A 69,346-nucleotide genomic window follows, 5' to 3' on the forward strand; every position below is an offset into this window, starting at 1 on the left:
TCATTGTTTCTTTTACTTTTTATAATTGACATAACTCAGCCAGTTGACTTTATTGGGCCAATTTGTTTAAGTAAAACTGGAAAGCTTCATAAATCATGGGTTATTTTGACACTTATATAAAGTGGACAAATGCAGTACAGCACTAGGTTTGTAACAGATACTCCATAATTAGTAGTTAGTATTTCTGTTGGAGTGAGTTTTCGGCTTCACGTAAGAGAGATAAAATAGCCATACACAGAAGTGGCACTGATTCTTCATGTGGAAAGACAGCACCTGTTCCTAGGCTGCACAGCTGACTCTGTCTGAAGTTAGAAAGAGAAACTCTGCTTCTTTCATTTTATAACTATCTCCAGATACTTGGTATCTCTTTATGTTCATCTGCTACACATGCATCTCAGTCCTTCTCTTTCCTGTGTTATGTCCAACTCCTTTGCTGCTCTTCCCACCTCATGTCATTTCCGCAGTACATTTTAGGTTTTGATGAGAAGTTTGTGTTTTTTTCTTTTTAATGTGGTGAAAAATTATTTTTGTGTGGAGAGTTTGAGAGCATTTATAGAGTATAAATGAAACATTCTGATAATTTATAAAAGAAGGATGCAGTATGCATGGACAAGAAGGTTAAATTAGGCAGTTAGCATTGTTTGTTTTTCCTTGTAAAGGGAAAATGTTACTAGGTCCTAACCCAAAGTGTGGTAAATATTAAATTAGACTAGGCAAAGCATTAGTAACACTGGGCCTTTGAGTGTTCACATTAAGTATTGGATAATAATAGAATGATGTCTGTGGATTTAAAATTTGAGTGATCTTTCTTTTCCAGAAATTGCAATATTGGGGAATTTTTCACTCATATTATCATATCTTTATTTTAATGGGAGCAGTTCACAGTCCACTGTTTTCATTCTTAGTCACCTACCTGTAGCCAACTCCTTTGTTCATTCTCTCTAGAAAAATCTCAAACATCATGGCAGGTTTTGGATTGAAACAGAATTTTTTCATCTTCCCCTGATGAAAGCCTGCATGCGTTAGACATTAAGTCCCTAGTCCCCTTCACCCTGGGCCCTGGAAACCACTCTTCTATTCTGGTGATTGGTGCAAATTAACGTGACTATACTTAATGTCACTGAACTCTACACTTAAGAATGATTTAACTTCACATTTCTGCAGGGGTAAAGGGTAAAGATATTAAATATGAATACATAAAATTAAAAAAAAATACTGAATTTAAAAAATGATTAAAACACCAAATTTAGGTTATATTTTGTCACAGTAAGTTTATTTTTAACCATTAACTACAGTTCTCGTCCATAATCACAGTTAAGACTGATGAACACATCCATTTTTCCCTACTAATTTTTAAGTGATCAACTGAAATAAGAGAATAAAATCTTTTAAAGAGTTTGAAAATGATGTTATTTTTCAGCTAGAAACATAATTTTATATTAGCACATACTACAGTAGAATCACTGGCATACATATATATAAACAAAATAAAGGTGTAGGATATTAAAATCTGTGCTCCTTTTTTTGGGGGGGGGAGCAGAGATTAGTTTTATTTTCTCCTTTATAATTTCCAGGGTTTTCCACAAGTTTACAAAAAGCATCTAAAATTTTGTAATCCCTCCCCATTCTATTTTTTAAAAGAAGGTAATTGGAGGGCAGAGAAACGCCCAGCTCTGTACTGAGATCCGTCAGGCAAGGCCAACCAGCAGTTGTCACGCCAGAGGCCCCATGCTGGAGGAAGCCCTGACGCTGAACTCCAAGCCCAGCGCCCAGGGCCGCCTAGGCAGCCTCACCCTCCTCCCTGCCCCTTCGCTGCCTGAAATGTCCTCCCCTTACTGCCAAATCCGACTCACTTAGGTGTCTCAGAGTCCTACCTCTCCCTATTGGGACAACACTCCTCCCTCCTCTGACCATGGTGTCACTTTATCATCTGCTGGAGTCATTTGCACCCAAGGCTGTCTCTCCTGCTGGACTAAGACCTCTGCGTGGGCAGGGCCTGCATGTTATTTACCGTTGTGTTCCCAGTGCCACGTGCTCCCCGTTTTTACTCCTTGTGTATCTTTCTGTTGACTCGTTTCAGTGTATCCCACTAACTCCTGAATGCTTTCTGCCATCCACTCCTGCAGCTGTCACTACAGCTGCTGTAGTAGCACAGCTTAGGGTCAAACCTCATCATTGAGCAAATACACCTTTCAGGTTTTGCTAACAGTGACGTTTCCAATGTAAAAGAGAAAGTTTTTGAGCATCAATTCTTCCCTCTGTAAATACACTCCGTATAGGCATAGAATTAAAATTTAAAAACAAAGAAACAAAAGTAGCAGGATTTGACACCAGAGAAGATTTGAAATGAGAGAGGGAGGAGTCCAGAAAATAATCTCTTTTGGTGGTTAGGGTCAAGGCTAGTTGGTAGTAAGACCATACACAAGGGAAGAAGAGAGGATGTAGCTTCATTTTGGACTCACTGAGCTTTAGTTGCCCCTTGGATAGCTCCAGGGAAGCATTCAGCAGGGAGTTAAAGTCTGGGGAAGAGGCACACGCCGGAGGGAAGTAGGAGTGCACACCACCGAGGCCTGAATCGGTCAAGGAGAACGGCAGAGTGGGACAAAGGGGGAACAGGATGGAAGACGTGAATGAGCTGTGTTAAAGGGAAGAAAGTAGAAGAATTCAGAGAAAAAGAGAAGAAATTGTCAGCAAGGTCTTGATAGAAACTAACAGGAAAGAATTTCCAGGAGAAGATCATGAACAGTATTTTCAAATACGGCAGAAGATTCAAGTCAGGCAGACTAGAGAGCAATCATTGGATTTGACTGTATTTTAAGTTTTTGATGAACCGTGCAAGAACTTAACTAAGAAACTACACTGAATGAGTTATATAGTTCAAATAAGCAATGGAAATACCTGTCAGAAAATGTACCTGAGTACAACCTGCAGTAGAGTCTAGCCACCAAACATTCCAGGTTTTACCCATTCATCACATGGGCCCTTAAAACCTGTCTGGGACCAACAACTAGCAACTCCAGAAAAACCTCAGTAATTGATCTGTATTTTAGCACTAGGTAACCATTACCGCAGCAGAACAGAGTGTTTATTTCCTGTTTGGTAGTGAAACACTGTAAACTACATCATCCACATGACCAATAAAGACTCTGCTTCACACTTCATATCCCAGAGAATTTACCATGTTCGCCTCTTAGGATCAATCTGAATCATGTACCAAATGTGTCTTTTTGACACAATACCAGAAAGATCAGAGACTATTTGCACTCAGATGGCCCTAACGTCGTATAACCTGCCTATATCAACATACTAACTTTATCTTATTTATGTAATTACTCTCATGCTTTTATTTTTTATTTTTTTTATTTTTTTATTTATTTTTTTTTTTTGAGACAGAGTCTCACTCTGTTGCCCAGGCTAGAGTGAGTGCCGTGGCGTCAGCCTAGCTCACAGCAACCTCAAACTCCTGAGCTCAAGCGATCCTCCTGTCTCAGCCTCCCGAGTAGCTGGGACTACAGGCATGCGCCACCATGCCCGGCTAATTTTTTCTATATATATTTTTAGCTGTCCATATAATTTCTTTCTATTTTTAGTAGAGGTGGGGTCTCACTCTTGCTCAGGCTGGTCTCGAACTCCTGAGCTCAAAGGATCCGCCCACCTCGGCCTCCCAGAGTGCTAGGATTACAGGCGTGAGCCACCGCACCCGGCCTTCATGCTTTTATTTTTAATTTTCCATTTTAATTAATAAACCCTCATAAAGCACCAAAAATAATGTAAAATAAGCTGAGGAATATATAAACAACTTACTAGAGATGTATTCGTTTTCTTTGCTCTTGGAAACACGTAGAGGACTCTGGAATTATAGCTGGAAGAAAAGGTGATTTGAGGGGGTCATGAGAGAAAGGGCATGGCTTGCTCCCAAATTCTTCTGTGCAAAGCTCTCTACACATATCTGGAAATCCTTCAAATACTGGGTGCTGGGCAAACGTTTGGAGCCGGGAAACAGTGCCTGATATTCTGCCCTCTCGGATATGAATCATCATTCCCTCTCTTTGTGGGCCTCAGTCTTCTACCCAGAAAAAGGAAGATACTCATTTGGATGTGTAGACCTTACCCTGAGCCCACTTCTAATATAACGGACATGAATGCAATCCCTTTCCCCACCCTAAGACAGTAAAGTCCTCAGAGCTAAGAGGAGGCTCAGGGATGATACCTGAGGTGTTTCCAACACTAGCCCTGTATTGCAGTTTTCAGTGTTCAAGTTGATTGCTTCTTTTTTAAAAGTTATTCCTAAGTATTTTGCTTTTAATTTTAACAAGTTTTTCAGAATGTTATTTTGGGATTGTTCATTTCATGTGTGCAAAAATAAAATTGATTCTTGTATCCTGTTAACTTTGTTGAACTCCTTTATTAATTCTAATAGTTTTTAGTGAATTCCTTACAATTTTCTAAATATATTAATAAGATCATGTCATTTGCAAACAAAGGTAACTGGACTTCTTCCTTTCCCATCTACATGCCTTTGATTTATTTCTGTTGCCAAATTTTCCTGGCTAGCACCTCCAGCACTATGATGAAGACAGGTGGTGAGAATGGATATATTTATAATATCTTGTTCATGATTTTAAGACATAAGTATGCAGGCTTTCACCATTAAGTATGATATTAACTGTGGGTTTTCATATGCCCTATATCAGTCCGAGTATGTTCCCTCCCATTCCTACTTTGTTGAATGTTTTCACCATGAAAAGATGGTAGAGTTCATAAAATTCATTTATTGCATCTATTGAGATGGTCATGTGGTTTTGTTTATTATTGTGCTGATACAGTGTGTTATATTAAATCATTTTTAGCTGTTAAACAAGCTTGTATTCCTGGGATGAATCCAACTTTGGCATGGGGTATAATTACTTTTATATGTTGCTGGATTCTGTTTGCTTGTATTTTATTTTTGCATATATTTCGGAGAATTTTGCGTCTATAGTCACAAGATACATTGGTCTGAATTTTTCTTTTCTTGTTTTTTTTAAATTTCCTGTTTAGTTTTTTTAGAGACAGGGTGTCACACTGTTGCCCAGGCTAGAGTGCAATGGTGCAAGTATAGCTCACTGCAGTATCAAACTCCTGGGCTCAAGCAAGGGACCCCCCTGCCTCGGCCTCCCGAGTATCTGGGACTACAGGTATGCATCACCACACCTGGCTAAGTTTTGTATTTTTTGTTGAGATGGGGTCTGCTATGCTGCCCAGGTTGGTCTGGAACTCCTGGCCTCAAGTGATCCTCCCACCTCCCAAAGTGCTAGGGTGACAGGTGTGAGCCACTATGCCTGGCTGAATTTTTCTTTTCTTATGTATCTTTGTATGGTTTGGTATCATGATATTACTGCTTCATAGAATGAGTTGGGAAGTTTCAATACTGCTTGTATTAATATTTTGGGGGGAGTTTGGGAAGAATTGATATTAAATCTCCAAATGTTTGGTAGAATTCATCAGTGAAGTTTGTGGACATGAGCTTTTCTTGGTGAGTTATTTTTTTATTAATACAGTGTCTTCACTGTGATGGTTCTATTCATATTATTCATTTTTGTCTGGAGTAAGTTTGGGTAGTTCATATGTTTGTAGTAATTTGTCCATTTCATCTAAATTATCTAATATGTTCACACTCCATTGTTCATATTATTCTTCTCTAAATATTTTTTTATTTTTGTAAGGTTGGTAGTCTCATCTTTCTTTTTATATTTTTTGAGATGATCTTTAATTTATAATTTTAGTTTAGTCTTCTGTTTTTTGGTTGGTCTAGCTAAAAGTTTGTTCATTGTGTTTTGGTTTCATAGTTATTCTCTGTTGTTTTTCTATTCTCTATTTCATTGATTTCTGCTGTAATCTCTTATTTTTTTCCTTCTGCATACTTTAAATACTGTTTGCTTTTCTTTATCCAGTGTCTTAACACGGAAGCTTAGGCTACTGATTTCAGGCCAGGCATGGGGGCTCAGGCCTAAATCCCAGCACTTTGGGAAGCTGAGGCAGAAGGAACAGCCTGGGCAACATAGTGAGGCACCCTATAAATAATAATCATAAAAAATCTCTATAAATAACAATCATTAAAAAATTCACCAGGTGTGGTGGCACATGCCTGTAGTCCCAGCTACTCGGGAGGCTGAGGCAGGAGGATCGCTCAAGGTCAGGAGTTCGAGACCAGCCTGAGCAAGAGCGAGACCCCCGTCTCTACTAAAAAAATAGAAAGAAATTAGCTGGACAACTAAAAATATATAGAAAAAATTAGCCGGGCATGGTGGCACATGCCTGTAGTCCCAGCTACTCGGGAGGCTGAGGCAGGAGGATCGCTTGAGCCCAGGAGTTTGAGGTTGCTGTGAGCTAGGCTGACGCCACGGCACTCTAGCCAGGGCAACAAAGCGAGACCCTGTCTAAAAAAAAAAAAAAAAAGGAAACAGAAAAAGAAAAAAAAGGTTATTGATTTGAGATAACCTCAAATCTTCTTTCTTAATATAGATATTTAAAGTTACAAAGTTCTGTTTAAGCACTGCCTTAGCTGCCTTCCAAATTTTTTATATATTGTATCTTTATATTCAGCTCTCTGTATTTTCTAACGTCCATTTTGATTTCTTCTTTAACCCTTTTGCGATTTTTGAAGTGTGTTGTTTAACTCCACATGTTTAAAATCCCGCTGAGCAGAGCGCGCTCTCAGGGGTCGGGGGAGTGCGGAGCTGGGGTGGCGTAGGGCGTGTCCAGGTTCCAGGGACAGGACCGTCCTTGTTGAAGCCGCGGCCTCCTCCTTTGGAGGTGGGCCCAAGGCACGGCAGGTGAAGGGGCGCTCGGGCCGTGGGGGGACCCCGGAGGCTCCCACGCAGGTGAGGGCTCCTTTCTGGTTCCCGCCTGGGCTGCAGAGCCAGTACTGGCCACCAGGGGGCGGCAGTGCCCGCCGCGCGCAACTGCACCCCGGGCGCCCCCCAAGGTCGCCCCGCCGCCCCTGCCTCCGCCCGGCCACCCGTCCGGCACTGCCTAGCGCGCGCCCACGCGGGCCAGGGCCCTGCCTCCACGGGGTCCCAGGAGCTGCGAAACCTTCCCTGCCGGCAGGAGCCTGGAGCGAGAGGGTAGGCAGGGGTGAGGGGCCCAGGGCCCCGAGTTCCTGTCTCCAGAACTGCTAACTCCGGGGTACAGCCCCAGGACCAAGCTTAGGCCGAGGACTTAGGAAAGGGAGTGTCCACGCCCACCCCCTGAGCCGGTGGTCCCGGCCAGGCCTGTGGTTCCCGGGGTCCACGCCCGCACTCCCCGCCCCCTTCCTCGCGCAGCCGGGAGAGGCCCGTGAGGCCGGGCTAGGCTAGCCGGGCCCTTCTCTCCGCCTGGGACCCAGGGCGCAGCTGACGGCCTCTGGTCTGGGCTCGTGCAGGGCCCCGGCACCCTCACCCGCCACCCCCGCCCCGGGGATGCGGGTTAACGCCGACGCCCAGCCCCCGAGCGCGGATGGGCAGAAGGGGAAGAGGCCTTGGATGCGGCTGTCGGGGCTGCCCCAGACCTGGGATGTGGATTCCAGGGCCTGGGTAGGAGCTTGAAGATGGCCCTGGGGGAGCGAGGTGCCTTCTCTGGGGACCGCAGCCCCCGGATGCAGGGAGCCTGGCTTTGCCAGGGCTCGGCGACATGCCCTGGGAGGGGTGGCTCTGCGTCGGCCCCCACAGATGCAGTGGCGACGGCAGGACAGCACTCTCACCCCGCCACCGGGGCGCGCGGCGGGCGGGCCAGCGCTGTGTGCCCGTCTCACTCCTGGGCCTTCAGCTGTCCTGTTTCCTCCCAGGCTGGGGGCGGTGCAGACGCAGCGGGACCCGACTCCTCCTCCCCCCCCCCCGGCCCTCCCCACCACCCAGCCCGGGCGTTGCGGGAGCCCCTCTCCCCACGTCTGCGGGGATTTCAGTCCTTGCGCTGTTTCCACTTGACGTCAGGCCTTGAGCTGTTGCCGACCCTTGCCGTCGGGTGTCCCGGGCACCGTGCACCCCACTGTTCTTCCTCATCGTCTCATCACGCTTAGCAGAGCAGGGGCTCACCTACACGTCTGTACACCTCACCGAGACCCTCCGCCCCAGGGACGGGGGCTTTCCACCAGGGAAACGGCTCACCGCGGTGACAACCTTCCCGGGCTCAGGTGGCCCGGGTGTGATTCCTTCTGTGAACGCCCTCGTGCGTCCTAATACCCTGCTGCCAATCCCAGGCCTCAACAGACTCCCAGGACAGGCTGGTCACACAGAGGGCACCTATTTTAACGCTTTAAACTGGCCTTCTGCCCTGCTCCGTCCTGGCCCAAGACTTAGCATCCTTTCTCATTCTTGCCAAGCTAGAGGCCAGGAGTTGCCACCCCTGAACAACAGGGCCCATCGGGTGCTGGCCGGGCAGTGAATTTCCACCCCCTGGCCTGCTGCTCAGAGCCCGCACCCTGGACCCTCTGGCATCCCCTCCTTGCTGCCCCTGCAACTGCCTCAATACGCCCCTTAGAAAGACGATGGCACCCAACCGTGAGGCCAAGCAGGCTCTCACAGCAGTGTCTGCACAGGTCTCCAACCCATGCAGGGCACTAGGGTCCCCAGACACCCCGTCTGGAGCGTGGGAGGACCACACGGCCCACCGCTGGACGGCTGGGGGGCTGTGACCTGCGAGACCTCATGCTGCCTCTTGACACCACGAAGCCGGTTTCATCTTTACCATAGAGATGTTTTGCAATCAGGTCCTTAACACGGGATCTTGGGCAGGGAGGAGCCATCCTCATTTAAACGAATTGAAGGTGCTGATATTTTGAGTTATTCCTCAACCTCAATCTTTTTTTTTTGAGACAGGGTCCTTCTCTGAGGCCCAGGCTGGAGTGCAGTGGGCTGATCACAGCAAACTCAATCCTCCCACCTCGGCCTCCCAAATCCCAAAAGTGCTGGGATTACAGGTGTGAGCCTCGGTACACAGCTTTCTGCTGGGCTCTCATGTCCCTCCTGTGCTCAGTCACTGAGGTTTGGGTGCTGGGTCAGCCACAGCCCAACCCCTTGGAGGTCACACGTGGTGCCACCGAGCTCTGCTGCACAGGACGGGGTGGGCAAGGAAGGCACACTGGCGAAGCTGGCGGGGACCCAGTCCCCACCACCGGGGCCATACCCCTCGGGCCTTTGCCACCACCCAGCAGGTGCTGCAGCTGCTGCTCACTGTGCCTCGGGCACACTGCCACACCTGCCAGCACCAGCTCACTCCTGAGGACCAGACTCACATTTTCTAGGGACTAGACGGGTTAAGCCACAGAAAGCCTCCCCAGCATGCATGTCCACCTCCCTCTCCACCATGAGGGAGCCTCTGCCTCAGCCCTTGCTAGCCTGCAGTTTGGGCAACGCTGTGTCTCCATTTGTAGAATAGGCATGAGATGCCACTTCAGGGTCCCCGACCTTGGTGCAGCCAGACCAGGGAGGGATGGCTTTGGGGCACCTGGGTAGGTATTGGTTGGAGTCCATTCATTTGACAAACACAAGAGATGCCTACTGTGTACAGTTGCTTTTCCAGGCACTTAGCATAATTCATTTAACAGAACAGACAGAAGTCCCTGCCCTCCTGGGTGTCCATCCTGGCCAAGAGTCAGGTAGCAGCACTGGATGTCATAGTCAGACTCCTCCTCCACTGCTGGGGTGGGGATGGCAGACCCAGGGCCAACTGAAGAGGAGTGGACTTGGGGTCGAAGGCACACAGGTGGAGCCCTGGCCCCCACCCTGTGGTTCTTACTAGAGGGCCAAGGTCTGGGGCATTTCCTGCTGGAGGGGGGAGCCACAGAACCATGGATGGCCCCCAAGAGCCCATCCCCCATGGCACAAACCAGGCTGGGGGTCCGCTGTGCCTCCACAGGGGCCAGGATGGGGCTGTGCTGAGCAGCCCACTCACTGCCCTGCGTGCAGCAGCAGTGGAAGACTCATCCCTGCAGAGGGCGAGGTGGCATTGAGGTGCATGAGCTACAGGAAGAGGTGCCGGGCAGGGGACACACAGCCTGCCTGCTCCCTCCTCCCTGAGGGATTTATGGGCACCTGCAACGCACAGCAAGTGTGACTAACAGGAACCACAGCCCCTCTGGCCCCAGGACTCAGTAGGAGGCTGGCAGAGGAGCAGCCAGGCTTCCCAGAGGGCAGACAGGCCACTAGTGGGAGGCTCTCTGCAGCTCCAGTTCAGAGGCCAGGCCTGCCGTGTGGGGGCCACGAGGAAGCAGGTGCTGAGGCCCACCTCTGCCCCGACCCAGTCTCCGCACGGGAGGGTAGGGCAGGGCAGGCCCAGCCTCTGCCTCAGGCCCTGGTGAGCACATGGCAGCTCCGCGCCACAAGGAGCCTCAGAGCAGGCAGACAGGATGCATGTGCCCCTTGGCTCAGATGTCCTGGCCTTCGCTAGGGGTGTGGGGACTCCAAGAAAACCCAGTCACAATGCCACCCAGCCCAAGCTGTCCCAGGCTGGCTGCAGGTCGGATAGACCAACACCCCCACCTGGCACCTTTCAGCAGATCCAGGGTCCCTGACCCTGCCAGGCCCGGAGAACAGGGGCCTGGACAACGGCCACGGATGGCCAGGACTGCAACAGACCCACAGGAAGGGCCATTCCTGGGACACCCAGGCCACGGTGGGGAGGGCACTAAAGGACTGAGGTGACAGCAATGGCCTCCTTCAGCTGCTGCAGCAGCTCCTTGGGCTGCAGTGAGAACATGCTGGTGTCCACTCTCTGGAAGTCAGGGTGCTCGACCACAGAGGCCAGCACCTCCGCAATACGGCCGACATCGAACGCTGCCTGCTCGGGGCCCAGCTCAGCACCTGAACTGCCCCCTGCCGTGCCCTCGCCCAGGACGAGCAGCCTTCTTTCAGCAATGACCTTGAGAAAGTGGTAGAACTCTTCGAAGTTGATGCCCGAGCAGGACCGCATGATGACCTGGGCCAAAGGGGAGGAGGCCCATGAGCCAACAGCTATCGCCCCAGGCTGTAAGGGCCCCAGACATAGGCCCAGTCCTCGAGGACAGAGAGCAGGGACCAGGTAAACAGAGGCATCAAGAGGCAGGGCACTGTCAGGGCTGACCCAGGTGGACCCATCACCCACACACCTGGTGGCCAGGCACAGCAGGGCCTTACGGGCCTGCCCTCCGCCTCCCCAAGCCTGCAGGTCATCATGCCTGGCCTTGGAGAGTCCCCGCCCCACCAAGCCCTGCCGCCCCCACCCTGCTGGGCAGGCCACCCCACCTGGCAGTGGCGGTCCCAGTCAGGCATGGAGTCCCTCCACTCGCTGATCTCCTCCTGCACGGCGCGCAGCTCCTGCTGCAGGAAGTGCCACATGCGGGCCAGGTTGAAGCCATTCACCCAGTTGTGGTTGATGGAGATGGTGTCGTCCTGGGAGGGGCAGAGCACAGCTGCCCAAGAGCCCACAGCGGGTTTCCCCGCCTGGCCTACCAAGATGACCAGGACCTCAGAACACACCACAGGGCCCCAGCCCTCTGCCACCAGGAGGGGCCACTCCCGCCTTCCAGCGGTGCCCTCTCAGCAGGGAGAGGATGGTGCTGAGACCATCTCAGTCCACAGCTAGCTCAGAGCTCATGGGGCCCAGAGGAGGAGCAGGCAGGGAGTGGGGCCTGGAGGTAAAAGGACCACCTCACCTGCAGGCCCCCGAGGAGGGCCAGGGCAGGTCATGTTCCAGTGGGGAGACACCCGGGTGGCCTTGCCGGTCTCACCAGGTTGTGGACTTGGTGGTGCCACCCGCTGGGTACGAACAGCATCTCGCCCGCCTCCTGCGTGACCTCCAGGGGTGGGCCGCAGTGCTGGCGCCTCGGGTACAGACGGGCATCGAGAAGCGAGGGGGAGGTCACGTCGTAGGGCAGGCTGCCATGGCGGTCCCGCAGGGCCTCCTCCTGCCCTGGAGGGAAGAGGAGCCACTTCTTCCTCCCACAGATGTTGACGGACCAGCTGAAGGAGCGGAAGATGTCGGCGTGGAATGGAGACCTGCATGCGGCAAGAGCTCCTAGTTTGTGCCTCGAAGCATCGGCGTGGGCTTTGCTCCTTCTGAATGAGTCACCTGAACTGAGTGCCCCAGAGGCCTCCAACTGAGGCAAGGGCGGCCCATTATTCACTCGGGACAGACCCCACCTCTGACACCTGTGCCGAGCAGCTCCCTCCTGCTGGCCTGGGCCCCTAAGCCAAGTGGGCAGCCACAACGCCCCCACCCCCGCGGCCTCACCAGCTGCCCTTGGGGCCAGCGTAGACAAATCGGTAGTCATCCACATCCAGGGCATCCCAGAACTCGTTCAGCCAGTCGGAGGAGAAGTACACAGGCAGGGTGAACACATCCTCCACCGAGGAGTCCCTGTGGAGAGGGCAGTAGGCTTAGCAGGGCCCACCTCCCTGCCCTGCCCCACCCTGGCAGGCTTGCCCATGCTGGCAAGGGAGACGTGCAGCAGAGTGTGGGATTACAGGAGCTGGGCCACCTGAGACCACCCAGCTCCATGGAGCTGCCAGTCAGCCACAGCCCCCAGGGGGCCAGGCTCAGCCCCACCCAAACTGCTGACCACAGAACCGTAAGCCACTAAGGTGGCTTTGGGAGTGGACTGTGATAATGCACAGACAGCTCACCCAGGCAGCAGCACGGCCCCCTCCCTCCCCACCCCCGCACCAGTCCCAAGATTTTGGCCTCTGGCTGAGCTGGGGGCTCTGAACGTACCACCAGCATCATCATCGTTCCCAGCTGTGGGCTTCCTTCACTCTTCACTGACCCCAGTGAACCCAGCTCGGCCTGGTCGATGCCAGGCCACAGACCCAGGCATGAGGGCTGCCTATTCACCCTCCCAACCTCTCCCGCCCTCCAGGTCCACCTCCACAACCCCAATAATGAGCACCCAAACACAGGTATGTTAAACTAGCACGGAGGAAGGTGCAACTGCAGCAACACCATGCAGGAAAGAGCTTCTGGACCCACTCACATGTTACTCCTGGTCAGAGACAGTGACAGGAAGAGAGCCCCAGTAGCAACAAACTGCGTGTAATTCCCCAAAACACCATGCTAGTCCCTCTGCCCGGCCTGCCTTTGTGTACCCGACAAACTCCTGCTCATCTGTAAAAGCCCTGCTCAGATGTTATCTCTCCTGTGGCCTCCCCCAAACGCCTGACCCCAGGGCCTGCCTTTGCTCTCTTTATTTTGTAGGGTGCCAGATAAAATACAGGACACTTGGTAAAAACTGAATTTATTTATTTATTTTTTTGAGACAGAGTCTCACTCTGTTGCCCAGGCTAGAGTGCCGTGGCGTCAGCCTAGCTCACAGCAACCTCAAACTGCTGGGTCAAGCGATCCTCCTGCCTCAGCCTCCCGAGTAGCTGGGACTACAGGCATGCACCACCATGCCTGGCTAATTTTTTCTATATATAATTTTAGTTGTCCGGTTAATTTCTTTCTATTTTTAGTAGAGACAGGGGTCTCACTCTTGCTCAGGCTGGTCTTGAACTCGTGACCTCGAGCAATCCTCCCACCTCGGCCTCCCAGAGTGCTAGAATTACAGGTGTGAGCCACCATGCCCGGCCCAAAAACTGAATTTCGAATAAACAATTTTCTAATATAAATGTCCCATGTAACATCTGGGATATACTTATACCAAAATGCCAGCACTATCTGGGATGTACACATACCAAAAACCCAGCTATCTAAACCCCAAATCCACAGTGCATGATGGTGTTTGGGTCTATGTGTCTGTCTCTGGTACTACAACAGGAGATCCTGGAGCCAAGACAGTGTCTGGTCACACCTGACCCACAGTGTACCCAAGCCAGCTCTCTGCACCAACAAGCAGTGGTGTGACGGAGGAGAGCCGAGATGCTGGTGCTTCTCATGCACTCTAGATTGGCCATGGCAATCACAGGGGCCTGAATTCTATCTCCCTCTGCCTTTCTAAGCTTGATATGCACACAAGCAAGAATTCAACTGTTTGCTAATTTACTCAACGTTAATCAAACACCTACTCTGAGCCAGCAGGTGGTCTCATTAAAATGTTTCTGCTCATGAAAAAGTGTGGACCTTCCCAGAGGGCAACACTTCCAACCATGCTGAAGACATCCGTATTTCTTTTAAATTGATCACAATTCCTGACTGGGAAAAAGAAGAGCTCCTCTTTGTGCAGACAGGGGCTACCACCAGGTTCAGACCTCTGGCTTCACACAGGACTAGGGACGGTGGTGCAATAGCCAGCACCCGTTTACCTGCACAGGTGCCAGTCTTTGAGGTAGAGACAGCCCCTGGGAGAGGAGTAGCCCCCCTGGATGTACTCTTTCCAGTAGGTGATGTAGTCTCTGAGGGGCATGTGTTCTTTGGGGTTCGAGTTGTATTCCTGGACCCCGCAGTTTGCAACAGGTACAACCACATCTCCTGAAACAGAAGGGTCAGGCACAGGCTGTGCTGAGAGTCCTCCATGCCGCCAATCCCCTGAGCTCCATCCGCCCTCCAAACCGTTTATAGAGGAAATCTCCAGGGCGCCCGGGGCTCTAGGCACCTGCTGTGATTGATGCCCACGGTCTGCCCCTGTCCCAGGAGTCTGGGCCTGGGCTCTGATGCCCATGGCTCAGTTTGCCTCATTCCCGTGGATCTGGGCACTGGCCCCGCCACCCCGCCCTCACCGTAGGCCCGCAGCAGGTGGTCGAAGTCCGGCCTGCCCGCGGGAGTCACCCAGCGCCGCCGGCCGCCCCAGCCCTCGGTAAAGGCGCCGGAGAACACGCAGGGCAGGTTGGGCAGCAGGAAGCCACGGACGAAGTCGGCGTAAGAGAAGGCGGCGGGCTCCGGGATGAAGGCCACACGCCCCGGGGCTTGGCCGCCGCACCCGCCGCCTCGGAAGTGGCGCTCGGCGAGGGAGCGCGTCTCGCGGTCCATCCGGCCCAGCACGGGAGACTCGGGGCCGCTGTCGGATCACGGCCCGACCCGGGACGCCGGCGCCCAGGTCGCGCTCCTCACATCCGGCCAAAGCGGAAAGTGCAGGCGCGGACACGGAACCCGGAGCCCGAGGGCACCGCGTTTCCTCCGGACCTGAGCCCCGGGCGCCGCCCAACACGCATGCGCGGGGCTCGCCGCGGGCCCGCCTTCCCCCGCGCAGGCGCGAAGAGCTCCGGGAGCTGCCGACCGGCTGCGGTTTGCGTCCGGCGTCGGTGTTTGTACCCAGACGCCGCGCGGAGACGCTCGGTATTCGCGCCCCCTGCGGCGCCTGAGGAGAGCGGGGCGGTAGGGTGCGGTGGGCCTGTGACCGAGCCCTTCCCGCTCGCTCTGGGCACACTCTGCCCGCTGTGGCTGACACGGTACGAGCCCTCGGCTTCCCGAGGCCCGGGGACTGGGGGTGGGGGGGCAGGGAGGTGGGCTGGGCCAGGAAAGGGGCAGAGGGTTGGAGATGGGATCCTGGGGCACGGGCAGGTATGGGGGGATGCTGGGGCCATAGGGGGATGCTGAGACCTAGGAGGGCCGTGGGGACCTGGAAGGGATGCTGGGGACCTAAGGGATGCTGAGGCCCTGGAGGGCATGCCAGGGACCTGGAGGCGGGACAATGGGGACCTGGAAAGGACATTGGGGCCTGGAGGGGATGCTGGAACGTGAAGGGGACGCTGGGGACCTGGAGGAGACACTGGGGTTTGGAGGAGACGCTGGGGACCTGGAGGAGACACTGGGGTTTGGAGGAGACGCTGGGGACCTGGAGGAGACGCTGGGGTTTGGAGGAGACGCTGGGGACCTGGAGGAGACACTGGGGTTTGGAGGAGACGCTGGGGACCTGGAGGAGACGCTGGGGTTTGGAGGAGACGCTGGGGACCTGGAGGAGACGCTGGGGACCTGGAGGAGACACTGGGGTTTGGAGGAGACGCTGGGGACCTGGAGGAGACGCTGGGGACCTGGAGGAGACACTGGGGTTTGGAGGAGACCCTGGGGACCTGGAGGAGACGCTGGGGTTTGGAGGGGGCTGTGGGGCCTGGAGGGTACACTGGGGTTTGGAGGGGGTGGTGGGAACCCAGGGCGGCGGTAGGTGTCTGGAGGGGCAGCAGGGAATGTGAGAGTGCCTGAAATAAAGGTGTGGGGAGTGAGGGCATGGATTTGGAACTGGGCACACATCAGCAGGTCTGAAATAGGGGGACCTCTGAGGGTGATGTTTTTTGTCCTGCCAAAACGGTGATTGTAGTATCCTTAAAGTGTCGGCAGTGGAGTTCCCATAAGGGTGTGCCCCTGACCATCCAGAGATGAGGAAGGTTGGGATTCTTAAAGAAGCCCTGAGTGCCAAGGTGGTCAATCCAGAGTGTTTATTAGGGGAGCTTGTGCACAGAGGTACTGCTGTGCATCTTCACCGTGGACAGTGAGAAAAAAGGGGTGTCCTACCTAGGTGTGGGCTGGGGTTCAGGGTATGGAGTTTGTGTGAAGGTTTAAGGAATTTGGCTCAGGCCTGAGGCCAATTTCTTTCTAGCAAACCCGCATACCTTTACCAGTGCCTGGGAATGTTCAAGGCCCTGGTTGGGGGAAAAATCTGCAGCTGGCCAGGTCACAGAGCAGGTCACTGTGATTTTCAGTCAAGACGCAGAAAGAAAGTGGGGGGAACTAAGCGACACTAGAGGGAGCTGTCTCAGTGTGTTACAGAGTCTTGTCAACTCAAACCTACCCACATTAACACAGAGAAGAAGAAGGATTTATTACTGCGTAAGCCCAGCGTCACACACGAGGGTGGTCTGCAGGAGAGTATAGGGTCCGGGCAGCCTTGCACAGTGGAGTAGAAGGAAGTACAATGAAAACCTCTCTCACCTCGAGAGAAACTTGGCGCACTTGTGCTAGGCTCCTGCACCCAGCGAGAGACCTCTGGGTCAGTTTTGAAGGTTGGTGTTGACGGTCTGAGGGTGGGCGGGCTGAGGCTGTGCCTTGTAATATCTGGAGACCACGTTGTCTGATTCCTGACCAGGAGGAGACACCCTAGCGGGTGGGAGGACAACTGCCTCCCCTTTATCAAGTGATGCAAATGTTTTATTCACCCGTGTAGGCAAGCAGGGATAAGAGAGGTCCTGGGGTGTTGGGACAATTTCCAAGGGGCATGAAGTTTACCCAGAAGGACAGGGAGGGTCAGAGGAGGGGAGCATGGGGTCTCGGGGGTTGAGGGAGCAGGGGCAGGGAGTTGCTTCTGGGGTTTGTGTGATTCCCTGTGTGCTCTGGGTCCTTCCTGGCGGGTTTTACTGTGACCTGTGTGGTCAAGGTATGGGATTCTTTATTGGGTTAGGTGTGGTGAAAAATGAGAATGCTTGGACAAGTTAAGATTGAGAAAAAATCACCCATAATCCTATCCACAGAAGACCTTTTTAAAAAAAAAATTTTTTTTTAATCATTTAGGAGGTCAAGTGCAGTTTTGTTACGTGGATATATTGTCTAGTGGTGAAGCCTGGGCCTTTAGTGTAACCACCCCCCAGTGGTGTGCAGCGTACCCGCGAAGTGATTGCATATCCTTCCTCCTTCCCCCACCAAGTCTCCACTGTCCACCATTCCACACGCTGCTTCCATGTTCCCACTCAAAGGTGACAACATGCAGTATTTGACTATCTAAGTTATTTCACTTAAGATGATGATCTCCAGTTACATCTATGTTGTTGCAAAAGATATGATTTCTTTTTTATGGCTGGATAGTACTCAGTTGTGTATATATGCCACTTTTTTTTTTTTAAGAGGCAGGATCTCACTTTGTCACCCAGGCTGGAGTGCAGTGGCATCATCATGGCTCACTGTAACCTTGAACTCCTGGGCTGAAGTGATCTTCCTAACTCAGCCTCCTAAGTATCTAAGACTACAGGTACGTACATGCCACCAAGCCCAGCTAGGTGATTTTTTGTAGAGATGGGGTCTTGCTATGTTGCCCAGGCTGGTCTCAAACTCCTGGCCTCAAAGGATCCTCCTGCCTCCCCTCCCAAAGTGCTGGGATTACAGGCCTGAGCCACTGCACTCAGCCTCCATGTTTTCTTTATTCAGTCCTCTGTTGATGGACACTTAGGTTGAGTCCACATCTTTGCTATTGTGAATAATGCTGTGATAAACATGTGAGGGCAGGTATCTTTTTTGTTTATGTATTTATTTCTTTTCCATGGGGTAGATACCCAGTGGTGGGGTTACTGGATGGAATGGTAGTTCTGTTTTTAGTCCAGAGCAGAACACTTTTTATTTTCTGGTATAGAACTTACCTTTTCAGGCACGCATTCATGCGTGTATTCGTTCCACTCGTTTGTGCAAGTACTCTCCCTTTCCCCGCTCTCCCTCGGTCCTTGCCTGTGTGTGCACATGTACACGCGCACACCCAGGGTCTCTGTCTCCACACCACACACTGGATATGTGTGTAAGCTATGGATGCAAACTTGCTGTTTTTAACCTGTTTTTGCTTTTCCATCTACAGTGTCCTCTGCTATCTTGCCACATACTGACCAGATGCCCCTTAATTATTAATTAGGTGTTTGATTTCAGCTGTATTGAGTATAGACGTGGGAGGCGGATGGGAAGGAGGTGGGAGCAGAGTGTTTATTGTCACCTCAGGACCGGGAGGTATGGTCGGAAGCTTCCGTCGTGGGAAATATGAAATTCAGAAGGCATTGCCTGTTTCCTGGGAGGAGTTCTGCAGCTCTGTGGTCGAGACCCAGTTTCCTAAGAAAGGGGAGGTTGGGCCCAAGACCATGGGGACAGCAGAGCCTGTGACTCTAGGAGGGAGATGGAGGCTGGTTTCTGGAGCACTCCTTCTGGGCCAGACACTGTGTGCATTACTTCCCCTGGTCCACACGGTGGCCCTGTGGTGTCAGGATTACCACTGTTTACTCAGGAGGTGTTTCTGGTACACAGGTGCCTGTCACCCTGAGGCCCATAGAGCAGCCCTAGGAGCTGGCAAGACATGAATATTCTCGGCCCCTCCCAGCCCCACAGAATCCAACCCTCGGGGCAGGGCCAGCTGGAAAGAGGATAACAGGAGGGGCTTAAAGTCAGCACCTTGGGGGAAGTGCAGAGGGAATGGTGGAGAATCTGCTCTCCTGTAATGCCCCAGCTGGCGAGTCGGCCTCCAGGGCTGGAGCTGGGAACCTCTGAGGGGGAGTGGGAGGCGGGTCTGCAGGAGCAGGAGGGCAGGTCATGGAAAAGCCAGCAGTGCCTGCCGCCCCCGCCATGCACACACAGCTGCCACTGTTCTTGCTCGGAGCCTTCTTGTGGTCGTCAGCTTATGGAAGGTGTGCAAAGTGTTTCTTAGTCTTTGACACTGGAAATTAACTAAAAATAGGTTGTTTACTCGACACTGGGTCTCACTCAGGGGGCACATGAGTGATGGAAATGCTGAAAGAGATCTATTATGCAAATCGCCATGCATGAAGAGTGCAGTCCAGGTGACCATGGACTCCTTCCCCAAGAGCGTCACTTGTGTGGGTTGACCTCAGACACCCTTGGGCCCCGTGCTGTGGCTTCCCTCACTGATTCCACTGGGTGTTCTCAGGGTCAGTGCCAGTCCCCAGGTCCACATCTGCATTGCTGGAGGCAGGTTGCAGGTTGCAGCCCGCAGGGACCAAATGAGGACTCAGCATGCATCGCACAGCAGGCAGCATGTGAGGGAGGGACAGGGTCCTGGGTCCTGGTGATGTGACTGTGGCCCACTCAGCACATGATCACCAGGTGCCCATGGTGTGTGGGCATCGTGCACAAGACCCCTCCTGTGGCAGTCACCTTCTCTAGTAGGACAGCCGTGAGAGCACGTACGGGGCTCTCTGGTGCTGTGTGAGTGCCGTGGTTGGTGACGGTGCGTGAGGAAGGGTGAGGATGCCATTTGAACACAGACCTGGGGAGCAGGAAGAAGAGGCTTAGGCAGGAGGTTGTGGGTCCTACAGAGCCCACCGGGCCATGGCAAGGAGCTTGGGTTTCGTTCCAGGTATGTAGAGGAAGGCTTTTGGCAGAGGAGTGGCCTTTTCTTCTCTTTTCTTTTTTTTTTTTTTTTTTTTCCTGTTGCCCAGGCTGCAGTGCAGTGGTATGATCATAGCTCAAGGTAGCCTCCAACTCCTGGGCTCAAGGGATCCTCCCGCCTCAGCCTCCGGAGTAGTTGGGACTATAGGCACGTGCCACCACGCTCGGCTGATTTTTCTTGTTTTGTAGAGACGGGGGTCTCACTAAGTTGCCCAGGTTAGTCTCAAACTCCTGGTCTTAAGCGATCCTACTGCCTTGGCCTCCCAAAGTGCTGGGTGTGAGACACTGTGGTGTTATGACATATATATATATATATATATATATATATTTTTTTTTTTTTTTGTCCCCCCATGGTTCCTGGCTCATAACTCCTGTTGTTACTCCCTAGTTACAGTCTTTTGTTACAGTGTTGGTGTGTTAGACCTCAGAAAACAGAATCTCTGCAGCTTCCCCCTGTTCTGATTGTGGATCGTAAGACTGTCTTTCCAGAGAGGGTCCCACCCCACATCCTGAAGGCTGATCCCATTTTGACAAGGTCGTCCATAAAACCCCAAGAGAACAGGGTTCAGAGAGCTTCTGGATAGCTGAATGCATGGAGGTTCCTGGAGTGTGACAGCTCAGGGACGGCGTGGGAGCTGCGCCCCACACCCCACACCTCGCCCTGTGTGTCTCTCACCTGTAGCCTTTGTAATATCTTTTATAACAAGCCAGTGAATGTGAGTGAGTGTTTACCTGAGTTCTGTGGGCCGCTCCAGCAAATTAATCAAACCCAAAGAGGGAGGGGGTCGGGTCGGTTGGTCAGAAGCCCTGCGGGCGTGGGCTTGCAAGTGGTGGGGGAAGGGTCAGTCTTGGGGACTGAGCCCTTGACCTGTGGGACCTGACCGCTGCCTCTGGATAGACAGGGTAGGAACTGACTTGGAGGATGCGCAGCTGGTGTCCGCTGCGCGGTGTGTGGGAAACCCCCCCTGGTCGTGGCATCTTGTGTTGGTGATTGCTGTGGTGTGAGAGCAGAGGAGAAACAGGCTTTGAGGAGTGTTTTCCTAAAGCAGCCACATTATCTAATTCTGTTTTCTGACTGTGTCATTGGCTGCTCGGTGGAAAACAGGTGGTGGGGCCAGGGCGAGGTGAGGAGGTCAGCTGAGAAGTTGTCCAGGTGTGGAAGGGAGGGAGGACCCTGCCTCAGACAGTGGAACTTTGGAAAATAACTAAAAATAGGTTGTTTACTTGATATTGCGTCTCAGCAGGCACACGAGTGATGGAAATGCTGGAAGAGATCATTATACAAATCGCAGTGCATGGAGAGCGCGGTCCAGGTGACCGTGGACTCCTTCTCCAAGAGCATCACTTGTGTGGGTTGGCCTCAGACAATGCCGGAGCTTCTGGTGGTGGTGTGGGCCCAGGGATGGAGGGCAGGACAGCTGTCGGGACTTGCTGAGGGGTTGTCTGGGAGGATGTGGAAGAGAAGAATCCAGAACTCCTGGGCCCCGGGTACCATTATTGAGAGAAGGGCAGACAGTGGGGCTTGCAGGTTGGGGGTGCCTGTTAGGTGTGGCATGGCATTGCCCAACAGGCGATCAGATGTCTGACTCTGAAGCCCTGAGGGCGTCTGGGCTGGCGAGCTGTGTTTGGGAGGCCGTAGCTTGGAGACCATGTGTAGTTCCATGGGACCATGTGGACTCCCCTGGGGGAGGGGCTTGCATAAGAGGCCCTAGGCTGTGCCCCAGGTCAGTGAGGTGTAGGAGGAAGAAGCAGCAAAGGAGATTGAACACAGGAGCTCACAGAAGTGGGGCTCCATCAGGGAAGTCAAGGTGCACGTAGGGAGCCATGGCCTGAGGGCCGAGTCTGGCTGTCATATTTTCGTAAGTGAGGCTTCAGTGAGACGACCTCACCTGTGTTGGTGAGTTGTGTGTGGCTGCTTGCACACCTCCCTGGCAGAGCTGCGTAGTTGTGACAGACCATGTGTGGCTCTTGGCAAGGGTTGCGGTGCCTGGCATAGGAGAGAGGGCAAGGGTGGGGTCCAGGGCCCATGGGAGGGCCTGGCCTTGAGGGGAGCAGGGACCCTGTTCCTGTGGCCTCCACATGGGGACAGGTGTGTCGGTCGTGCACAGGGGCCAAGTCCAAGTTTGGGCGGCTTCTGACGCACTGTGGGGTGTTCTCACTTCCGCCCTTGTCCTTGATCTCTGTTGACTTTGGTTTTCTGGGAAAGGTGCCCTGGAAACCTGTGGTCGGAAAAGTTATGGGCACATGTTTCTCCCCTGGCTTCTTCCTTGGTATCGATCAAACTTGAATACCTTTCTCGTGTTGGTTGCCCGTAACATGATAATGAGAAGCGTCTTGTTTGCCTCTTAATTTTTCAGTCTTCCTTCATTTCTTCTGTCTTTGAATTTTAGGGTATTTTAGAGCTGGTGTTGTTCCTAGGTGTTTCAGTTATTTTGGTGCTGGATAAACAGGTCCAGAAGGTGAGGTAACGTTTCCGGAGCCATGAAGTTTGTGGCAGGGCCAGAGTTGGAAGCACAGCGTGCTTCCTCTGACACTGGGATGCCCGGTGTAATAATTCTTCAGGGATTTTGTGTTTAATTTCATCCCAGCTGTACATGCTCAAGAACGGGGCTTGGGTCAGGTTAATGCAGATTCACTTCTCACGCTGGGTCTAGCTCTCCAGGTGTGCAGAGACGATGGTGACAAGGTGTGGCCCCTCACTCCGCAGGCCAGGCATGGCTGAGGACCGGGCAGCCCCTCAGCCAGGAGCACAGAACACAGGCTTGGTCGTTGGCCTGTCTGACACCGTGAGGACTGGCTGAGTTGACTCTGAGCAGCCGACACCTTTGTGTCACCTAGCCCAGGGCCCGTGGGGTGGCCTCATGGCAGCCACGGCAGAACTGCACCCGGGGGCTGTGGTCAGTGCTCACTGGGCCCCGCTGTGGCCGTGGGTGTGCTGGGGGTGTGGGTGCGTCAGCTGTGGCCCTGGGGGTCTGAGTGCCTTCCTCCCTGTCTGGTTTGGGCCGTCCACGGTGCTCCAGTGAGTGCTCCTCTGTGGGAGATAAGGGTGCGGTGAGCCGCATGCCACTTTGGGCTCACGCTGGCTTAGTCCATGTGGTGTGAGGTGTTGTCATGTGGGAAGGCGGCTCTTGTGCCTTCAGCGGGGCAGGGACCATGCCGCAGCCTCACCTGCCAGGCCCTCCCTCGGGGGTGAGGCCAGTCTTCTGCTCGGCAGGGAGAGGCCTGGGCAGCTGAGGAAATCTCCCGGAGCCTCCCTGGGGAGGGCGCAAGGTGCTTTGCTTGGAGCACGTTTGATCCCCTTAGTCTAATAGGACGGGTTCTTATAAGGCCCTGTCTCCTTGGGCAGCTTCTAGCCCTAAGCCCAGGTATCCTCATGTCCTGGGGGGTTGTGGTCACTGCTAGCCTCTGCTGCTTTCTGCTCTGTCCCGTGTGTTCCTTGGGACCAGAGAAGGCCTGCTTTCCCTGGCGCTCAGGCCTCCGCAGGCTGTCCTAGAATGTTCTCTACACTTGCCACCTTCATTCTTGAGTGGCAATCACGGCAGTCTTCTTGTTGCTTGTCTTTGAACATAACTGTTCTGTCTGCTCACCCAGCCCTCCCCTGGTGCCTAGACCATGTGCTGCGCCTCCTAGATGCCCACGTCCCGAGACTGCCACTTTCTCAGGATTGATGCCCCTGCAGATACTTGATGATGCAGGAGATAGGATCAGGCAGGGTGGCCCTGGGCTTCTCCCGCTTCTGCCATGGACCAGCTGTGCTTGCTCCTCTGTAAAACAAAGCCAGCTGAGGGCCAGGTGCGGTGGCTCATGACTGTAATCCCAGCACTTCGGGAGGCCGAGGCAGGAGGATCCCGTGAGCCCAGGAGGTACAATGATGCTGCTGCATTCCAGCCTGGGCAGCAGAGCGAGACCCTATCGCTGACACAAAAACCGAAAAACAACCAAGCCAGTTGGTCTAGATGATGTCTAGGGTCCCTGGAACCCTGACCTTTTCGTTACTTTTAAGTCTCCTCTTATTTTGTGACGATGACAACATTTCTTTTAGGCTTGTCCTAACTTTGGGCACAGTCACCCTCGGTATCCCTAGGGGATTGACTCCGGGACCCACTACAGATACCGGGAAGTAGTGTGGTGTTTGCATGTAACCCCATGTGCTTGAAATCTCCAGATTACCTGTTGTTATCTAGTACAATGCAAATGCTACGGGAATGGTTGTTATACTTTGTTGTTTAGGGACTAAGGACAGGGAGAAAAGTTTGTACATGTTCAGTACACACACAGTTTGTTTTTTTTTTTTCTTGTCTAGAGACAGGGTCTCGCTGTCGCCCAAGCTGAATGCAGTGGTACAATCCTAACCCACTGTAATCTCCCATTCCTGGGCTCACATGATCCTCCTGCCTCAGCCTCCCCAGTAGCTGGGACTACAGGTGCCACCATGCCTGGATAATTATTTTTTTGTGGAGATGTGGTCTCACTATGTTGCCCAGGCAGGCTGGTCTCCAACTCCTGGCCTCAGGCAGTCCTCTTGCCTTGGTCTCCCAAAGTGCTGGGATTATAGACATGAGCCACCGCACCCAGCCTCATGTGCTCATTTGTCAACTGAATTAAAATGTGAAGGAAGTTTTGTTTGTTTGTTTGTTTGTTTTTTGAGACAGAGTCCCGCTCTGTCACCCTGGCTAGAGTGCCGTGGCGTCAGCCTAGCTCATAGCAACCTCAAACTCCTGGGCTCAAGCGATCCTCCTGCCTCAGCCTCCCGAGTAGCTGGGACTACGGTCTTGCGCTACCGTGCCCGGCTAATTTTTCTCTATATATTTTTAGCTGTCCATATACTTTCTTTCTGTTTTTAGTAGAGATGGAGTCTCGCTCTTGCTCAGGCTGGTCTGGAACTCCTGATCTCAAACGATCCTCCCACCTCGGCCTCCCAGAGTGCTAGGATTACAGGCGTGAGCCACCGCGCCCGGCCAATCCTGCCTCATTCTGCCCGCAAAGTAGACAGCGTCCTCGTCATCCCAGTCAGGTCTCCTCTCTGACCAGGTGGGAGATGCCAGCTACGGCCCAGGACAGCCTCCTGTGCAGGCATCCGTCGAAATAGCGTGGGACGAAAGCTGCCACAGACACGCAGAGACGAGGTGGAGAACTGCCCCCCAACCACCTGCACCCCCTGTTTGCACCATCTTGGCTTCTGGCCAGTTTTCCCACATCACTCCTATTAATTTGGCTGGGATCAAATCTGTCCTGTCATAGGACATTTAATCAAGGCTACCGTCCCCAGGGTCCCAGCTGAATGGACCCCACCAGCCATGAGCGTCTGCCCCATTCCTTCAGTGATGAGGTTGTCACTAAGGAAGTCTGAGGGATGAAATGTGGCCCTTGCCCTTTTGGGGCTCCAGTTCCCGTGGACAGGTGGCACCCTGCAGTGTGGGGAGTGGCTCTCCCTGCTGCGGGACAAAGACTGGCCTCATGGGCCACACCGTGGACAAGGGGACCAGCCAGGTGGCCACAGTCAAGCCACACTTCTTCCACTGCAGTGGCTGCTGTGCGCCCTGCAGTGTGCATCTGACCACACGCCGCCTGTCCTCACACCGCCCTGCTCTCGTGTCCTTAGACTCTCATTTTGACTCACGCTCTGGCAGCACAGGTGACACTTTCCTGTGCGTCCCATCCTGCTTGTATTGTGTGCTGCGGTGTCCAGTACGGCGATGACTCCAAGCCGTGTCACCGTGCGAGAAGATTAATGGAGTCCCAGTCGTGCCTAGGCTCCCGAGCCAGGGGCTGCGTCGGTGCGGTGTCTCTTGCGCCTGCTGCACAGGACGGCTCTCGCACGTGCTGCCACAGCGAGGGGGGGTCCCAGCGCCTCCCGCCGTGCTGCGGAAAGCCCGTGCCTCTCGATATCGTGGCACTAGTTATGTGTTCTCCTGTGTTTATGAGGGAAGTCACGTCAAGTAGATTGCGTGTGTGAGAGAGAAGTGGAACGAGGGCCCCGCTGCCGCTGGGCCACCACCCTGCCCCTGAGAGCCAGGGCTGGGCGTCCCCAGGCCTGCTTGGCCCCGGCAGAGTCGCAGCCTCGGGGCTGGACCTCACATGAGGTGATCTCTATTGCGAGAGGGTGGGACTGCGTGCCCCTGGGAGCTCATTCAGCCCTGTCATCCGAGACTTCTCAAACGGCACTGACGAGTGTAACTGAACATACGAATGGGACGCCTTCACCGCTTACAGCTAGCTAGAGCTGCAAAGACAGAGAACTCGTGCGTGTGCATGTTACTGCTCGGGATGCCGAGCCCCACGAGGTCAGCTGGGGGTCCGAGAGGGGGAAGTTTGTCTGCACGATTGTTTCCTCTGTGCATTAAATGAGCATATAGGACTGCCGAAAGGGGGCCAGACGCAGTGCCTCACGCCTGTAATCCCAATTTTGGAAGGCTGAGGCGGGAGGATCGCTTCAGACCAGGAGTTCAAGACCAGCCTGAGTAACATAGTGAGACCCCATCTCTTCAAAAAATTAAAAAATTAGCCAGGCATGGTGGTGTGCGCTTGTAGTCCCTGCTATTCGGGAGGCTGAGGCAGGGGGATCTCTTGTGCGCAGGAGTTCAAGGCTGTAGTGAGCTGTGATCACGCCACTGCACTCTAGCTGGCCTACAGAGCGAGACTCTGTCTCAGGAAAGAAAAAGAGTTTCCAAAGGGAAATGTGAGTAGAAACTTGCCTGAATGTGCACAGAGAGGGGACGTCACAGACAGTGTTCCTGGGAAAGGCCTGAGAGTGAGGCCTGCATGGGGTCTCCTGCGCTGTCCTTCCCTGAGTCCTGTCCCTTCTCCTTCAGAGGCAGAAGCACTGGCCTGGCCCTCGGCACAGACCCGCCCAGGAGCAGATGAGCAGGGACGTCTGCATCATCCACACGTGGCCATGCACCTACTACGCAGAGCTTGAGAAGCGATGGGTGCCAGGAAGACTGTCCTTGCTGCCGCTGGCACTCAGATTCGTGGCTGACAACACGGGAGAGATTCTTGTTGGCTTTCCCCTGTCCAGCATCGCCGAGATCAAGAAGGAGGCCTCGCACTTCGTCTTCAGCTCCCTCACCATCCTGGAGAAGGGTGGCGCCAAGCACTGGTTCGGCTCCCTGCGGCCAAGTCGGAATGTGGTCTTCAGCGTCATCGAGCACTTCTGGAGGGAGCTGTTGCTGTCGCAGCCCGGAGCTGCAGCGGGGGCACTCGCCCCCAGGACCCGGGGGGAGGAGCTCACAGCCCTGATGGCTGGCTCCCAGAGGCGCCTGGAGGACACCGCCAGAGTCCTTCACCACCAGGGCCAGCAGCTGGATGGTGTCATGAGGGGCCTGGACAAGATGGAGTCAGACCTGGAGGTGGCTGACAGGTGAGCCTGCTGTGTGCACTGTGCCGGCACCCACAGGGAGACCACGCGTGTGGCAGCCTGTCCACTGCACCACGTCCAGTCCACATCCAGCATGCTGAGGGTGGGCCACGCACCTGCTGTGCACACCATGCTGGGCACGTTACTGTGTCTGTGGCTCCCTCTGGTGGTTCCGGACGGGCCCTCGTCCGTCGGGTCACAGAGAGTGAGACCCCACTAGTGAGGGCTAGTGCCAGCCTGGTTGATGAGCTCTGTTCTGATTTTTCACTATGTCTTTGGTGTGAAATTTATAGAATGTTTAAATGTAATGTCTTCACTTTGTTAAAATATTTTTCTCTGTGTCATATGGTTTATTAGGTTATTATGTATGAAATGTCCGATTTCCTTAAGTACTAAGTTTGACAGTTGATATCTCTGACATTTCACTTTGACACTTCTAGTTTTATTTTTATTGTGAATGTACATCCTCAGTCTTTCAAATACATGTTTTGGCTTGTGATTATCTTTCAAAATTTTTTAGAGCAATTTTTGTGAAACTATGGGTGAGTAAAAAATTTGCATTATTTTTGAATATGAGTTCTGTCATGGAACCAATGCAGCATACAAGCTCAGATAATCAATGGGAAGCATGTGGCTAATGAACACACAGTACGTCAGTGTTTTGAGAAGTTCTGTTCTGATGATTTTCATCTTGAAAATGAGCCACGTGGGTGACCTGAGACCAAGGTAGATGATGATGAGCTGAAAGCTGTGGTGGAAGCAAATCCATCTCAACCTGTGCGTGCATTAGCAGCAAGGTTTGACGTTACTATTCCAATAATATTGGACAGTTGAAACAAATCAGCAAGGTGAAGAAGCTGGGTGGATGGGTTCCATGTGAATTAAACTAGTGTCAGAAGAGAAGTCGTCTCGAAGCTTGCCTTTCTTTGCTGTCAGGACGTGAAGGCGAACCATTTCTACACCATATTGTTACGTGCGATGAAAAATGGATTCTTTTTGACAGTTGCAAGTGGTTGGATACCGATGAAGTGCTGAACCACAGTCCAAAACGAAATATTCATCAAAAAAAGCTAATGGTGTCTGTTTGGTGTTCCGGCATGGCTGTTTTCCACTGCAGCTTCATGAAACCCGGTCAGTCGATTGCAGCGGATGTCGTCTTCTGCAACCGACTGGATGAAATGATGAGGATGCTTGCGATTAAGCAGCCAAGATTGGTTAATAGAGACAGGCCCGTCCTCTTGCAAGACCACATGTCGCACAAACAACGCTGCTCAAACTACAGAGGCTGGACTTGGAAACTCTCTACCAACCGACTACCACTTTTTCCAGGCTTTGGATCACGTCTAGCAAGGGAAATTATTCAGCTCTCAACAAGCCGTGGGACATGCCTTCCGAGATTTCGTAGCCACTTGCGCTCCAGGCCCCCTCACTGCTGTCACAAACAAGCTACTATTAAGGTGGCAAAACTGTATCAGCAGTTGAGGCACATACTTTGATTAATGGTACTGCTGCTTTGAGGTATAATAAACTACACTTTTGATTTGAAATCGGACATTTCGTATTTAATGATTTATACATACCTGACTTCTTGTCCTCTTATGTCTTTTCTGTCTTATTTTGGCTTATTTTGTCTTATTGTTCTAATTTATATTTCTTGTGTCTCATCTTTCTATTTTTCTGTTTCTCTTGTATTTTTAACTTTCCAGAAAACTCTTTTTTGTTCTCCTAGTGTTTCTCTGGAAAGCATCCTGATCTTGTGTTGTGAAATTCACCTCTCGTCTCTTAGGATATTATCGCTAGCCTTGTTCTGCCTTTATGGTGTCTGCTTTTCCCAGCTGCTCTGTTCCTGTCGGTGTGTTTTATTGTGTTGTGGGGAGTGCCCCTTCTCTGGTGTCGCCGTGTGGGTGGGGTCAGTGCTGGGCTCTGCAGAGGGGCCTCAGGGTGGGGCCGTGCAGTCCCCACCTGGTGAGGGATCCTCCGGGAGCTGCCTCCTGGCTCTGGAGATTCCACCGCCGACTCCTTCCAGGGTCCGCTCGGGCGGGTCCTTCCACGGCCTGGGGCCCACGGGTCCTGTCCTGCTCTCAGAGGGGCCTGGTCCCCCCACCGGCCCTCGCTCAGCATCTAGGCCTCTGCTGTGCCACCTGGGCTGTCTTTCCACTCCCCACTGCTGGCTCAGCTTGCTGTTCTGGTCCTTTTTCATAAGGCCATGTCTTTTGGGGGGGTGTGTTTTAAGTTCATAAGCTCTAATTTTTATGTGTGTTAAATTTCTATCATTATTTCTTTAAAAATACTTTTGAAATGTATCGTTTGTAATTTTTGTAGTCACTCGAAGGACAGTATGTCCCCACCAGGCAACCGTGGCCGTGGCGGGCAAAACCGACACCTGGGGCTGGGTTGGCACGTGTGTGCTCAGTCGCTGAGTGAGCACTGAGTGTGAGTCGCTGAGAGTGTTTGGTCGCTGGACGGAGGGCGAGTCTGCCCCTCAGCTGAGTGAGGGGAAATGAGGGGATCCTTCCCCCGACAGGCATCATCGCAGGGCTGGCAGGTGCCCCAGCCCTGTTCTGGGACCCAGAGACGATGGTGCCCCCGGCCCCGAGCTCCTGTTCCTGTCAGCTGGGGTTCTCAGAAACAGTGTGCGTCCTGGCAGGGCCGAAGTCTTTGGGGGGCACAGTGGGCTGGAGACGGGGGAGAGTTGCGCTCAGGGTCCCAGTTCTCTAAGTTCTCTGCTGGCAGGGCTCCCTCTTGCTGGGGGGTCAGTCTGTTCTGTCGTGGCCTTCAGGTGAGTGGGTGAGGCCGGTGTGGCGTGGCACTGTCAGCTTTACTGCAAGCCCACCGAGCTTAGCGTTCATCTCCTCTGAGAACACACGCCTTCCAGAAACACCCAGGGCAATGCTTGACGGAACGTCTGGGCACCATGGCCTGGCCACGCGGACACAGAGCATCAGCCATCACCGCTGCCCCAGGAAGCCCGTGCCCTGGTGAGCTCAGGTGTGCCCTCTGTCCCCCGGCGCACTGCCCAGGTAGCCCCGGAGGCTGGTCCCGAGGGCATCTGCGGGAGAAGGCCTGAAGGGGGCGGCACAGCGAGGACTCGGCCCCAGCATGGGTGAGGGCAGCGCACATTTCTGCTCACCGCTGCACCGCGCCCTGCGGTGGAGGCTGCTGGCGCACCGTCTGGCTTTCTCTGCCATCCTTGGGGACATCATCTTGTTCCAGTTCACAGGATGAAACACAAACATAGCTGGAGAACGAGCCTCTCTGGCCATCCCCATCCATAGCCAAGCTTTTGCATGCAGCTGGCTCATGTCTTTTGACTTGGTGTTTCATGGCCAGTTCCTGCCTTTTTGTGCGTCCGGATAGATTTTTTTTTTTTTTTTTTTTAAGTGACAGGGTCTCGCTCCATTTCCTGGGCTGGAGCGCAGTGGCATCATCACAGCTCACCGCAGCCTCAAACTCCTGGGCTCAAGGGATTCTCCCAGCTCAGCCTCTGGTACTATAGGTACCACCACACCTGGCTAGTTTTAAAATTTTTCTATTTTTAGTAGAGCAGACTGACCACGGGATTTTTGTTTTAATTTACTTGGGATAATTACACACAATCTTTTTTTTTTTTTTTTTTTTTTTTGTTGAGACAGAGTCTCACTTTGTTGCCCAGGCTAGAGTGAGTGCCGTGGCGTCAGCTTAGCTCACAGCAACCTCAAACTCCTGGGCTTAAGCGATCCTACTGCCTCAGCCTCCCGAGTAGCTGGGACTACAGGCATGCGCCACTATGCCCGGCTAATTTTTTCTATATAGATTTTTAGGTGTCCATATAATGTCTTTCTATTTTTAGTAGAGACGGGGTCTCGCTCAGGCTGGTCTCGAACTCCTGACCTTGAGCAATCCACCCGCCTCGGCCTCCCAGAGTGCTAGGATTACAGGCGTGAGCCACCGCGCCCGGCCTACACACAATCTTTATTAAGAATGGCCCATAATAAAGGAGGGATGTGTGATGGTGTTCCTTTAATGACTGACACAAGTGCTTCCTGTTAATGTGTTGGATAATACAGACCACTGACAGGTCTAGTGAGTGTGGTGATTTTGTAGCAGCAGTGAATATTAACGGTATTTTGAGATCTGCAGCCACCGTGATGTGATGTAGAAGTATCTGAGTTTCTATCGGTGAAAGTCACAGGTGGTGGCTTACATTCAGAATTGAAGGAAATGGTAAATTTCAGTTAGAATTTTGTAAAAATAACAAGGTGAGTTTTTTTTTCTCCATCCAATTTTGTTAATAATTCTATCAGTGGGCCACCTTGTGGTTAGCTTATGTGTCAACTTCACGATCATGCCAGCCAATTCCTTAAAATAAACCTGTCTTCCCCCAACCAGTACACACTCATGTGCACACACACACACAGACACGTGCAACCTGTTGGTTCTCTTTTTCTGGAGAACTCTGACTAATACAGATTCTGCTATCAAGAGTGAAGGGCAAGGTTTCTGAACTGGTTTCTGGGATTGGTTCTCTAACCTGATTAGGTTTAAAGCTGCTGATAGCTCTGTTTTCAGGGATGTGGGAGCAGATAGTCCATGGCATGATGGGACAATAGGGATATGCGAAATAGCACCCTTGGTTGTTCCTAGTCAGACGCTCAAAACAGGCACAGTCAGGTGGCCATGAGTTTGATGCCTAAGAACGTTCTCGTCAAGCTGATGAGTGTAATGAGATCGGCTGGTGGCCCGACCTGGCAGGGCAGTGGGGAGAAAGGGAAGAGTGAGCTCAGGGCGTCACACAAGTGGCCTGGCCATTTTAGTGTCCACCCCGAAGGAGACCAGAGTCTCATCCTACAGGTGCTGAGTTATAGCATAGGATGAACCCCACTTGGCGTGGCATTTGCTGTTAAGCCGAGGGTGTTGACTGAGAAGGGACAGTTTCCTGGAAATTGCATGCAAACATGTGGGAGGAGCTGGCGAAGCTGAGGACCTGAGCCCCAAATCCTGCCAACCTCTCTGCCAGTAGAGCAGCCCCTCCTCCCCGACTAAGGAGATTGGCCTTGCCATTTTATTTTTTGTGTATTTTGTTCCTTCTCTTGCTAATTTCTGTTTTTTGAGACAATCTCTCTCTGTCACCCCAGCTAGAGTGCAGTGGTGTCATTGTAGCTCACTGCAACCTCAAACTCCTGGGCCCAAGTGATCCTCCTGCCTCAGCCTCCCAAGTAGCTGGGACTAGAGGAGCCTGCCAACTCGCCCGGCTAATTTTTATATCTTTAGTAGACACGGGGTCTGGCTCTTGCTGAGGCTGGTCTTAAACTCCTGAGCTCAAGTAGTCCTCCTGCCTCAGCCTCCCAGAGTGCTAGGATTACAGGCATGCACCACCGCGCCCAGCTACCTTTTTTTTTAATCACTTCTTGATAGTGGTTTATTAATTTTTAAAATCACTTCAGAAAAACAACTCTTGGCTTGTTAATATTGTATTTTTTTCTGTTTTCAAGTTCATTGAATTCTGCTTTTCCTTTTTCTATTTACTTTAGATTTAACTGGCTCTTTATAACTTTTTGAGATAGAATCTCAGATCACTGATTTTTATACCTTTCTAAGAAATTTTCAAAAATTTGTATTGGGAGCTATAAACACCTAATGGCTGCTGTATTTGCATCCCACCATTTTTTGTATATTGTATTTTTATTTTCATTCACTTCAAATAATTTCTATTTTTTTTCCTTTTTTGATCATGTATTATTAAATATGTAGGAGTGTGATTTTCTAGTTATGTTTTGGTTATTAATTTCTTGTTTCATTTCCTTGAGGATAGGGGACAGTACTGTGTATGATGTTAGTCCTTGAAGTTTATTGAGACTTATTACATTCTTGCTTGTGAATGTTCTGAAGGTAGTTGAAAAGAGTGTGTATTCAGCACTTGTTAGATGATGTTTCTGTATCAGTCGAGTCAAGTTGGTTAAATAGTGTTGTTCAAAGTTTCTGCATTAATTAATATTTTTTTGTCTTCTCATTCTATCAATCATTGAGAGAAATGTGTTAAAATCTACAACTGTGGTCATCTATTCCCCCTTTTAGTTTTGTCAATTTTTTGCTGAATGGATTTTGAAGTTATGTTATTAGGTGCATGCATGTGTAATATTGTTAAATCTTTCTGTTGGATTGACTCTCTGGTTATTATGTGATGCCCATCTTTACCCCTGGTAATACTTCTTGTCTTAAAGTTTACTTTGGACATGGTGTATCTTGTTTCCAATCCTTTGCTTCCAATGTATCTGTGTTTTCGTATTTCACAGCATGTCTCTTGTAAGCAAGATATAGCCAGATATGGTTTCTTTATCCAGGCTTGCCTTTTAATTAGAGGATTTAGTCCACCTACGTTTAGTGTGAACACTAACAAGGTTTAGTTTAATCCTACCATCTCACTGTTTTCTATTTGTTCCATTTGATCTTTGTTCCTTTGTTTTTCCTTTCCTATCTTCATTGTTCTCTTTTCTATTGACTTTTTAGATATGTTTCTTAGTGTTATTAGTGGTTGCTTTAACAACATTAAAATTGAATTAAGTTAAAAATTCAGTTTCTCAGTTACTTTAGCTGCATTCCAAGGCCTCAGTAGCCACGTTGGCCTCCTGCTATATTGGACAGTGCAGACATAGAACATTCTGTTACCATAGAAAGTTCTTTTAGATAGCTCTCTAGGGATTAAGGTCAGGATTTATTTTGAATCCAAATTACCTAGGTCAAGTGAGCACTGTGTGGAAAGAGGAATATCCTTGTCAAAAGTTGTGCATTTTGCTACGTCTCACTCCTGATTGGCTTTACGTCTACGGGCAGATGTCTGTACTGCCCTGAGCCTCGGTTTTCTCCCCTAAACATGGAGATGATGATCCCTGCTGTCTCTGCTCCATGGAGTGAGTAGGGCAGAGAAATACTATAAATTGGTAATGTTCTTTGCAAAGGTTAAAGCAGTTTTCTAGAAAAAAACCAAAGTATCACTGTTTAAAAATTGATCAGTTTGTTTTTCTGTTTTCTTTGCCTTTTTAGATTGCTGACGGAACTGGAATCTCCTTCTTGGTGGCCCTTCAGCTCTAAGCTTTGGAAGACGCCGCCAGAAACAAAGCCCAAGGAAGGTGCCTTGGCGGCCAGTTGTGAACCTTTTGGAAAGGAAGGGATAGTGATCAAAATTCCTGCCATTATTTCCCAAAGGACAGAGTCTCATGTCAGGCCAGGGAGGCTCACCGTCCTTGTCTCTGGGTTAGAAATCCATGACTCCGATTCTTCGCTCATGCACAGGTTTGAAAGAGAAGACGTGGATGACATTAAGGTCTACTCACCTTATGAAATTAGCATCCGCCAGCGGTTTATTGGAAAGCCAGATGTGGCTTATCGTGTGATATCCGCCAAGCTGCCCGAGGTCATCCCCATTTTAGAAATGCAGTTCAGCAAGAAGATCGAGTTGTTGGAAGACGCCTCGATGCTCAGAAGCTTGAAAGCTTCTCCCGCTGCGGAGAAGAGCACCTCGGTCTGGCACGCAGGTGGGTGACCAACAAGGCAGTGTGTGCGTGGACTTCTGAAATGGCAGCCAGCCCTGGCCCGTGCAGAGGAAATACTTTACATATGCACTACTTAGAGCCACTGTTGGCTTCCAGCTCACCCAGCTCACAAGAGATGGCCTGTTTGTTTATACATAGAAATAATTCCAGACCATGCTCCTTAGTACTTGACATCTGTGAACCTTGAGTTACCAAATTTGCCATACACTTGATAGGCAGGTGGATTTCACAACAGGTCAGTGCTGTGGTCTGTATTTTTTTTTGTCCCCACGAGAACTCATGCTGAAGTTTGGGAGGTGGGGACACAGGGGCCGATCCCATGTGAGCGGCTTGGTGTCATTCTCTCGGTAGTGAGTGAATTCTGGCTCTGGCAAGACTGGATCAGTCCTGCAGGGATGGATCAGAGTGGGCTGTTAGAAAGCCAGGATGCTCCTTGGGTCTGTCTCTCTGCACATTTCCGCTTCCGCTTTCACCTCTGCCATGTTAGGAGACGTCACAAAAGCACTTGCCAGAAGGTAGTGCTTTCCGGCCTGCAGAGCCGTGAGCTGTATGCACCTCTTTTCTCTATAAATTGCCCAGTCTTTGGTATTTTGTTAAAGCAACACAAAATGGACTAAGACACAGTCAGAAGAGCTTTCAGAATGCGGGTTTCAGAACGGAAGGAAGCTCCGAGCTCAGCATTCCCACGTGTTGGTCTCTCTTCTCCCTCTCTCTGACTTGAGTGAGAACCAGCCCTTCCGGTTCTAACTGGCACCACCGCACTGGTCCTGGTGAGTCTCCGTTCCTCCACCCCTGCCCTGCCATGCTCCTGTGTCCCTGGTCATTTAATCGACATGTTCCCAGCCCACTGCCAAGACATGCGTTTAGGGATCTGTATGTTTGAGAACTGTGCGGTGTGGTTCAGTGTGTCTGTCTCGTTGTCAGGGTGCTGTGCCGAGTGGCCCTGGGGGCTCTCCTGCAGGCCCCGTGTGGAGTGTGGGCTTCGGTGGGCCTGACCCAGGCCTGGGCTGAGGGGCCAGATGCCAGGTGCTTTGCACGTGGACAGCGTTCAGGCCCCGCCTCCCCCTAGTGCCAGGGAGCCTGCCTCTAGTTCACCATTCTCGGGGTTCGGTGGCATCTGCATGTTACTTTAACTTTCATCCTGTCATTTGTTGTGAGGTGGAGCATCTGATGTTTTTTATTCGTTCTGGGCCTGCAGTTTTGCTCTGTGTGCTGCCTGTTCTGTTTTCTTCTTTCCTGTTGGGCTGTCTTTTTTTTTTTTTTTTCTCCTCCCAGATTTGCAAGACTTCCTTACCTATTCTAAATATTAATCCCTTGTAGACTTTGGAGGCTGCAGATACTTCTTCCAAACCATCTTCCTCCATTTTAGAAATTTTTCATTTTGCTGCGGTAAAATCTACCACTTTCCCCCTTAAGTTTGTTTTTGAGCCCTGATTAGGAAATCCCGAAGTCATAAAGTACTCCATTTTCTAATATGAGCATTGTAGCTAATCTGTATGCATGCATAGGTGAATGTTTATGTAATACACATACACTGCAGGTACATACTTTGATGTGTGTGTTTATGTGTGTATGTATAGCACGTATACAAGTAATCTCTGTCCTTATGAATTTTCATCGCCACGTCTCTCACTGTTAAAAGTGAGAGAGATTTGCTACTATGTCACCTTCTTTTCTATTCCTCTTAAGTGACTGATTTCAGTTTCGGTAGTCTGTTTCCCTCACACATGAATGGAGCTAGATGGCTTCAAGTTTAAAAATTAAATGTATGTGGTGATAGCCCTGGTCCCATAAGCACTGAAATATTAGAAATATTTACTTTAAAACTTAATTTAAAAACTTGCATTCTTGGTATTTCCAGATTTTTCTGTGGCCCCTAGGGTCAAGGCAGAATGCAGAAGCTGACCCACACAAGGCTCAGAAGGGTAGGCAGTGCCAGCCAGCTGGTGACCCATAGCAGGAGGCCTGGCCACCCAGCCTGAGGAAGGGGTGCCGGCCAAGCCCCGCCTGGCTTGTGCCCTTTGAGGGGCGGCACAGCACCGCACCCCTTCTGGACAGGTGTGGGGACAGACGGGACAGTTGCAGTCTGCTGTCAGCCATGTGACCACTGCCAACTGGGACCCCCAGGACTGCGGTGCACACTTGTAACATGGCACAGACACAAAACCCTCCTTGGGTGTGACACATGACTATATCAGAGAGAACTGGAATGGAATTAGGGAGGGAGGTTTCAGACAGAGGAGAGGACACAAACGGCGCAGAGATGGGATGAGATGTAACACAGCAGCCATCATTCAACGTGAGAAGGCCAAGGGCGCATGGCCTGCGCTCTCGGGAGCGCAGAGAGGGCGGAGCCCCAGCGTGCGACAGGCTCAGGGGAGGTAGGACGAGGGGCTCTGCCAGCTACCCAAGTGGACAGACCATGTGGCACAGGCGTGTGACTCAGGGAGGAGAGGGGTGAGGATGTCCTGTGCGGTTGGGGACTGTCCTAGTGGGAGAAGACTGAAGAGGTGGCACAAGCATGTGATTCGGGGGAGACAGAAGGTTGTACTTGCCAGTGGGCAGCAGCTCTGTGGGTCCTGAGAGGTTCTGGGAGGGGATGTGTTGGGGTGTCCTGCTGCAGGTGTGTGTCACCCTGTGTGCTGTCTGCACCCGTGTGTTTCGCCGGCCAGGTTTATTGGCAGTGGGATTCTCAGGGCAGTCCCTGCTGGGCTGAAGTGCACAGGAACCGTCTCCTCGGTGTAGTGGTTCTGATGTGGTTTACGGTTTTTCCACGTGTGGGGTTAGGCCTCGTTGTTCATCCAGGGTGATCTTTCCTACCTAAGGTTGGAGATTATGGGCTGTGGCCACAGGGAGAGCCTGTAGCTACTTGCATAGCATGACTCAGGCTGCGATGTGGTAGCACGTATGGGCCATAGCATGACTGTCACTGGAGTCATTTGTAGGTGTGTGGGTGTGTTGAGCTGTGATGTGATGGCAGATGGCTCCATCTCAGCGACGACTTCCCCCGGCACACACACCCCGCTGGGCCGTCTGGAGGGCCGAGTCCGGGTGCTCCTTCCTCTGGGGTGGGTGCGCCTCCACGTGGTGAACTGGGGGCCGCACAGCACAGGGGCCGCACAACGCAGGGGCCGCACAGCACGGGGGCCACACAGCACGGGGGCCGCACAGCACGGGGGCCACACAGCACGGGGGCCACACAGCAGCGAGCAGCCGGCCGGGGAGCCCAGCAAGACGGCATCCAGTGTGCTGGGGTCTTAGTGCTGCTCGTGGACTCACATGGCCAGTGAGGATTTCCCTGTCACTGCCACCTGGCTGCTGCTGTTGTCATCGCATGTCACAGCAGGGTGACTCTGTGCCAGTTCCTCTCCGTTCACTGCTCCTGGTTGGAAGCTTTGCAGGCCCTGGGAGGTGGAAACCATGATTGATGTCTCAGAAATCCCTGCCTCCCTGGGTGAGCACTCGTGTGCGCCTGGCCACATGGTGGCAGTCGTGCAGCACTGGTCGGGCACTTGTCCTGTGAGTGACACTCTGGGCGGGGAGACTTTCCAGAGACCTGGGCGGTGATGCCTGTGCCAGCCAGGAGAAGTCGCAGCCTGGCCTGGGCCCTGCCGGCCGTGTGGGTTGGGGGACGCGCTATTGCAGATCACTGTGTTTCTGCGTTGCATCTGTGAAACAACCTTGTTATTTTAGAACAGTTTCAGATTTACAGAAGAGGCGTGAGACAGTACAGAGTCCCTGTATGTCCCCGGCTCCCCGCCCTGTTAACACCTTCCTTCATGTGATGGTTGTGTTGTCATCACTAGAACCCACTTTCTATTTTATTCTAGGCAGATCTCCTCGTGTTTGAGGAGCTCCCAGGACCCCCCTGACCGGGACCCCAGCTGACCATCAGCCTCACATGTCCCTGGGCCCCTGGGGCTCTGACCGCCTGCGGGGGGCCTGGCCCAGGGTGCAGGATGGCCCCTTAGGGTTTGTCTCACGTTTTCTTGTGGTCACTTTGGGCTGTGGGTTTGGGAGGAAGGCTCAGGGCGCAGAGCCCTCCCATACCCTCCTAGGGGCCGTGCGTAGTGTTTTCCAAGGCCTCTGTCTGCCTTCCAGTGTTTTCTTTGTTGCTGGCCAGCTGTCACTACCTCAGAGGCCGCCAGGCCTCCCCTGCCTGAGCGCTGCTCCCTGAGAAACTTGCCTGGGCTTCTGCTCCTCCCAGGGCCGCCCGCCTGTCCTCAGCAGCGTCGGCGGCAGGGCGAGCCACCAGCAGGAAGCACAGGTGTGTGCCAGACAGATCATGGGGGTCTGGTCTGTGCGAGGCCAGCGGCTTCAGGCCATCTTTCGAGGCAGAGAGGTTCCAACTGGAGCCCCCAGGGGTCCCAGGAAGGGCTGGACCTCGAGTGCTGGCGTGGCATTAGCAGCATCCTCTGTTTCAGATTTCTGGGTATTTAAGCAAAATCCCGTTGGTTAAAATTCAGGAGCGGTCAATGTGTCTCTCTGTGGTGCAGCCTCAGGTGTTGAAGCAAAAGCTAGCGCACAGCTGGGCGGTGTGGGGCCGTGCCCTCGAAGCCTGCGTCGGAGCTAGGGAAGCCCAGCTAGAGGTACCTCCAGGTCAGCACTTGGAGGTGGGAGACAGGCCCCATGGGGAGAGGACCTGGTGGGGCCTGCGTGGGTGCCCTGAGGCGGAGGGCGCCCACCCTGGGCCACGAGAGACACCGGCCTGCCGGTGGAGGGTGCGCTGGCACTGTCGGGTGAAGGGCAGTTGTCCTGTAGTCTCGGCCCCAGGCCGGTAGTTACCGAGGGACGCGTCTTGTCGTTGGTGCTCTGTCTTACAGCCCAGCCCAGCCCAGCCAGCGCACCTTGCTGACCGGCTCAGAGAAGGGCTTCTCCCTAGGACCCAGCTGGCTGTGGCTGTCAGCCACCTCCTGGGGGAAGCTCTGATCAGCAGAAGTGCTAATGAGCGAGCTCAGGCGCTGGCTGGGCAGCACTTTGGAAATGTACACACGGAGCAGAGACAGGTTATGAAATCAGCATGGTGGGTTTTGTTTTTGACGAGTGGAATGAGTGAGGTTCTGGGGAAAGTGTGCCTGTATGGTGGGTGTGAGGTTGAGGGGCCTCCTTCCCCCAACTCTGGTGCCTGAGCGCTCTCCACCTGGCCTAGATCTGTCCCTCCTCGGGGCCTCCTGGCAACCTGCGTCCCTGTGCTGACCTGGGCGTGGCTGGCCCTCCTCTGCTCAGCCTGTGCTAACAGGGACCGGGGACAGTGAACTTGAGAATATTGAGAGGTGATAAGGGTGGAGCTGGAGGGGAGTGAGCGAGTACGAGGTCTCTCCCCATGGAGGGTGGGTCTTGCTGGGCGTCCTGGATAATGGCCAGCTGGGCCCCACTCTTGGAGCCTTCACCCCAGATGTAGCTCCTTCTCCTTTTCTCCCCTGACAGCGTGGTTAGCAGCGGCTCCCGGGCTGCCGTGTCCCAGCCCACTGTCAGGGCAGCAGGGGCTCTGCTTTCCGCGGCGGGATCCTGGAGAGGCGCTGAGGCCACCCACCCTCCCCATCGCACTGCCTGCCCCAGCATCCTCGTAAGCGCACGCTGGGGTCCTGGGTGCTATGGAGAAGAGCAAACAAGAGATGTTAATTGAGCCCTTATCTAGGCCAGGAGGTGTGGAGGCTCTCTAAATAAAGGACAGGTGGCCCTCTGCGGGAGGTGGCCACGAGCCACATGGTGAGCACCGCCTGCACCGTTTATGGCCAGTGCGCCCCACCTGGGGTGAGACCGCCCAGCCTCGTGTGCCCTGACCGCAGGGCGACTGACTCACCTCCCACCTCGGCCGCCGCGGGTGCTCAGCCTCACTTGGCCTGGGCAGGCAGCCACTTCCTGTGCTCTGCAGAACCACAGTGTGCTTCGGGTGGCTCCGATGTCACTGCGCTTTCCCATCCTGCGTTCTGTGTGCATTTCACACAGTGAGGGGCCAGTGAGTCTTGTGTTTTCTTCTCCAAATCTGCAGTCCCCCCCCCCCAAAAAAAAATTACCACTCTTGGATAAAGGGCCTCTCTTCTGAGAGAGAGAAATAGAATTACCCCCGAGTGTTTGCAGCACTGCAGAGCCTGCCCCGTGTGGTGTGGCTCACAGAGGCTAGGGAGAGGACCAGGGACATGATGGGACATTCCGCCAGGCTGCAGGGCTGCCACCCTCCTGCTATTGCTCTCTGCAGTCCTGAGTGCTCTCGGTGGTTTGCACCTTCCAGAAGATGTCACCCTAACTGTGACAATGCTTTTCTCTTCCAGCGTCTGGGCTGATGGGCTGCACCGTGCACCAAGAGCCGCCCTCGGGGGACCAGGAGGGCAGGCCACCGCAGCTGCAGATGAGCCAGCTACTCTTCTCCGAGGGAGAAGCCAAGCAACTGGCCCAGGTAAGCTGTTCGCAGAGCCTCGTAGCTGGTGTGGTGTCCCTGCCCTCCCCAGGCTGCTCCCTTCCCCTCCCGACCGGAAACATGCTCGGGACCAGCTGCTCCTGGAGGCGGCTGTGCCACCCACCTGCTGCAGCCGCAGGGGGAGCACAGGCAGTGCCCATTTTGAGTCCACATGCCTCATGGCACGCAGACACATACGACACGCAGACATTCCCACGCACACGGCTGCCCTGGCAACCACCTTTGTCCATTTACCTGCACACGCGTGTGTGCTCAGCGTGGGCATGCGCATGTGTGTGTGTATGTGTGGTGTGGCGTGCACTGTGCTGCATGTGCCCGTGGGCGTGCGCTCTGCGTCCGTGTTCTGCGAGGGCGCTGCGGGAGCACACACGTCGCGCGCGATGGCTGTCCAGGCTGGCTGCCCAGCACTGGGTTGTCACGCAGGCTTACCACTGTTGCCCAGGAAGTTGAAATTTAAGCGTTTGATGTAAAAATGTTTAATTTGTCTTCCTGTATTGTTGCTGGCCAACATACTGGCTTTTCTTCCTCCTTTTCAAATAAGTTTCGAGGCTGTACCTAGACATCATATCATTTCATTCGCAGCTACTTCAGTACGTGACTTTAAAAGATAAGAACCATTAAAAAAGCCGTAATGCTTTTCTTACCTTAAACTATAAAAAATAAATAAAAAATAATGTCACAGTGTCATCAAATACCCAGTCAGGCTGACGCCTGCCCCGGCGTCTCGCTGTGGCACGTGCCGTTTGTTGGAATCACGGCCTGCGAGGCCGTCCCAGGCAAGGGCCTCGTGACGTGCAGCTTGCGTCGTCCCTGAGTCCCTGGCGGTTGGTCTGCTGAGCAGCCAAGTTGTGTGCTGTGCTGCGAGCGTGCACTGGGACCCTCTGGCTCGTGTCCAGAGGGTGCAGGCTGCATCCCTGAGCCTGCGCGTCAGCGGGCAGCCCTGGGTCTGCGTCGGGCTCAGCCCCGTTTTTGGAAAGAGCGTGTCGTGGGCACCTCTGCCCACCTCCATCGGGGGTTGGTAAACATGGCGTATCTCTTAAACCTGTTTTTAAAAACTAATTCTTACTTTACGTGTCTGCATAAGCATGAACTCCTTTGAGCTCAGCTCTTTCCTTTTTGGGAAAAAAGTGTTCATCTTTGCTATGGGATATTTTAAATAGACATCACTTGTCACTTTTTCCTCCTGGTCTGTCTTAGTCATTTTTAGCAGTGACACACAAAAGTGCTGCTTTTTAGCTGTCACTAGCACATTCTGCAGATTACTAGTCACTTCTTCTCATAGGCCCATTGATTTCAGAACGCACTCTGCACAGGTCTTGTTTGCTTGGGGTTTTTGAGAAACCTTCATACTATGAAGGCAAACCTGCTTGCCTGGGTTTTCCTGGCGTCCTGAGAGCCTCTGGGAGGGTGTGGGCCTGAGGCCGGTGGAATCTGAGCACGCCCCTCCCCCAGGAAGGTGTCTGCGGCCAAGACGCTCACTCTGTGTCTCACTGTCATGTTTAGGCTGACGTGGAAACAACGCTTTGGGATGAAAAGCAGGAATTTTTCCTGTTGGTTCAGGTGGTGGCTGTGCAGTGTGCCCTTCACCTCAAGGCCAGGGAGCGACAGGGAGACGTCAGCGTGAAGAGGCAGAGAGCCGAGGCAGAACAGGGCTCCTCAGTGACCTCGTGGGACGCTGTCTTTCCTGTGACGGCGCAGGTGTTGTCATCAGGAGGCGTCCCAGAGCCCAGCAGGGTCTGACGCTGGGAGCAGTCAGGCCCCGGTCTCAGGTGCAGCAGCAGGAGAGGGCCGGGCGGGGAGGGGCCGGGGGGCACAGGGGACCAGGGCAGCACGCCGGCAGACGCGGGCCTCCTTCCTCGCAGCAGCAACCTAGTTGCACACAAGACTGTCTTTTTGAGGCAAAACACATGTTTCCTATTTAGAGAAGAATTCTTAGCTGTACAGTTGAAGCCCAAGCGCAAGTCAGAATGAGTTAAATTTCTGGGGAAAACAAAAATGCAAGAAACCCTCCTCCGTCCAGCTGTGGTTTTTGTTGCAAATGCTATTAAAGCCATCACGCTGAAACGTGTCCTGGTGGTGTGCATTGCAGTCGGGGCTGCCAAGGCAGAGCATGGCTGAGCCTGTGCGGGGCCGGGCGGGGGCCGGGCGGGGGCTGGCGTGGCAAGCCCTGGGGTCTGCGGTCCACCCCGGCTCCTGCGTCACTGCGGCCGGCCACGGAGGGCGGGTGGCTGGGAGGCTGCGGGAGGTGGGTTTGGCAGAGCCCCTCTGCTCGCTCCTCAGGGCCCGGGGCCTGGACACGTGGAACAAAAGGTGGCCTTTGGCTGTTCCCTCAGGGCATTCCAGGTTGGAGGGAAGCTTCTTTTTTTTTTTTTTGAGACAGAGTCTCACTCTGTTGCCCGGGCTAGAGTGAGTGCCGTGGCGTCAGCCTAGCTCACAGCAACCTCAAACTCCTGGGCTTAAGCGATCCTCCTGTCTCAGCCTCCCGAGTAGCTGGGACTACAGGCATGCACCACCATACCCGGCTAATTTTTTGTATATATATATTTTAGTTGTCCATATAATTTCTTTCTATTTTTAGTAGAGACGGGGTCTCACTCTTGCTCAGGCTGGTCTTGAACTCCTGACCTCGAGCGATCCACCCGCCTCGGCCTCCCAGAGTGCTAGGATTACAGGCGTGAGCCACCGCGCCCGGCCGAAGCTTCTTCCTAATCTCCGTTTCTCTGTCTTGTCCCACTTTGGTGTCTTTCCGTCCTGCCTCCCCATGTCCCCAGGGAGAAACCAGGCAGACGTCACGGCCTTGGCTGCAGCAGGGATGGCCACTGCTCTGGGTTCTGGCCACCATTTCTAAGAGGAAGGGCGCACGGTGGCTTGTCCCAGCAGGTGCCAGTCACAGGGACCACTGGTCAGGGCAGCTGGTCTGCCACTGTCTGAAACCTCCATAAACAGCGAACGCAAAGCACAGACATTAAAAGGAAGACTGGCGTGATTCAGTCACTTCAGTCAAAGTCAGTGAGTTCAGTGGAAACAGAGCTGGCGGGTTGGTGTGGGGAGGGTCTGGCTGAGCCCGCCTGGCTGGTGGGGTTCACGGGCAGGACTCGGAGGCCGGGCAGCTTCCGAGGCTCCTGAGGACCCGGGTCCTTCTGTCCTCACTTCTGTGTCTGTGGTGACACCACCACTGTTTGCTCAGCAGCTTGATATCCTACATGGACCTGCTCTGGCAATCAGCTGGAACGTTCCGGAAGTCATTCTGGGTTCTCTGCTTGCTGTGAAACTACCTTAAGAAGTTAACGTCCTTTTCTGTATGTTCTTTCTGTCTTCGAAGCTATGGAACCCACTTCATGTCTGCAGCTCTCCCCCGCTGCTGTTTCTCTGCCCCCACCCTGGTGTCTCTGACTCTGCTCCCCTCAGTTCATCCGCATCGTCTCCTCGTCAGACACGATGTTCATGTTCAGCTGGGTGCAGTGGCACGCACCGTAGTCCCAGCTCCTCGGGAGGCTGAGGCAGGAGGATCGCTTGAGCCCAGAGTGTGAGGCTGCAGTGAGTTGTGATGGCGCCACTGCACTCCAGCCTGGGCAACAGTGAGGCCCTGTCTCTAAAACATAAATAAAAATAAAAAGATAATCATATTCAAGGCGTATCTTTCAACCTGAAATAACTGCCCCGGTTTCCCTGAGCTCACTATCCATGTGCAGGGACGAGAGCTCCCTGCGTCCTGGGCACCTGCAGGTCCCGAGTCACAGACGGAGCTGCGCTCAGTGCTGCGTGCGCCTGCGTGCGTGCACGTCGCCCGTCTGGGAGTTGGAGGGCGGGCCGTGGCAGAGCGCACGCGGGGCAGGCTCTGCAGGAGGAAGCTGGATGTATCGTGTGCCCGGCAGGAACTGCCAGCCAAGTGGGGAGTTTGGGTCTTGTCCTGTACGTGGTTTAGAATCATTGGAGATCATGGGCAAGGAGGGCTGGGATAATTCCAGACGTTTTTCCTTTTCCATTCAGGTTCTCCCAGCATCCTGAGCTTTCCTCTGGAGCTTGTTCCCAGGCCGTTTGTTCAGTCATTATTATGGGCTACAGTGGAAAGGTTGGCTTTGGGGGTTGGTGAGGTTGCATGATGCTGCTTGTATTCATGGCTTTGATACGAGTCCAGGTATTAGCACTGAGTTGGTCCATGCATCCCAGGGTCTCTTTAGTTTTGAGTTATCGTTAATCAATGCTCTGACATCATATCCTATGTCTCTTCTAAATGTTAAACCATGGGAACAAAGACAAGATGCCCCCGCAGCTTCCACCACCCGCACGCATGGGAGGCTGCGTCCTGTGAGGGGCCTTGGGCCAGGCGTGGGGCCCGGGCTCAGCACGTGTCTCCAGGGCGTCCCTAATTCAGACACAACTGCCATGGCCTGAAAGACGAATCTCAGGGAGATGGCATGCCTCAGTTTTAAATACTCATCGTGTTTTCCCCTCTGCTCCGCTGGCCAGCTGGGCCGCTGGTAGCCTCAGCACCACCCGCCTCCGAACAGCCTCCCCCGGCCCCTCCCGTCCTCTCCAGTCTCGGGTGAGCCACAGGCGCACGTATGGCCGCTCGGAGCTCCTGTGCACCGGGCGTGCTGGTGGTGGAACCAGCCCTGGGCTGTGGGACCTGTGGAGCCACAGGGGCAGGGAGTCCTAGCCGGCTGCAACCCTGGGGGTCCCAGACACCCACGGGTGTGAGCAGAGACCACCTGGAAGCTGTGGGCACAGGGGCCTGCTCTGGGCCAGGATTGCAGACATCCAAGCAGGCCCCGCCCAGAGCAGCTCCCAGACCACCAGGAAGAGACCAGCTGCCCCAGGAGACTTGGTGCTGGTGGGGGGGGGTTCGTCGTCCCTGTCTCCCACTCATCACTCAACGAGGGTCGGGTCTTCAGGTCAAGGGTCGGGTTATTTCATTACTGAACACCTGACTGTGGGAGGTAATGCATGTTATAGTAGTGTGGAATTTCTCTTTATTAACTTGTTTTTATTGCGGTAAAACACATATAGCACAGATTTTGCCATTTTAACCATTTTTAAGTGTGCATTTCCATGGCGTCAGTCGCATTGAGGATATTGTGCAACCATTGCTCCTGTTTCCAAAACCTGTTCCTCATCCCAAGCAGAGACGCTGTTCCCACTAAGCAGTACCCCCGTGTTTCTGCCCCCAGCCCTGGCACCCGAGTCGCCCGTCCCTGTGAATCTGACGACTCTAGGTCCCTCACGGGAGTGGGATCACATGGGATTTGTCCTTTTTTGTCTGGCTTATTTCGCTGAGCATGTCCTCAAGGCCAATCCATGCCGTAGAGTGAGTCAGTATTTCCCTCCATTCATTGTTTCATTCATTCATTTATTTATTTGATTTGATTTAATTTGTTTATTTATTGATTCTTTTTGAGACAGAGTCTCACTCTGTTGCCCGGGCTAGAGTGAGTGCGGTGGTGTCAGCCTAGCTCACAGCAACCTCAAACTCCTGGGCTCAAGCGATCCTCCTGCCTCAGCCTCCCGAGTAGCTGGGACTACAGGCATGAGCCACCGCGCCCGGCCCTCCCTCCTTTTTTATAACTGGATGAAAGTCCATCGTGTGGCTGGACCACGGCATGTTTGTCCACTCATCTGTTTACTGTCACCGGTTGCTTCCACCTGTGACCACGGTGAGTGGCCTGCTGCGCACACTGAGGTGGGAGCGTCAGTCCTGCCCTCAGTCCGCCAGGTACACAGCAGGGCCCCCTCATCTGCAGTGGACATGCTCCAAGACCCCAGTGGGTGCCTGACACCACAGATAGCACCAAATCCCATGTATGTTATTGTAGTTTTTTTTCCTGTGCATGCATACCTATGGTAAAGCATAATTTATAAATCAGGCCCAGTAAGAAATTAACAACAACAATGATAAAATGGAACAATTATAGCAATATGCCAGCATCACTACCCTTGTGCTTGGGGACCATTAATAAGTAAAATAAGAATTACTGTACTTAAACACAAGAACTGTGATTGCGTGACAGTCCACGTGGTCACCGAGACAAGGCGGCTGCTGAGTAACAGAGGGCAGGTGGCATTGTGCACCCCTGTGGCTGTCCGGGCGGGTGCAGCAGGATGGGAGAGATTTCTCAACAGTGAGTGTGTAATGTAACACTTACAGATTGTTCCTGGAATTTTTTATTTGATATTTTCAGTTTCATTTAATATTTTTCGGTTGCCTGCAGAAAGCAAAACCGTAGGTAAGGGGGGAGTCGACTGCACCCCCGGGCGCGGAACGGCCAGGTCGAGTGGTGGTTCTCGGCTTAGCTGCTCAAGGAAGCACCAGCTGCTCCCCACAGCGGCTGCAGCATTTTGCATTGCCCCCGGCAGGGTGCAAAGGTTTCAGTTCTTCTGCATCCTTGCCAACACTTGTCCCTGTTCTAACATCATTCCAGCCATCCTGGTGTGTGAAGTGATATCTCACTGTGGCCTGGATTTGCATTTCCCTGGTGGCCAGTGGTGCTGAGCCTCTTGTCATGTGCTTACTGGCCATTTGGATGTCTTTGGAGAGATGTCTGCTCACCTCCTTTGCCCGTTTAGTAGTTAGGTCGTTGGCCTTCTTGTTGTTCAGTGGAAGGAGTCCTTATGTGTTCTAGATGTCAGGCCCCAAGCAGATATGATCTGCAGACATCTCCATTCCTTAGCTTGTCCTTTGACCTTCTTAATAATGTCCTTTCATGCTGTCCAGACACCAACCCCAGCGGGTTTACTGCCGCTCACTTCTGGCCCTAACTCTCCGGAGTGGACGCAGGCCCCTCAAGGTAAAGGCCATGGCCCCAGCAAGGCTGCCGCACCCGAGACGCCGGCTGCGGTCAGTCCCCGGGCCATTCGCACTTCCCACCCACCAGCCACAAGTCGGGGTTTCCAGGCCCCTTCTCAGGCTTGATAATGCACCGGAATGATTCGCAGACCCCAGGAAGGCCCTTTCTTAAGATTACAGTTTTGGTGCAAAGGATGCAAATCGTACACAGCGAAGTGACACTGAGAGTGGGTCTGGGAGGGCCCGCAGGTGACGCTCCCATGCCCTTTCCCTGTGGGATTGGTGCGTCACCTTCCGGGAAGCTCCACGGAGCCTCGGTGTCCAGAGATTTTGTTGGGGTTTCATATGGCAGTTGTGATCGATCAAATCATTGGTCACATGATTGAACATGGTCTCCAGCACTGCCCCCGCCCAGCTGACATCTGCCGGGACGCCCCAAGCCCCACCCTCTAACCACAGGGCTCATGTTCCTGGCATGGCTGCCCCATGCTGGAGCTACTGGGGGCCCACAGTGAGTCACTGCGTTACCGTAAATTCAGGCATGGTCCCGAGGGCTCACAAACAACAGAGACACTCCTGTCACTTTGGAAATCCCCGAGACTTATATTCTCCCTCCCAGGAACCAGGAACAAAGGCCAGTCGAATTCTTTATAATACAACAGATTGCACAGAGCTTTTAGTTCTGATGAAGTCCAGCTTATCTATCTTTCTCCTTCTGTTTGTGCTTTTGGTGTCACATCTAAGAATCCGTTGCCAGAGCCATCCCAGGTCCTGAAGATTTAGCCGTGTGTTTCTCCTAAGGGTTTATAGTTTTAGCTGTTACGTTTAGGTTGTCAATCGATTTTGAGTTAATTTTTTGATATGGAGTGATCTAAGGGTTCAACTTCATCCTTTTGCATGTGGCTGTCTAGTTTTCCCAACACTGTTTGGTACCCAGGCTATTCTGTCCCCATTGCACCGTCTGTCACCCCCTGTGGAAAATCCATTAACCGTAGGTGTTCTGGTTTCTCTCTTAATTCTGTCCTATGGTTAAGTGTCACTGTTTTGATTACCGTAGTTTTGTAGTAAGTCCTGAAGTTGGGAAGTGTGAGTACTCCAACTTCGTTCTTTTTCAAAATTCCTGTGGCTATTCCAGGTCCCTACAGTTCCATGTGAATTGGAGGATCAATCTTTCCATTTCTTTATTTAAAAAATGCTGTTGGAATTTGATAGGGACTGCACCAAGTAGTACTGCCATTTTGCCAATATTAGGTCTCCCGATCCAGGAACACAGGGTGTCTTTCCATTTTTTCAGTCCTTGATTTCTTTCACTAGTGCTTTGTAGTTTTCAGTGTACAAGTCTTTTACCTCTTTGGATAAATGTGTTCCTAGGATAAATGTGTCTTATTCTTTTGGATGCTGTTATAAGTGGAATTATTTTCTTAACTTCCTTTTCTGAGTCTTCATTATTACTTTATAGAAACACTACTGATTGGCCGGGCACAGTGGCTCATGCCTATAATCCCAACACTCTGGGAAGCGGAGGTAGGAGGATCACTTGAGGTCAGGAATTCGAGACCAGCCTGAGCAAGAGCAAGACCTGGTCTCTACTAAAAATAGAAAAAATTAGCTGGGTGTCGTGGTGTGCGTCTGTAGTCCCAGCTACTCGGGAGGCTGAGGCAGGAGGATCACTTGAGCCCAGGAGTTTGAGGTTGCTGTGAGCCGGACTGACACCACGGCACTCTAGCCCGGGCAACAGAGCAAGTCTCTGTCTCAAAAAAAAAAAAAAAAAAAAAAAAAAAAAAACCCACAACTGATTTTTCTTGTGTTGATCTTATATCCTGCAACTTTACTGGATTAGGTTTTTAGTTGTGGCAGTTCTTTGTGGAGTCTTTCTGTGGTTTTCTCCATTACAACCATGGCCTCTGCAAGCAAGGGCAGTGTTGCTGCTTCCTTTGCAGCACGGGTCCTTTTTCTGGCCTCGTGGCCCTGGCCAGGCCTTGCAGGGGTGCAGGCCAGCTTCTCCTTCCTCATCTCTGGGGAGGGTTTCAGGCTTCTCCTCTGGCCATGCTGTTGGATGTGCATTTCTTTCAATTGCCCTGAGTCACATTGAAGAAGTTCTTTCTACTCCTAGTTTTCTGGTTTTTTTTTTTAATCATGAAAGGATGTTGGGCTTGGCACTGCCCTTTCTGCGTCAGTTGTGATGATTGTGTGGTTTTTCTCTTCGTTCTGTGGATGTGGTGGATCATGTGGACCTTCTTACCCCGAAGCCCGTACTCAGGGTCGGCACCACGTGGCTGCGGTTTGCTGGTGCGGTCACGTGCCACACAGCGCCGCTTCCGTCAGCGCAGCCCGCCTGTACTGCAGTGTCCTGTCGGACTACAGCAGAGCCGAAAAGTCCGTCACCTGGATGTAGGCCTCGGCTAACGTGCGTTTGTGTCTTAGATTTTAACAAAAAAGTTTGAAAAGTCAAAAAAAATAAAATTTTAAAAATAGGAAAAAACTTACAGAATGAGAATGTAACAGGAAAATATTTTCAGGCAACTGCACAGTGTGTTTGTGTTTTAAGCTAAGTGTTATGACAGACTCAAAAGTCTTAAAAAATTTAAAAGTTTATAAGATAAAAAGTTACAGTAAGCCACGATTAACTATTGAAGAAAAACTTTTTTAAAATAAATTTGGTGCAGGCGAAGTGTGCGGGGTCGTGAAGCCTGCGGGAGCGTCTGGTACCGTCACTCGCCCAGGTGGCATCCAGCCCTGCGGGCTCCCTGCGTGCGCAGTGAGCACAGAGTTCCCGGCCTCATCTGTGATGCTGTGTCCTTGCTGCACCTGCCTGTGTTTAGACACGTCTGGACACACGGGCACTTACACGGCCACAGCTGCGTCGCAGTTGCCTGCAGCGCCCACACGTCGCTCGCTGCGGCCCCAAAGCAGGAGGCTGCACCACAGCGCTCGGGCGCGTGGCGGTTGCACCAGTCAGGTGTGTGTGGACGCTGCTGTCACGGTGACGGCCCCACCCGCCAACGCGTATCTCAGCAGGTGTCCCAGTGGTCCAGCGCCCATGATTGTATTTCAGCACGTTGCGTTTCCACTTTCCTTCATCTCAAAGGATTTACCAGTTTCCCTTCCTTGACCTTTTGGTAGTTTACTTTGTGAATGTTCTAGTTTTCCATGTTCCTGGTTTCATTCCACCGTGGTCAGAGAAGACACCTGTTATTTCAGGCTGAAGCTCGTGGAGGCTCCTTGCGCGGCACGCGGTCTGTCCTGGGGTGTCTGCATCGGGGGGCAGGCAGCTGCTGTCTGGGGCGAGAGTCCTGCGTGGTCTCCAGGTCCGGTGGGTCCACAGCGCTGCCCAGTCCTCTATTTCCTGACCGATCGTTTGTGTAGAGCTCTGTCTTTTATTGACATCTGTTTAACAACTTTTAAAAACAGCCAGCAAGTGTCGTGCAGGCTTTGGGTCAGGCTGGGAAGTGGGTTTTGTGTGGTCTTTGAGGCAGCCTAGCCCGTCTGTGCTGAGTGGACGAGGGCAGTGCCGGCAGGCAGGAAGCTGGGCCTGGCGGGGTCCTGGCAGTGCGTGCGTGGATGGCGGGTCATGTGACTCCCCCAGTGCCAGGCCCCGTTCCCACCCCCTTTCCGCAGAGCAGTGTCCTGCCACGAGGCCCGCACCCACAAGGAAGGGCATCAGGCGTGCTGTGGGCTATGCCCCTGTCAACTGGGAAGAGCCACATTTAAAAATTTTATTTCTATTTCTATTTTTTTATTTAATTTTTTTTTTTAGAGACAGAGTCTTACTCTGTCACCCAGGCTGGAGTGCAGTGGTGTCATCATAGTTCACTGCAGCCTCGAACTCTTAGGCTCAAGCAGTCCCCTCACCTCAGCCTCCTGAGTAGCTGGGACTACAGGCACAACACAATAGCCAGCTAATTTTTTAACTTTTTGTAGAGATGGGGGTCTCACTATCTTGCCCAGGCTGGTCTCGAACTCCTGGCTTCAAATGATCCTCCCACCTCAGCCTCTCAAAGTGCTGGGATGTGCTGGGATGACAGATGTGAGCCACTGCGCCTGGCCAAGAGCCAAATTTTAATGCATTTTCAGCTTGTTTCCTGTTTTGAGGGGATTGCTGAAGGTCTCCCATCCAGGTGTGACATGCACCTTCAGTGGTGCTCCTTTCAGATTAATCAAATGTTTCATTTTGGTGAGGGCTTGTTGCTCTCTTACACACTGACCCTCTTAATGGGAAACTCCCTTGTGGTCTTATAGCAGGAGCCTGGATCAGATCCACTGGACAGTCCAGACCAGCCCCCAGGGCACCCTCTGTTCCCTGCCGTTCTATGTCCCAGTCTTGAGCAAGCTTGGCCACTTATGACCGGTGGGGCTGACAGAGGCAGCATGAGGCCGAGGGACCCCTGAAGGCATGAGCTGGCCAGCTCTCCCATCTCAAAGGCCCCTAGGAACAGCGAGGCCCGGGGGGTCCCGAGGTGGGGAGCCCAGACCCCCACGGCCCCCAGGAATGCAGGAGGGGACTATGCAGGCCCAGGGTGGTCTGCAAGTGCCGAGTGTGACAGATGGCAGCCGAGAGTGTTGTTTACGGCCTCCAGGGCTTTGGCCACAGCGAAAGCCAACTTTCCCCTCTTAACTACCTCTGCAGCACGTTAATGGCCCCGACTGGAGAACTATTTCAAGTTGCAGACAGCTTGATTTATCCCAGCTCTGTTCTTAAATGGTTGCTAATTTCTCACTGCAAGAAAATTCACAGTTCCTTGGTGAGTCAGCTCAATAACAAGCCCGGGGCAGACACCACAGCTAACGGAGCCCTTACGCTCAGGGCAGCTAAGTCCTGGTCTGCATGGCCAGGCTTGGCCCAGGTTTTGCTCTCAGGCTGTGTGGGGTGTGTGGGGACAACAGCCGGGGCTCACAGATGGTTTGGAAGCGTCAAGACCCTGTGTTCTACAGAGGGGGTTCCCCCCTGGCTGCGGTTGGGCCAGGGACGCTTTAGGGCCCCGCCCTAGCCTGCAGCTTGACGGCACATGTATCTAAACTCGTCTGCTGGGCGAGTAGACCCACGCTACTCCATTCAGCTCTCTGTCCATAATTTAGTTTTTGTCTTTATAAATAAAGTGGAAATGCTGAAAATCGTGGACTCTCCCCACATTTGCTCTGTGTGTACCTGGCGTGACGTCACTGTCAGCCCAGATGGCCTTGGTGGCGCTGGGCCCGAGTCCGCCAGAGCTTTATGGAGACAGAGGCTCTTGTGGCAGGTGACAGAGTGGAAGGCACTTCTTCCAGAACAGCTGCTGCCCAGGTCTGCGGAGCCTGCAGAGTCCCCTCGCCGGGGACTTACGTGCTGTCCTGGGGCCCACGGCCGTCCACTTCCCTCCTCGGCCTCGTTAGTTCTCTGGCTCCGTCCGTTCACGTTGTGCCTCCCACTTCCTGCCTGAGTCCCTTCCGGCTGCCCGCTTCCCGGCTCGAGGACCGGAGCTTGCTGCTTGGCGCCGTCGGGCATCTGCAGCCGCACTGAGCCCGAGAGCTCGCCTTGCTCCTGTGGTTTCTCTCAAAATGCTTCTCCTGGGCTGTGCTCCCATCGGACTGTCGCATGTCCTGCCTGTGCATATGTGGACGGTGTCTTTCTTCAAAGTGTAGAAAAGTTAGTTTCTCCCCAAACCCAAAGGCCCTTTAAACAGGTGATTTCGGTGGAGGTGGCGCTGGCGGGAGGGCAGGCGGTTGCTGGGCTGGTTTGCTGGTGGCTCGGGCTGGGGAGAGCCCAGCGCGGGCTCCCAGAGGCCACGCGATGTTCCCGGGCTGGCCGCATTGCACATCGATGACTAGACGGCTTGTCATCCCAGGCCTCGGGAGGAACGGCCGTTCTCAGGCTTGGCCAGACTCCGTGTGCTCCATTCTTTCCGTCCCTGTTATATGGAATGCACACGATCCCATTTAATTACTTCAGCCCCTTTCTTAAAGGAAAAAGACTCTGGACCCGTGTTCCACAGGCACTAGTAGTTTGAAGGTTAACGCAGGAATTTTCTTTGTCTGCCGACCTCACAGCTGTAAAGATCTCTTGTGTAGCTTTGCAGCATTAATTAATTTCAAGTGCAATTTTGGCAGGCAGGCTGAGGGTCTCAACAGGCTGTTTGGAATGAGTTCTGTTTTTTAAGGCCTTCCACTTGGTGAGACTTTCTCTGAATCAAAAAGTTGAATGGGAACAGCCTTTATTTCGAATGTGTACACAGTAGAATGCCCCAGCTTTTGTACGCAGATCAGCTGGTGTTGGTCACAGTTAATTATATGTGCGTATTATTACAGTGTTTATTAGGCAAAGGCCCAGAATATAGATATTTTTGCTTTTGCCACTGTTCGATTGTGGACTGCGAAAAGGTAGTTCATTCAGCCTGTTTTTTAAACATTAATTTTATTTTGTAGTTGACAAACAATTGTCCATATGGGGCACATGGTGATGTTCTGATACGTAGAACGTGTAGTGATCAGACCAGTGTGATTAGCACACCCGCCATCTCACGCGGCTGTCATTCAGCCTTTTGACGGGTGGCGGGCGGAAGTGCAGGACACGGGGGGACGGGCGTCGTGCCGCGCTGTGGTTGTGATCATGTGGCTCTGGGCGCCTTGACTGGTGGCTGGTCCAAGCGAGACGTGCTGTGCATGTGACACTCACACTGGCTTGCCAGGACCTTGTGTGAAAGAAGAATATGACATATCATCCATATCAGTGTCGCGATTGCATGTTGAAATGGTAGTATTTTGGATATTGGAGTAAGTAAAATATTCTGGTAAAATTAATTTTACCTGTCATTTTTTACGTATGCACGTGGGGGTGTCTGAAGACGTGAAGTGGCCCTTCCGGGCGGCCCTGTGGCCGTGTCCTTGTGGACTCTCAGGGCTGTGGAGCCAGCGCGGGGCCTGGGCCCGGCCTCCCTGGATGTGTCAGGGCCTTTCCACTGTCCTTGAGGGGACGTGCGATTTCTGGCAGGGTGCTGGGATATGACCTGAGTGGGGTGTGTCCCAGTGGTGCCCACAGCGCTCCCTGCCACGGCGGCTCAGCCGAGGTGGAGCCGGGGGCGCGTCACCTCGTGTAAGACGCAGAATGAGTTTGAGGCTCAACTGAGAGAAAGTGGCAGCGTTCTTAGAGCAATGTCAGCTGCCTTGCACAGGTCTCCAAACTCCTACCTCTTCTTTAGAACAGTGGAGGGTGAAGAAACAGAAAGCAAAGTTGGATGTGTGCGTGTTTTCTGGGCGCATACGTGGACGGAGGGAGGGGGAAGATGCGTGAAAATGCCCCACGGCACTGACGGCGTGGTCTGACGGGCAGCGATCAGGACTGTGGACGGCTTTTGTTTTTCCTCCAGTTTCTCTCTTGTTTCTAATTGTCTACGTGCACTGTTACCATCAGGATAAAAGCAAGTGGCCGTGGAGGTGGCAGGACTCTCGCGTGGCTGGTGGGAAGCCTTCGTGTCGAGGGTTCTGGCCGGGACCTGGGCTTCCCTTGGGGCCGAGTCACAAAAAGCCCCTCTCCCCAGCTGTGGTCCTGAAGGACGTTTCAGTTTAAACAAACTTAAATCACATTTTAATGCAGTTGACAAGGACAGGGACTCAGAGAAGAGACTTGGCGCAGGTCCGTGTCCACACCCGGTGGACCCTGGGGAGGCCTCGTCACGGGCCCTGAGTGTTGGGATGTGTGCGGCGGCGGTTTCCCCGCGAGCACCTCCGATCCCAGCGAGAGGGGCAGACGGAGGGGAACCTGCCACCCGGCGGGGAGCTGCCGTTTCCTGTCCTCCCGATTCCAGGGCTTGGGCACCAGCCATGTGAGCTCATGGGAGAGGGAGATGGAAAAGACCTCCTGTATGAGGTCACCGCCCCCCAGCCGCTGACCCCCCCATATACTTTCCAGAGCCCCATCCAGTTTCTAAGTCATGACTCAACTGATGGACTTTCCGTCAGTTCCCAGAGGGTGAGACTCCGGCTCACACCAGGAGTTTGTTCATCTGTCTCATGACAGAGATCACAGCGAGGACGCTGTTTGGAAAGAGCGACGTGGCTCTTCTCACCTCTCCTCGCTTTGCCGCGCCCTGGCGTGACCCCAGCCCCCACCCCGTCCACGCAGAGGGGTGGGCTCGGCCGGTGCGGCTCCCATGTGCATGTGGCCACCCTGGCAGGGCCCTTTCCGGTTTTCACAGCTTGTTCGCATTTGTGATCTCATGTGAGCCGTGAGTTCCCATGGAAGAAGCTGGATCTGACCGCCCTGCCCTCCCTCCTGGCCACCTCCGCCTTTGTCCTGTTTCTTGTTGCTTAGGCGGCATCAGGAGGCATCGCCAAGGCTTCCGGTCAGGTCGGGGGTGGGCCAGGAGGGCAGGCGGCGTCCCTGTGACTAAACCCCGAGCCGTCCGCATCCCACCAGGCTGCGGCCCTGCCTGCCACACGGCAGCGGAGAGCCGGGGCACCGGGCTTCCCGCTGTGCTTGGGGCCCTGCCCTCGATCGCCACTGCCCCTGCCGCAGGGGCCCGGCCGTGGGGACTCAGTACCCAGGGCAGCTCCCGTGGGTCGGCGTCCGTGGGCCCTTGCTCCTGACCTAACCAGCGGTCTGGAACTCTCCCTGAAGTACGGGAACACCTTTACTGCAAGTGGTGGGTCACTGAACTTTCTTTTAAAATGTGTTCCTTTGTGTTGCCACGTAAGTATTTTAAGTTGTTAAACAAATCCAGGCTCAGTGAGCGAGCAGGTGAACCAACGCTTCGCAGTGCGTCGGTCATGGACCCGGCGGCGGGGTCAGAACCAAGGGGCCTGTGCGTGTCCTTGGCCAGCAGCGCCCCAGGGACACTCCTCGCGGCTCGTGGCATTCCCGTGGGCAGCACGCACCGCTGCCTTCCCGAGCACACCCGCCAGGCCCCGGGTGCCGCTGGCACTTCCACACGTGCTCTGCCGAGGGTGCGTGCCGCGCAGTTCCTCCTCCACGGGGGGCCGTTGGCGTTTGTGTGGGAAACATCTCGCACCTACAGACAAGACAAGGGTTTTACTTTTCTTTCTAAACCCTATTTCGCCCACGTCCGTCTGCAGCCAGTACCTGAGTGCAGACAGCCCGGGAAGGGCCCGCACGGCAGAGGGCCCGGTGCGGGGCGTGGCGGGACGCGGGGCTGCGGTGTGTGCAGAGTGCGGGGAGGCAGCTCACCGGTGGTCTTGCGCTTCTCCGCAGATCCTGAGGAGGATGAAGGGGCTGGCCCTGGGCGCTGAGACGGAGCTGGAGAGGCAGGACGAGGCCCTGGACGGCATGGCCACGGCTGTGGACCGGGCGACCCTGACCATCGACAAGCACAACCGGCGGATGAGGAAGCTGATGTAGAGCTGCCTTCCTCCCACAGGCCTGCCCCGGGCTCCTGTCTCTGCCCCGCACGTGCCCCCAAGATCAAGGCCTGGAAGGTGGTGCTGTTGGGACACCCCAAGGGAGGTATCTATCTCACTCGGGGCCTGAGACTATGGGGGCCGCGCACCCAGCTCAGTGGCTGCTCTGCCCAGCAGGGCCGTGGCAGCCTGGCCCAGCGCGGAGGCTGTGCCTTCCCCCTCCCCTGTTTCTGTGAGTGTGAGAGGGAGATGTCAGTCACGAGGGGTCTCCCTGCAGGTGTCTGCAGGATGTTCTGTGAACAGGGCAGAGTCAGGAACCCAGGACAGCCCCACGGCCTCCAGGGCGCAGGCCCGCCCGCCACATTCGCCCCGTCCTGCGTATTTGCTGGTTGCCATGTTTTTGACCAAAAGTGAAAACAGCATGACTGTACCTTAAAAAAAAAAGTGTCGATTTTGCTTTCATGGCTTTATTTCCATCCAGATATAAAAGGGAAGTGCTAGTTTTAGAATTTTCCTTAAAGATGCATGTCAGTGTTCCCTGCCAAGTGGTGCTGTGCGTCCCGGGCGCCCTCGAGGACGTGGGGTGCACGGCTGTCCTGCACAGGGAGGTTGGCATGGCCCTGGCCAGCGGCCCCGCCCCATCACAGCGGCCCGGGACGGCCATGCCTCGGAAGCCCTGTCCTCAGGCGGAGTCTGACCCACTGTGGCCTTCCCAGGATGGCGCCCACAGCGCAGCCTTAGTGCCCTGGAGCCGGGTGTCTCCCAAGCTCGAGCACCTGCAACAGCGATCGTTGCCCTAGGTCTGAGACCAGGAACCCCCAAATCAAGGTGTCCTGGGCCATGCTCCCTGCAAGGCTTGGGGAGACCCTGCGTAGCCTCTTCCCGATCCTGGGGGCTCTGGGCATTCCTGGGCGTGTGGCTTCGTCCTCACGTGGCTGCTTCCCCTTCTGCGTGTCTCAGATCTCCCCCTTTCTCTGAGGGACGCCTGTCCTTATGCTCAGGGCTCAGCCTAACCCAGACCATTCACTGATCACACCTGCTGAGACCCCGTCTCCAAATACGGGCCCGCCTGAGGCTGCCCGTGAACTGGGGGCTGCTGTTCAAGCAACCACGGCCAGCTGCACAGGGACGGTCAGCCTGGTGACACTGGCGCAGGCCAGGGAGACACTGAAGGCAGCGTTCCAGAAAGTCACCGTCGGGAGTGGTGTTCGTGTTCTCCCCTTTTTAATTTGGGGGGTTGTTTCTTACTCTCTGTCTCTTTTGGTTTATACTTAGCAACCTGGAAAGGGGGATTCAGGCCTGTCTCTTGTAGAGTCCTTATTCTTTTTTTTTTCCTTTTTTTCCCCTTTTATTTGTGTTAGTTTGTGGGGAAGGAGTGTAATGCTGTTGCGTGCGTAGATTGCATGGTGGTGAAGTCAAGACTTTTAGGGGATCCACCGCCTGAGTGATGAGCATCGTGCCTGCTGGGCAGTTTCTCTCCATCTGTCTCCAACCCCCCCCCGCCCCCCGAGTCTCCACTCTCAGGGCCGTGTGTGCCCGTCGCTGAGCTCCCACTTACAGGTGAGCACCCCTGGGGGTGTTTTCCATTCCCGAGATAGGGTACTTCACTTAGGGTACTGGTCTCCGGTTCCTTCCAGATCGCTGCAGAAGGCATTAATTCATCCTTTTTATGGCTGAGTAGAACTCCATGTATACATACACCACATTCTGTTAATCCACTCATGAATTGATGGGCACTTGGGTAGATTCCACATCTTTGCAATTGTGAATTGTGCTGCTATAAATATTTGAGTGCCGGTGTCTTTTTGATAAAATGACTTCTTTTCCTTTGGGTAAATACCCAATAGTGGGATTGCTGGATTGAGTGGTAGGTCTACTTTTAATTCTTTGAGAAATCTCCATACTGTTTTCCCTGGGGGTTGCACTAGTTTGCAGTCCCACCAGCTGTGTACAAGGGTTCCTTTCTCTCTGCAGCCACGCCAGCATCTGTGGTGCTGGGACTTTTTGATGATGGCCGTTCTGGTAGAAACAAGGTGGCATCTCGTGGTGGTTTTAATTTGCATTTCCCTGATGGTTAGTGACTTGAGCATTTTTGCACATGCTTGTTGGCAATTTGTCTATCTTCTTTTGAAAAGTTTCTATTCGTATCTTTTGCCTACTTTTTAAGGGATTGTTAGTTTCTGTTGTTGAGCTGAGTTCCGTGTAACTCCTGGACATCAGTCCCCTGTTCGAGGTGTGGTTTGCAGACATTTTCTCCCATGCAAAAAGTTATTCACTCTGCTGACTATTCCTTTTGCTGCGCAGAAGCTCTCTGACTTGAGTCCCATTTGTCTACTTCTGTTTTTGCTGAGGCCCCTCGTTCTAATGCTGACGGGGACCGGTGGCTCCTCAGTCCTTCTGGGAATCCCAGGGAGGCAGGCGCTCCCCCAGGCTGTCTAGGACAGGCTGACCCCAGGGCAGGGTGGGGGTAGGGATGCTCACAAGGCCACTGCTCAGCCTGGGGGTGACACACAGGAAAGGCCAGCAAGAAGCCGTGGACTCACATGGATGCAGCCCATGAGGAACAAGGATTCCCCAGAAGAGCTGCACATGGGTGCACACTAGGGACTGAAAAAAATATGTATGTACATGTGTATGCATCTACATGCACACATACATCCATGTGTGCACACGTGTGTATACATGCTGTATGTGTGTATGCCATGTGTCCGCATGTGCTATGCATGCATAAACATACACATCTGTGCACACACGTGTGATATATGTGTACACGTGGGTATATGCACAGACATCTACGTGCACACTTATATACTATGGACGTGCACACATCTACATGCATGCCCACACACCGTGCCCCCAGCGTCCCCCCAGGCAGGCCATCAGCATCCCCACAGGGTCCATGCCCTCCCCCAGGGCCTGAGCCAGCCTCGGGTGACTGCTCCCTGTCCACGTCCAGCTGCAGACAGTCCTGAGCAACTGAAAGGAACCCGCCTGCCCCACTGTGCTGGATTCTGAGCCCAGAGTGCCCTCCTGCCCAGTGTCTGGGCTGTGCCCTTGGTGGCCAACCAGCACCTGTTCTGTGAGCTCCTGGGGGCCATGCGCACCCACACAGCAGCGGGACATGGGACCAGTGTGCAGCTACACATGGGAGGGGGCGTCTGGGCACCCTGGAGGGCAGGGCTGCGACCCAGGCAGGGGTCTGAGCTGTCACCTGGGAGGCATGATGCCAAGGGGGTCGGGCAGGTGTGAACGCGCACAGCAGTAAAGGAGCCATTCTCCAGGGCCCTTTCCGGTCTAAGAAACACTGAAACGGAGAGCAAGTGTCTATTTGTGAGACTACGAAGGCTATTTTAAGGAAGGAGCTAAGGGCACTTACTGCATTTAGATTTTCACTTGGGCACATAATTTTTTACCATCGACCCTGCCTGAACAGCAAAAAACAGGAACTAACTATTTATAAAACTGTGTAAAACTCCCAGATTGGGACACATTTGCCAAAACCCCTTAAAATACAGGAATTACATCCACCTCCTCGCTGTACCCACCCAAGGAAACCACTCATTTTGTTCATGTTTTCTCTTGTGTTGGGTCTCCTATGTCCCCTCTCACCGTGCTCAGGACCTCACAGTGTGGGCTGGGGTCTCCCTCTCCTGTCCCCTCACCGCGCACAGGACCTCACAGTGTGGGCTGGGGTCTCCCTCTCCTGTCCCCTCACCGCGCACAGGACCTCACAGTGTGGGCTGGGGTCTCCCTCTCCTGTCCCCTCACCGTGCACAGGACCTCACAGTGTGGGCTGGGGTCTCCCTCTCCTGTCCCCTCACCGTGCACAAGACCTCACAGTGTGGGCTGGGGTCTCCCTCTCCTGTCCCCTCACCGTGCACAGGACCTCACAGTGTGGGGTGGGGTCTCCCTCTCCTGTCCCCTCACCGTGCTCAGGACCTCACAGCTAACATGGTACAAAGTGGTGAGAAAGTAGAATCTTCCCAGTAAAATCAGAAAGATGGGAAGGTTGTTCCTTCTCGTTTCTTTTTAACATTTTACACTTAGCTCCAGCTAATGTATAAGAGAAGAAAAAGAAATAAAAGTAAAACTGTTGAGAAATTGGAATAAAAGTGTGTTTATTCACAGATGACATGATTTTCTGAGCATAGCATCTAAGAAATGACCAAAGAAAACTCCCTAGATGTAATAAGTATAGCAAAGGTTCAGAATACGAGGTGAATATACAAAAGTAATTAGCTTTCCTATATACCAGCCATGGACGTATGCAATTTCAAATTAAAAACACCATACCATTGATGTTAGCACCTCAAACAATGAAATCTTAGGTACAAATCTTTAGAAATGTGTATAAGATATATATAAGGAAAAGTATAAAATTTTGATGAAAGTAATCAAAGAAAGAAGTGGAGAGACATTCCATGTTCATGGACAGGAAGTTTCCATATTGTCAAGATGTTAGTTCTTTCCAACTTGATCTATAGAGTCAGTGCCATTCCAACCAAAATCCCAGCACATTATTTTGTGGATATCAAACACATTCTAACGTTTATATGGACAGGCAAAAGACCCAGAATGGCCATCTCAATACTGAAGGAGAAGAAAAAAGTTGGAGGGCCAATATTACTTGACTTCAATACTTACTTCAAACTTGACTCCAAGACTTACTTAAAACTTGCTGTAAAGCTACAGTATTCAAGACTGTGATACTGGTAAAAGAATAGCTACATAGATATATGGAACAGGACAGAGAACCCAGAAATGGGCCCATGTAAGTAGAGTCTACTGATCTTTGATGAAGGTGCAAAGGCAACACGATGGAGAAAAGATGGTCTTTTCAACAAATGGTGCTGGAACAAGTAGACATCCACATGTGGAAAACACAGACCTCACTCCCTAAACAGAAATTAACTCAAAATGGATCATAGCCGTAAATGTAAAATACAAAACTATAAACACCCTAGAAGATATCACAGGAGAAAACATAGGTTACCTTGGATATAAGTAGGACTTTTTAAATGCAGCACAATGCCAAAGCCATGATCCTTGAATGAATAAATTGACAAGCCAGACTTCATAAAAATTAAAAACTGCTCTGTAAAAGATGCTGTTAAGAGAATAAGACAAGTCACATAGTTGGAGAAAATATTTGCAAAAGCCATATCTGACAAAGACTTTCTTTAAAATATACAAATAACTTTTAAAATGCAACAAAAATTAAAAATCCAATTTAGAAATGAGTAAAAGACCATAACCTTACCAAAACAGATACACAGATGGCAAATAAGCATAGGAAGAGATGCTCGACATTGTATGTTGTTAGGGAATTGCAAATTAAAACAACGAGATGCCACTACACAATAGAATGGTCAAAGTCCAGTACATGGACACCACCAAATGCTGGTGAGGGTCACTGGTGGGAATGCAAAATGGTGCAGCAAAATGGTGCACTTTGGAAGACAGTTTGGCAGTTTCTTACAAAACCAAAAATACTCTTACCATATGACCCAGTAGTCATGCTCCTCGGTATTTATCCAAATGAACTGAAAACTCATGTCCACACAAAAACCTGCACATGAATGTTTACAGCACCTTTATTCATAATTTTCCAAACTTGGAAGCCACCAAGATGACCCTCAGTAGGTAAATGGATAAAGTGTGGCCCATCCAGATAAGGAGTATTATTCAGTGCTGAAAAATAAATGAGCTATGAAGCCATGAAAAGAAATGGAGGAAACTTAAATGCATATTACTAAGTGAAAGAAGCCAATCTGAAAAGGCTACATACTGTATGATTCCAACTATATGACATTCTGGAAAAGGTGAGACCATGGAGACAGTAAAAAGATCGGTGTTTGCCAGGGATTGAGGGGAGAGGGATGAATGAGCAGAGCGCAGAGCATTTTTAGGGCAGGGAAACTACTCTGATGCTATAATGGTTGATACAGGTTGTTATACACTTGTCAAAACCCATAGAATGTACATCAGGAGGGAACCCTAATGTCAACTTTGGGCAATAATGTGTTAATGTAGGCTAATTGATTGTAATAAATGTACCACTGTGGTGGGGGGGGGTTATATTGTGGGAGGCTCTGTGTATACAGGGGCAGGAAGTATATGTGAACTCTCTTCATCTTGCACTCAATTTTTCTGTGAACCTAAAACTGCTCTTTGAAAAAGAAGAGAAAAAAGAAAGGAGTCACCATCCTCACCAACAATCAGAACAAATTTTATTAGATTTCAAAGCCTGAGAATAATTCTCTGTGAGCCCAAAGCTCCACCCAGGGGGTCATTCTTCCTTTTTCTTTATAGGTAGAACAACATGTCCTCAGCCCAGTAGCTCTATTCTGGAATTCCAACATCCCCTTTCCACTTTGTTCTGTCTCTGTACCTTTTGGGCCAAGCTGGAAGTGTTCTTGCTGATACAACAATCTCAAAAACCATGTGGGTCTCCTGTGTATGTCACAGGGATCGATACATTGGACAACAGGGTCCTCCACAGGTCTTTCTCAGACAGCCCCATCTTTATTCCTGGCTTCTGTTGAGATGGTTGAAGGCACCATGAGTCACACAACTAATCTCTTTAGCAAAATGTCCAGCCACACGCTTGGTGTTCTCTCCAGAGCACACCTTCCTAACGATGAATCTCCTAATTTTAGCATCTTTTGCTGTCTGGACAGGCTGAGAATTTCCCAAATCATCAAACGTTGGTTGTGGTTTTTATTTGCTTAACAGTCCCATCCTCAATTTATCTCTGTCATTCTGCATTTACTATAAGCATCAAGGAGAAAACAGGCTGCACCTTCAACACTTTGCTTAGAAATCTCAGGTTCATCACTCGCCAGTTCTGCTTTCCACCCAAGAGCAGGACACTATTCAGCCAAGTTCTCTGCCACTTCATAGCAAGTTTCCTGCAGTTTCCAGGAACGTCTTCCCCATTTCCTCTGAGCCTTTACTGGCAGAGGCTTCAACGTCCACATTTCTACCAACAGTGTTCAAGGGAGTCTCTAGGCTTTTTCTGTCACGTGCCTCAACATTTTTCAAGCCTCTACCCATTTCCTAATTCCAAAGCCACTTCTGCATATTCAGGTATTTGTTACAGCAGCACCCCACTTCCTGGTAACATCTGTGTTGGTTCCCAGGGGGGCTGCCATAACAACATACCACAGACCATGTGGCTTGAGGCAACAGAGATTTATTCTTTCACAATTCCCAAGGCCGGCATTTGAAATCAAGGTGTCATTGGGGCCCTGTCATCCGGGCCCATCTCAGGCTCTTCCAAGTTCACCCAGGTTGTTGGTAGAATTCAGTTCCTCGTGGCAGTGGACTGAGGTCCCTGGATCTCGGGCATCTTAGGATCTGGCCCCTCTGCGTTTCCTTCCTCCAGGAAGCCACGGGCCAGCTCTGCCCTCTCATCTGGCGGGAGTGGAGAGCTGTCTGCAGGGCCTCAGGAAGTTACATCTGTCTCTGCATCCCACATACAGTTCTAAAGACCTGTGCCCCCACCAGGCCTTTGCTGACATGGGCCCCCACAGGGCAGGCGGTACCACCTCTCTGCAGCCCCTCCTCCCGAGGGCTTCTGGGGCTGGGGGAGACCTGCGGAATGACCCTCTTGAAGGTTGCTCCCGCTACAGAAGCCCCTCGGTGCTGGTGGACCTGGGAGGCCTGAGCGTCCTTTGAGGGAGGGGAAGAGACCACCCCTTGCTGTCTCCAGCCCTGCTGACATGAGGCGGCTGGCCCCTCTGTCCTGAGCACTTCATGTGGCTGTCCCTGGCCACAGGACTGGGAGAGGGAGAGCTTCCCCTGCTGTCCCTGAGAAAGGCCGGCTAGCTACAAATGCCGTCCACGGAGACATTCGGATCCATTCCACATGTGCAGCATGTTTTTAATTTAATGGCTTATGTCGCAGTGGAGTGTTTGCAGCAGTGAAGCCAGTGACACAAATGGCGCAGTCATGGCTAGTGGTCCCATCTAGCACATGGGAGGCTGCCACTGGCTGGTCAGCACAGGACATGTGTGGGCCCTCTGAGAGGAGTCTGGCCCTCCTGGCCCTGAGGTCATGCAACACACAACCCCTAAGTCCCTGGGAGGGAGAAGAGGCCTGTCCTGGACTCAGGGGACTTGGGGTCCAGGGAGGAAGGTGCAGGCCACATGGGCCTCCCTGCAGGCTCTGAGGAGGGAGAACCTGGTGGTATCTGTGAGAGGCTCAGAGCAGGGGGCCGGGCTCAGAGAGGGGTGTGTGTGTGTGTGTGTGTGTGTGTGTGTCTTGAGGGCGCCCAGGCTGTGGGGGCAGAACAGGCTGGCCAGGCTGGCGCCTCTGAGTGCAGCAGACAGCACAAGCCGGGGGCTGAAGCTTCGCGGCGTGAGACCTGAGTGCTGGGAACAGACCTCGTGGTGGACCCACGGACTGCTCGGAGAGAAATGACACACCGTTATCTTCTCCGATCCCAACCAGGGTGCCCAACTTCTCCAGCCTGTCTGGAGGAGGTGGCGAACGGCGGGGACTCTACCCGACGGGAGGGCTTCACCGTCCTGCACTCCTAGGCGTGGGAAGGAACCCACGTGCAGGGAGGGCCCCGAGGGCCCGAAGCCGCCTTCCTGCCCAAGAAGAGCCCCAGGGCAAGGGGACCCGCAGGGCCGGACCGGGCTAGACGCGGGCGCCCCGCAGAAGCACAGTGCCGAGGGGCGTCGGGACCCGCGCCGGAGGGCTGCGCGCAGCTCGGACCGGTAAACACGTCGCCCGCAGTTTCGGGAGAAAGCATCGACGTTCCGCGATTTTTCAAAGGAGACGCTTCCAAACCAAGAACCGCTGCTTAGAGTTGGAAGCGATCCCTCCTTTTAGAGTTAATTCCCTCCCGGAGTTTGGAGTCCGATGAAAGCGAGGCCGCTCTGCCTACCACCCGCCGCCGTCCGCGGGCGCGCAGGACCCTGCCGGGAGGAGCGCGGCGCGCGCCGGCGTGGAGCACCGAGCGCGCCCGCGCAGGTGCCGGCCCGGGGCAGTGGCGCCCGGCGCCCCCCCAGGCCCTGGAGGTGGGAACGCGAGCCCAGCCGGGGCGTGGGGCTGGGGCGACCCGGGTGGGCAAGGGGTGGGGCGGGAATGGGTGGATGCGCCGCGGACCAGGGTGGTGGGCGTGGCCTGCGGGCCGAGGAAAGTGGGAGTGGCCGGGCGGTTGGCTGGGCGTGGCCTCGGCGGGGCGGGCAGGGCAGGCGGAGTGGGAGGGGCCCGCAGTGGAGCGGTGGGCGTGGCCTGGTGGGGGGAGGCGCGGCCCCGCAGCAGGGGGGGTTCCCCGCCGTGGGGCGGTGGGGGTGGGACTGGGGTCTGGAGAGCCACCGGGATGGGACGCGCGGTGGGGGAGCGACGGCGTCCACGTGGAGCGGAGGCGGGGGGCGCAGGGGTCGGTGGTCGCGGCGCGGACACCTCCCTCGCTGCAGCCCGCACCAGCGCACGCGGGAGGGAGGGAGCGGGGACGGGCGGCGGCGGAGCGAGGCCGAGTGGCCCTCCGTGAGTGGGAGGGGAGGGGAGGAAAGGATTTGCACCTTCGGGAGGCCCAGAGTGAGCTGGAAACATCCCCCAGCTGACCCGGGTCCCTCGCCCCCGCCGCGCAGCGCGGCCCGCCCACACCCGCGGCCTGGGGTCTCCTGCAGGGGTCCCGGGACTTCGCAGGACGCTGACCCGGAGCAGCATCTCACCAGCCGCTCCAGAGGTGGGTTCGGTCTGGTGGGACTTACCCGAGGGACGGACGGAGGGACCCTGTACCGCGAAGGTGCGTCTGCAGCGCTCTGATCGCGTAGTTGTGTCCAGGCACGGGGCGGCCTGGCTTGGGGAGCCGTGGGGGCGTTCCCCTTGAAGCCCACCAGGCCCCCTTCCTGTGGGCTGTCAGTCTTCCAGGCCCTGGGTGGGAGGAGCACAGGCCAAGTGGTGTGTGTGCGGGCATGTGTGTGCATGTGCATGTTGTGTGTGCGAGTGTGTGCTGGTGTGCGTGCATGTGCATGTTGTGTGTGCGAGTGTGTGCTGGTGTGCGTGCATGTGCATGGTGTGTGTGCGAGTGTGTGCTGGTGTGCGTGCATGTGCATGGTGTGTGTTCAAGTGTGTGCTCAGATGTATGCTAGTGTCTGTGCCCATGCATGGTGTATGTACTCGGGTGTGCGCAGGTGTGTGTGCACGTGCATGGTGTGTTCTTGTGTGTTCATGTGTGTGAACCTGGGGTTGTATCTGCTGGTCACTAACAACGTTGCTGCTTTCGACCCCAGTTTGAGGATCACCCTGTGGATTTTTCAGTTTTCCTCCAGTTTTTTCCATTTGTTCCCAAATGCTGGGCCTGTTCACATCCCAGGAGGGGTTTCCCGGGGTGTGGGGCATCAGTAGGAGGGCTGTGGGTCCCTGATAGATCAGAGAATCAGTTCACCAACCCCCAGTGACTTCCCTCTCTGGCCTCCGATGAGCCAGGGAGTAAGTCCCGGCTCTCCTAACACTCTCCACGGGCCGCCCACCCCAGCTGCTCTGCCTCTCTGAGGCCCCGTCCTCACTGGGGGCTTGAGAGCTCTCCAAAATCTGTCAGAAAAGACCCTGTCACTTATGTCCGCTGCCCTGCAGGCCCGGGCAGGGTCTGAGAAGTGAGCCTCACACCCGCACCTGGCCTCACGTTGCAGCTCCTGTGGCCACAGCCAAACCCTGCCGGCAGCGCCCCCTGCAACACTGCTCCAGCCGCAGCCCCTGCAGGCTGCGTCCTGCTTGTCCCGGTGGGCATGAGCTGGCCGCTGCCTGGCCGCTGGTTCTGCTCCCACCAGGCTTCCTGTCTGGGCGCCCTCCATGATGGGGTGCGTGGCACAGGAGAGGAGGCTTCCCGGCACCCTGAGCTGGCCAGGCCTGGGCACCTCTTCCGACGGCTGAGGGCTGGGAGCAGGGACAGTGGCTGTCACAGGCTGGGCTCAACTCTGAGGGGCAGGAGCCCCTCGGCAGAGGAACCACCGGCTGCTGGACAGAGCCTGGGCCCAGCGCAGGTGAGCAGCTGCCCGAGGCTACCAACCATGGCAACAGGGCCCCAACGTCATTGTACAGAGCTATGGCCAGGTGCTTCCAAAAATGGAGGGTCTGACCCCAAAGGGGACCTTGAGCAGGTGGGCTCTGCTGTCTGTGGCATGAGCGTGGGCTCACTGGAGGTTTCCTAAAACAGGCAAACTACATCCAGGCACTGTATCCTGCAAGGCCTGGTCTCTGGAACATTCTGAGAGGAGTCACACCCTTCCGCCACAGGGTTTGCCTTTAACCCTAACCCTAACATTAACCCAAACCCTGACCCTCCCATTTAGTTGGGCAGGCCCTCACTGGGTCCTCGAGGGGCTAGGGCATGGGAGGTGTATCTTCTCACGTCCCAGGGAGCCGAGATGCTCGGGGCCTGCTGAGCTGGGACCAGCCAGTGCGTGGCCCTGGGCAGGGGAGAAGTAACCCCCACACCTCTCGAGGAGGCCCCTGGAGCCAAAAGCCAGCATCCCCCGGAAGCCAGGCCACTGGAGCGGACAGCTCTCCAGACAGCTCTCCTGCTAGAAGCCACATCCTGGCTCTGTGTCCTGCCCAGTCCCCGGGATCCAGGAGGAGGCAGGACCCCGCTGCGGCTCCTCAGGCAGGAATGTGGGGTGAGGGAGGGGATCGGGTTTCCCTCCCTGACAGGCTCACAACACGGAGGGGCGCGGAGCCTGCTCTAATCAGAACCAGCTGTGCTGGCCTGGGCGGAGGGGACGTGTCTGCCGCAAGACCAGGCCACACACTCCCAGCGCAGGGGACCTCCCCGTGCAGACCTCACAGTGGAGAAACTGAGGCGGGGAATGCCCGAGTGCGGCAGACCCCTGTCTGACCATGCAGGGACCTGCCCTGTGCCACACTGGCCGCCCCACAGCAGGTCCTTGGCCCCAGCTCCTGGGCCACGGCTGGACTCTTGAGTCCTAGCTGTCCGGCACCTCTGGGTGGGGCCTTGCTCACTGGG

General features: G+C 53.4%; 2 protein-coding genes across 4 annotated transcripts; one reads left to right on the forward strand and one right to left on the reverse strand.

The window, feature by feature from the left end:
• Positions 1-9,515: 9,515 nt before the first annotated feature.
• JMJD4 (jumonji domain containing 4) lies at positions 9,516-14,961 on the reverse strand. 3 transcript variants are annotated; one of them, XM_069467473.1, is made up of 6 exons: positions 14,646-14,961; positions 14,232-14,397; positions 12,226-12,351; positions 11,723-11,954; positions 11,238-11,384; positions 9,516-10,932 (listed from the first exon to the last, which is right to left on the reverse strand). In XM_069467473.1, the coding sequence occupies exons 1-6, from the start codon at positions 14,893-14,895 to the stop codon at positions 10,642-10,644; spliced, it is 1,212 nt and encodes a 403-aa protein (XP_069323574.1). In that variant the 5' UTR covers positions 14,896-14,961; the 3' UTR covers positions 9,516-10,641. The 3 variants fall into 3 exon arrangements, with proteins under 3 accessions (XP_069323574.1, XP_069323575.1, XP_069323573.1); XM_069467474.1 differs by having other exon boundaries at positions 9,516-10,934; positions 11,288-11,384; positions 11,723-11,990; XM_069467472.1 differs by having other exon boundaries at positions 11,723-11,990.
• A 280-nt stretch (positions 14,962-15,241) lies between these two features.
• Positions 15,242-57,796, forward strand: SNAP47 (synaptosome associated protein 47). The gene is made up of 5 exons (XM_069467476.1): positions 15,242-15,314; positions 26,763-27,310; positions 34,328-34,818; positions 41,109-41,233; positions 57,220-57,796. Exons 2-5 carry the CDS (start codon positions 26,811-26,813, stop codon positions 57,364-57,366), a joined length of 1,263 nt encoding a protein of 420 aa, XP_069323577.1. The 5' UTR covers positions 15,242-15,314; positions 26,763-26,810; the 3' UTR covers positions 57,367-57,796.
• Positions 57,797-69,346: the final 11,550 nt, after the last annotated feature.

The sequence above is a fragment of the Eulemur rufifrons genome, chromosome 4 (assembly GCF_041146395.1).
Source record: "Eulemur rufifrons isolate Redbay chromosome 4, OSU_ERuf_1, whole genome shotgun sequence".
NCBI lineage: Eukaryota > Metazoa > Chordata > Mammalia > Primates > Lemuridae > Eulemur > Eulemur rufifrons.

Excerpts from the sequence above, each read along its gene's own strand:
- JMJD4 (XM_069467472.1), bottom strand. The coding sequence starts at position 14,895 with ATGGACCGCGAGACGCGCTCCCTCGCCGAGCGCCACTTCCGAGGCGGC. Across the intron at positions 11,991-12,225 it reads GCTGGCCCCAAGGGCAGCTG|GTCTCCATTCCACGCCGACA; the intron begins GTGAGGCCGCGG and ends TGCCGCATGCAG. Across the intron at positions 11,385-11,722 it reads ACCACCAAGTCCACAACCTG|GACGACACCATCTCCATCAA; the intron begins GTGAGACCGGCA and ends TGCCCCTCCCAG.
- SNAP47 (XM_069467476.1), top strand. The coding sequence starts at position 26,811 with ATGAGCAGGGACGTCTGCATCATCCACACGTGGCCATGCACCTACTAC. Across the intron at positions 27,311-34,327 it reads GACCTGGAGGTGGCTGACAG|ATTGCTGACGGAACTGGAAT; the intron begins GTGAGCCTGCTG and ends TTGCCTTTTTAG. Across the intron at positions 41,234-57,219 it reads AAGCCAAGCAACTGGCCCAG|ATCCTGAGGAGGATGAAGGG; the intron begins GTAAGCTGTTCG and ends GCTTCTCCGCAG.